A 72,089-nucleotide genomic window follows, 5' to 3' on the forward strand; every position below is an offset into this window, starting at 1 on the left:
AGATGTTATGAACGTCTGGCAGAGCAAAGCTGATGACTACTCGATAGTTCAGTGTGCCATGCTTTACGGCTTAGAACCGGGTCTTCAACGACGTTTTGAACGTCATGGAGCATATGAGATGTTCCAGGAGTTGAAGTTAATATTTCTAGCAAATGCCCAAATTGAGAGATATGAAGTCTCCAATAAGTTCTTCAGCTGCAAGATGGAAGAGAATAGTTCTGTCAGTGAGCATATACTCAAAATGTCTGGGTATAACAATCACTTGATTCAACTGGGAGTTAATCTTCCGGATGATAGCGTTATTGACAGAATTCTTCAATCACTGCCACCAAGCTACAAGAGCTTCGTGATGAACTATAATATGCAAGGGATGAGTAATTAAGACAATTCCCGAGCTCTTCGCAATGCTAAAGGCTGCGGAGGTAGAAATCAAAAAGGAGCATCAAGTGTTGATGGTCAATAAGACCACCAGTTTCAAGAAAAAGGGTAAAGGGAAGAAGAAAGGGAACTTCAAGAAGAACAGCAAACAAGTTGCTGCTCAGGAGAAGAAACCCAAGTCTGGACCTAAGCCTGAAACTGAGTGCTTCTACTGCAAGCAAACTGGTCACTGGAAGCGGAACTGCCCAAAGTATTTGGCGGATAAGAAGGATGGCAAGGTGAACAAAGGTATATGTGATATACATGTTATTGATGTGTACCTTACTAATGCTCGCAGTAGCACCTGGGTATTTGATACTGGTTCTGTTGCTAATATTTGCAACTCGAAACAGGGGCTACGGATTAAGCGAAGATTGGCTAAGGACGAGGTGACGATGCGCGTGGGAAATGGTTCCAAAGTCGATGTGATCGCGGTCGGCACGCTACCTCTACATCTACCTTCGGGATTAGTTTTAGACCTAAATAATTGTTATTTGGTGCCAGCGTTGAGCATGAACATTATATCTGGATCTTGTTTGATGCGAGACGGTTATTCATTTAAATTAGAGAATAATGGTTGTTCTATTTATATGACTAATATATTTTATGGTCATGCACCCTTGAAGAGTGGTCTATTTTTGTTGAATCTCGATAGTAGTGATACACATATTCATAATATTGAAACCAAAAGATGCAGAGTTGATAATGATAGTGCAACTTATTTGTGGCACTGCCGTTTAGGTCATATCGGTGTAAAGCGCATGAAGAAACTCCATACTGATGGACTTTTGGAACCACTTGATTATGAATCACTTGGTACTTGCGAACCGTGCCTCATGGGCAAGATGACTAAAACACCGTTCTCCGGAACTATGGAGAGAGCAACAGATTTGTTGGAAATCATACATACAGATGTATGTGGTCCGATGAATGTTGAGGCTCGTGGCGGATATCGTTATTTTCTCACCTTCACAGATGATTTAAGCTGATATGGGTATATCTACTTAATGAAACATAAGTCTGAAACATTTGAAAAGTTTAAAGAATTTCAGAGTGAAGTTGAAAATCATCGTAACAAGAAAATAAAGTTTCTACGATCAAATCGTGGAGGAGAATATTTGAGTTACGAGTTTGGTCTACATTTGAAACAATGCGGAATAGTTTCGCAACTCACGCCACCCGGAACACCACAGCGTAATGGTGTGTCCGAACGTCGTAATCGCACTTTACTAGATATGGTGCGATATATGATGTCTCTTACTGATTTACCGCTATCGTTTTGGGGTTATGCTTTAGAGACGGCTGCATTCACGTTAAATAGGGCACCATCAAAATCCGTTGAGACGACGCCTTATGAACTGTGGTTTGGCAAGAAACCAAAGTTGTCGTTTCTTAAAGTTTGGGGCTGCGATGCTTATGTGAAGAAACTTCAACCTGATAAGCTCGAACCCAAATCGGAGAAATGTGTCTTCATAGGATACCCAAAGGAGACTGTTGGGTATACCTTCTATCAAAGATCCGGAGGAAAAACTTTTGTTGCTAAATTCAGAAATTTTCTAGAGAAGGAGTTTCTCTCGAAAGAAGTGAGTGTGAGGAAAGTAGAACTTGATGAGGTAACTATACCTGCTCCCTTATTGGAAAGTAGTTCATCACAGAAACCTGTTTCTGAGACACCTACACCAATTAGTGAGGAAGTTAATGATGATGATCATGAAACTTCAGATCAAGTTATTACTGAACCTCGTAGATCAACCAGAGTAAGATCCGCACCAGAGTGGTACGGTAATCCTATTCTGGAAGTTATGTTACTAGACCATGACGAACCTACGAACTATGAAGAAGCGATGGTGAGCCCAGATTCCGCAAAATGGCTTGACGCCATGAAATTTGAGATGGGATCCATGTATGAGAACGAAGTATGGACTTTGGTTGACTTGCCCAATGATCGGCAAGCCATTGAGAATAAATGGATCTTCAAGAAGAAGACTGACGTTGATGGTAATGTTACTGTCTATAAAGCTCGACTTGTTGCGAAAGGTTTTCGACAAGTTCAAGGGATTGACTACGATGAGACCTTCTCACCCGTAGCGATGCTTAAGTCTGTCCGAATCATGTTAGCAATTGCCGCATTTTATGATTATGAAATTTGGCAAATGGATGTCAAAACTGCATTCCTGAATGGATTTTTGGAAGAAGAGTTGTATATGATGCAACCAGAAGGTTTTGTCGATCCAAAGGGAGCTAACAAAGTGTGCAAGCTCCAGCGATCCATTTATGGACTGGTGCAAGCCTCTCGGAGTTGGAATAAACGCTTTGATAGTGTGATCAAAGCATTTGGTTTTATACAGACTTTTGGAGAAGCCTGTATTTACAAGAAAGTGAGTGGGAGCTCTGTAGCATTTCTGATATTATATGTGGATGACATATTACTGATTGGAAATGATATAGAATTTCTGGATAGCATAAAGGGATACTTGAATAAGAGTTTTTCAATGAAAGACCTCGGTGAAGCTGCGTATATATTGGGCATCAAGATCTATTGAGATAGATCAAGACGCTTAATTGGACTTTCACAAAGCACATACCTTGACAAAGTTTTGAAGAAGTTCAAAATGGATCAAGCAAAGAAAGGATTCTTGCCTGTGTTGCAAGGTGTGAAGTTGAGTAAGACTCAATGCCCGACCAATGCAGAAGATAGAGAGAAGATGAAAGATGTCCCCTATGCTTCAGCCATAGGCTCTATCATGTATGCAATGTTGTGTACCAGACCTGATGTATGCCTTGCTATAAGTCTAGCAGGAAGGTACCAAAGTAATCCAGGAGTGGATCACTGGACAGCGGTCAAGAACATCCTGAAATACCTGAAAAGGACTAAGGATATGTTTCTCGTATATGGAGGTGACAAAGAGCTCATCGTAAATGGTTATGTTGATGCAAGCTTTGACACTGATCCGGACGATTCTAAATCGCAAACCGGATACGTATTTACATTGAACGGTGGAGCTGTCAGTTGGTGCAGTTCTAAACAAAGCGTCGTGGCGGGATCTACATGTGAAGCGGAGTACATAGCTGCTTCGGAAGCAGCAAATGAAGGAGTCTGGATGAAGAAGTTCATATCCTATCTAGGTGTCATACCTAGTGCATCGGGTCCTATGAAAATCTTTTGTGACAATACTGGTGCAATTGCCTTGGCAAAGGAATCCAGATTTCACAAGAGAACCAAGCACATCAAAAGACACTTCAATTCCATCCGGGATTTAGTCCAGGTGGGAGACATAGAAATTTGCAAGATACATACGGATCTGAATGTTGTAGACCCGTTGACTACTGTGTAATCTAGATTATTGACTCTAGTGCAAGTGGGAGACTGAAGGAAATATGCCCTAGAGGCAATAATAAAGTATTATTTATTTCCTTGTATCATGATAAATGTTTATTATTCATGCTAGAATTGTATTAACCGGAAACATAATACATGTGTGAATATATAGACAAACAAAGTGTCACTAGTATGCCTCTACTTGACTAGCTCATTAATCAAAGATGGTTATGTTTCCTAGCCATAGACATAAGTTGTCATTTGATTAACGAGATCACCTCATTAGGAGAATGACGTGATTGACTTGACCCATTCCGTTAGCTTAGCACTCGATCGTTTAGTATGTTGCTATTGCTTTCTTCATGACTTATACATGTTCCTATGACTATGAGATTATGCAACTCCCGTTTACCGGAGGAACACTTTGTGTGCTACCAAACGTCACAACGTAAATGGGTGATTATAAAGGTGCTCTACAGGTGTCTCCAAAGGTACTTGTTGGGTTGGCGTATTTCGAGATTAGGATTTGTCACTCCAATTGTCGGAGAGGTATCTCTGGGCCTACTCGGTAATGCACATCACTATAAGCCTTGCAAGCATTGTGACTAATGAGTTAGTTGCGGGATGATGTGTTACAGAACGAGTAAAGAGACTTGCCGGTAACGAGATTGAACTAGGTATCGAGATACCGACGATCAAATCTCGGGCAAGTAACATACCGGTGACAAAGGGAACAACGTATGTTGTTATGCGGTCTGACCGATAAAGATCTTCGTAGAATATGTGGGAGCCAATATGGGCATCCAGGTCCCGCTATTGGTTATTGACCGGAGACGTGTCTCGGTCATGTCTACATAGTTCTCGAACCCGTAGGGTCCGCATGCTTAACGTTACGATGACAGTTTTATTGAGTTTTGATGTACCGAAGGAGTTCGGAGTTCCGGATGAGATCGGGGATATGACGAGGAGTCTCAAAATGGTCGAGATGTAAAAATCGATATATTGGACGACTATATTCGGACTTCGGAAAGGTTCCGAGTGATTCGGGTATTTTTCGGAGTACCGGAGAGTTACGGGAAATCGTATTGGGCCTTAATGGGCCATACGGGAAAGGAGAGAAAGGCCTCAAAAGGTGGCCGCACCCCTCCCCATGGTCTGGTCCGAATTGGACTAGGGAAGGGGGCGCACCCTTCCTTCTTTCTCCTTCCCCCTTCCTTTCTCCTACTCCCACAAGGAAAGGAGGAGTCCTACTCCCGGTGGGAGTAGGACTCCCCCCTATGGCGCGCCTCTCCCCTTGGCCGGCTGCCTCCCCCTTGCTCCTTTATATACGGGGGCAGGGGGCACCCCAGAGACAACAATTGATCCTTGAGATCTCTTAGTCGTGTGCGGTGCCCCCCTCCACCATATTACACCTCGAGAATACCGTTGCGGAGCTTAGGCGAAGCCCTGCGTCGGTGGAACATCATCATCGTCACCACGCCGTCGTGCTGACGAAACTCTCCCTCAACACTCGGCTGGATCGGAGTTCGAGGGATGTCATCGAGCTGAACGTGTGTAGAACTCGGAGGTGCCGTACGTTCGGTACTTGATCGGTCGGATCGTGAAGACGTACGACTACATCAACCGCGTTGTGATAACGCTTCCGCTGTCGGTCTACGAGGGTACGTGGACAACACTCTCCCCTCTCGTTGCTATGCATCACCATGATCTTGCGTGTGCGTAGAATTTTTTTTAAAATTACTACGTTCCCCAACAGTAAATTACCCTTCTTCATTGGTCTTTCAAGATTACTTAAGAGGATTTTTCTAATAGATGCATCAACAATAAATTTTTGACCAAATCTGAAAATAGGTAAATTACTTACTAAACATACCTCTTCAAATATGTTCGGAGAGCATGATGGTGGTGTGACTTGAACAATATCTTGCTTCATCTTTGGGTGGCTCCCCAACGCCTCTTCATCATCTTTTTCTTGATTCCGTGCATCATTACCTTGAAGATCCTTATCAGTCAAACTTTGTTCGGCTACTTGGTCTTGTCCTTGAGGCTTGTTAATTTCTACGGCACAGAACTCATAGGGCAGGAAGTAGGTTCCATCAACTTCAGAAAAATCAAGCATGGTTGCTATGCTTGCCATGCCCCTTCTCAATAATGCTTGCCTCTTTGGATTTGATGGATTCGGAATATATACTACTTGATTCGGCTTTTTCAACCGAAGCACTTTCAAGTTCTGAATCATCCTTCTTTTCATTGATCCTACCAATTGGCAATGCTTCTTTTATCTGAGCCAATTCTTTTTCTATTTGTTTCTGGTGGCGAGCGACAAAATTGGCTTTAAGCTTGTTCTCAATTTCAGCCCACTCCGGATATGATTGCCCCCCAATGTTTTTAGATTCTTTCGGCAATGACACACGGGTGTTGCCGAAATTTTGCAATAGTGTTGGGGGTGTATAATATGATGTAGTACTAGGTGAAGGCATATGCATTGTTGTAAAACCATATTTTTGCTCGCCAATTTTATCAATTGGCAAACATTCATCTTCTTGCAAAACTCTAGCTTTTATTGCGGCATAATCAGGAAATAGCCCCTTTTCATGTTGTTCAAGGCAAAGAGCATTAATCCTCTTATTCTGGGCTAAACTCTTCAATGCAGCCACAACTACCTCATCTTCTACAATATTGGGCACAACCACTCCTGTAAAATTTACATTTATTCGGCTATGACCAGAAAGGTGTGAAGCCGAATTATGAACATCTACAGTTGTGTATGGTGTTGAAAAATTAGTAGCATGAGGTGTAGCATATGATGTTTGAGGGTAATTGGCCGAATAACTAGTAGTAGCATGGCCAATTCCCCTATCCACCGGCATGTTTGGATTAACATGTTGCAAGTTGTTTGCCGATGAATAAAAAGGTGAAACACTTTGTTGCATGCTATTGGAAGTTCCTACACGAGGTGTTTCAACTTGATTGACCAAATTCATCATGTTGTTTCTGGGGTTGCCGATGCATGAGAGTTGGAGTACATATGGTGCATGTTACTAGTATCATAAGAAGTTGAAGCATGTAAATTACTTTGAATCGGCCTTTGCACGTAATTAGATCCATTATTGAAAAAGTTAGGGTTGGCCGATAGAGTATACTCATTGAACGATCTAGTAACACCATATGAATTATTTGCATCTACAGTAGAGAATTGGGTATTCATATTACCTTTGTAGATTGCAAACCCTAGATGACGATCTCTTCGTAGCATGAACAGGCTGGAGACCGTTCAAAGCTTTTTCCCCAGCGGAGTCGCCAAAAAGTGTGTTCGCGCACGAACACGTCACCGTGTACCTCCAACGCCGAGGGTGATGCACCGCAGCTCACGTCGAAGGAGACCCATCCGGAAGCGCGGTACGCAAGCAATTCGGCGGGTGCTTTTGAGGACCCGAAACCCCACATGCCCGGGAGGGACCCCGTCATGGCGCGCGGCGGCTATGGGCTGCCCTAGGTCGACCTGATCTCCCCTAGGGCCTCGAGGTTCGCCGCCCTGCAACAACAAGAACGAACGAAGAACAAGGAAGAGGAAGAACAAGGGAGAGAGATAAAAGTAAAGATAAAAGGGGTAGATGATTTGTTCGATTGTGTGTTGTTCAATCGGCCGTCACCTCTCATCTATTTATGAGGCGGTTGGACTTCCCGTACAAGAAAAGGTCGAAAAATTCCGTCCAAAACATCAAAAACCCTAACCTAACTCGGACAGGAATCTTTGGTAATGTCCCGGACCAACTCGGTCTCACCGATTGGTTCGTTTCGGTCCCACCGAGTGAACGTTGCCAACTCTCTGTATCCTTCTGTAATTTCTTGGATCAACTCGGTCTCACCGATTGGTTTGCTTCGGTCCTACCGAGTGAACATTGCCAACTCTCTGGTAAATTTTCGGACCAACTCGGTCTCACCGATCAAATCAACTCGGTCGGTCCAAAATGACTCTGCAGCTTCTGTTTCTGACCTTGTTTTGCCTCCACAGGTTGCATACAAACTCGGATTAAGACGATTTTATATCAAAATCAATCGTTTCGACGAGATGCACAACTTTCATGTTGAAACAGTTTCCATCAGAGGCCATCTTGATTGAGTTTTATGCCTTTCTTTACTCTGGTGTGAACATGAGCATCTCTGAACTTGTCATAACTTTTGAGTCTGAGCTCTGTTTTAGACCATCTTCATATCCATCTTGATCTTATCGAAGAGAGACATTCCAAGGTGACTTCCAATCATAAGTTTGAATTGGTCTTGATATAACCTATGCTAATTTTATGACTGTGCCAATTTTGAGCGTCAACAGGCCCAAGATTTACCGAGGAACAAGCACAGTCTTGTTGAAGGAAGAATTATGAAGGATCCATGAAATGTCTACCGATCAAGTTATAGCTATTCCATAGGAGGATACGTAAAACCAGAGGGTTTTGGTGAAATGGTAGTTGTTTTTGTTTGGCTTGTAGAATTGATGAATTTATCCGAACCCAGTTTGTGGACAAGAGAAATCTGCAATGCCTGTGAGGATGCCCGAGTGTTAGGATGCGAGATTCACTAAACCTTATAAAGGGTAATGATTTGTGTGCGACATGGCTTGGCCACCATGACGACTTACTCTTATCATTCGCTCTTGTTATTTGGAATGGTAAATCTAAGTGACATACCCACAGTAAAGTGACGACGCCCATTGAAGCCTTGATTAAGCCTTAGAATGGTATGATGATAAACCCATGTACATGGTAGGTGTTGCCAATCGTAGGTTACACGGTGAGAATGAAGCCAAGACCCATTTCTTGCAGGGAACCAGTAATGGCAGACCTCCATGAGATTTTCCGATAGTTGTTTACCATTGGCGCTAGACCGGTCAGATGAGAAGATCCAGTCTCGGAAGAATTTCATTTTGATGCAAAGACCCAGGATATTGAAGGAAATGTTATGCCTCTAACAGGAGAGCATCAATGAAGGTGTTATTACAAGAAATTTGAGGAGAAATGTGTTGTCAACACTATAGAGGTGGTGCATGAGTTTATTTTAAGTGTGGTAGCACCCGAGACCTTCATAATGATCAATGGAATTGCAAGGAGACCCCAACCCTAACCTTTTCTTTCTAGCCGTTCCGAATCTCGAGGACGAGATTCATTTTAAGTGTGGTAGGTTCGTAACATCCCAAAATTCTATATCTTGGAATGTTATATTAAATAAATAAATAGGATTGTTTGTTTGATTGTTGTGTGATGGATTGTGTGAAATTATTTTATTTTCATGAGAATTAAAACCTTTTGAGTTCTTGTTTAAAACTTTTTCTAATCATGTTATAAAAGTTGGATAACATTTTGCCCAATAAATAAAACTATGGTTGGGGAAGTTTATTCAAGAAATCAAAGGGCTTTAATTTCTGTTTGACTCTTTTTGAAATATTGGAGACCACAATCACAATTTTGGAGTGAGAATAAGATGACTTTCTCAAATGTGGTGGATGAATATTTTCATATGGAGTTTGTTTGGATTTTGGAGTTCCAATTGAAATATGATATTATTTGGAGTTTTACAGCCGTTTAAAAATTTCCAAATTAATCAAATAAAATTTATGAGGGGAGATAACATGACTTCTCCAAAATTATATTTGGAAATGTTTATGGCTCAATTATTAATTTTCAATTGAGAATTTATAAAAGAGAACACTTTTGGGGATAATTATAATACACTTATTGAATAATAAGAGCAGGATAACTATTTAATTTTGGCTAAAACTTTTTTCAAAATATATGAATGTTATTTAGGTTCACTTGAACATTTATTAATAAAATTTTATTTGTTGTTTATACAAACGTTTTGCACACTTAAATTAAAAATAAATGTGAACATTTATTTTATTTGCTATTTTAAAACTTTTGCACAAAAAAATATTATTTTATAATTATGTCCTAAGCCTATTTGGACCATGCCCACTTCTATTTTTTTCTTTCTCTCTTTCCATTTTCCCCTTGGGCCTGGTTCCCCACTAAGGCCCATCTTATTTTTTCCTTAGCCCAAGTCGAGGAACCCCTTCTTCCTCCTCTATAGGTTTCAATCTGGAGCAGAACACAAACAGCCATGGCACCTGTACATCTTCCTCTCCCTTTAGCACTTGAAACGCTCGCTCTTTCCACTTCTTATCAACACGAAAGATCTTTTGTATTGCATGGATAACCCATTCAGAGGATTAAAATTCCACTTTGATATCTTAATTGTTCCGGAATCAATCCGTCATTAGAGGCCACAATGAGCTCGTTTGATCTCCCTGTACCGGCTCCCTCGGCCACTATAAATAGGACCCCTAGGTGCGCCTCGAAGCCCTCATCCCTCTCCCTGAAAACCCCTATCTATATCGCTCTATTCCGAGAGGAATTGCTCGCCGGTATTTACCCGTTTTCGCAACTCCGGCGGCTTCTCCACCGCGCCCAAGGACGAGGACGATCTCACCTCTGCATCTCTCAAGTTCGCCTCGGCCTCCTCTCCGTCGTTCGGCCATTCGTTGACGTCGGGGCCTTTTCTTCTCCAACTCCGACGAAACTCCGGCGAAACTCCGGTGAGCACTGTGTAAATCCCGTAATTTGTTTTTCAGAAAAATACTCAAACTTCAGAAATTCATATCTCCTAGACAGTAAGTCCGAATTCGACAAATTTTATATCCACGGATTTTTTGAAACACGAAGTTTATCATGAGACAAAAATATTCCACTTTTGGTAAATTCAATTTGACACAAATTTAAAATTTGTATTTGAGTATTTTTGCTATATCTATTAATTTGTAATTCTTTTGAAAATGTTTCCTTCTGCAAAATTGATCCTTCGGTCCATATCTTGCTGTTAGATTTTTTTCCTAATTGTTCATCTATGTCTAGCCACTGTTTCAACCTTAACACTTGATATAGTTTTTCTTTTATCGTAATTCAATTTCATCGTTAGTTTAATTTGATTCTTGATTCAGCTTTCTTGAGAAGATCATGAGGAACCTCTCTGGTCATATGCTATCATTATACAAATTTAGACTTCACGAGATGTTACATACATTTTGTAACATAAACCTTTATGCCACAAACTCCATCTACCATTTTCATTATAGACTTTGTCGTACAACCTTGCCTCACAACTCTTCAACCCGTGATCTTCACTTTGACCGAACCCTAGAACAAAACCTATATCATATTTTCATTCTTGATCTTATCTCAACCCGTAACCAAGTCCTAACAACTTATGTAGGAATGTTTTATTTTATTTTATTTTGTATTGTAATTTGAATATTTTATTTGGATCTTTATTTGGATGTTGTTGTGTGTTAAAGTATTTTCTTATATCGTTAGATATATCGTAATGAGAAGGAGAGACGGCTCAATAGAATATTTCATCTTCATCAACAGTACAAGGCAAGTTACATCTTGATCATGCCCTTTTATACCTATGTTTTATATATGCATTTAGTCCTTTGATGTAGGGTTTGCATGAATATGTTAGTTGGCTATATCATAAACCCAGTAGTGTAATGAGGTAGGTCTGAGCCTTTACTTCTTTGTCGCCAACATTGAAGGGATTTTGCTATGCAATTGTAGACGGGGATTGGTATGTGAGATCATGAAAGTTGTGAGTGATATAATAATTAAGGGTAACCTTAAGGTGGCAACATTAACACACATCTGGGTGGATTGGTAAGGGGCACCCTGGAGAAACCAGTGGACTTGCCCGGGCACCCTGGAGAAACCAGCGGACTTGCCCAGGGGATCCCGGAGTACCCGTGTGATCACCCTATGGACTGCCACCCAGGCTCAAAGGGATTCATCAATTTTTCATGACTAGAAGCTTACCTACACAGCCACAAGCTATTATGGGCTCTGGTTTAGTTGAGTATGTTGTGTGACCTCTTATAGTGGTAGACTAGTAGATGTAGTTATATATGTAGGTGTACCGGTCTACCCAGGGTTTAGAGGGAACACTTCAGAAAGACTATGTCTCGATCTTCCGGCTCTCAAACACCAGGCAGTGCGAGGACTATAAAGGAGTTGATCGAGTCTTGTGGGGAAAAGTGTGCAAAACTCTGCAGAGTGTAAAACTAATCGATTAGCCGTGTCCCCGGTTATGGACAATTTGAGCATCTGGAAAGTGGGAATTGAGCAATCTCATCACTCTTAATCAATTTAATGGGTTTTAATGAATTTGGGTATAGATTGAATGGAGCAACCATCTCAATCATATTATGATGAATTATGTAGTAACAATATGATATTCTTTTGATGATAGGGAAAAATCAACTTTATGCAAATTAAATTTAGAACCATCCACCAGCCATATTGCATGTATAAATAGGACATTTATTCACCTCTTGTGGTGTGACTTGCCAGTACATTTAACGTACTGGCCTACACGGCTGCAACATATTATGTTGTAGGTATTATCCGACGAGTAAGTGATACGATAGGGATACGGTCCGCACTCAACTTGCCGATGGAGTTGATGGGACTCCACACCCGTTTGCATGTTTCCGCTGAGATTCTTAAGGTATATATCAGTTTTTCGCTACTTATACATGTGATTGCACTTTGATATATACATTGATGTACTATGTGTGCTAGCCTAGCGAGGCCGCCCCTAGGGAGGTCTTGGTGTCGTCCGCCTCGCGAGGCTTGGCCCCTCGCGAGGGTCTTGAGTTTTTGTTGCTGAAGCTGGGCCATGTCGGGTCGTTGATCGAGCCACACCACGGGCTGCAGGCAGGAAAGTCTGGGTACCCCAGTTCTCAGGACGCCGACAGTAGCCCCCGAGCCCAAGGCGCGCTCAAACTTGGCTTCGAGGCGAAGCCGAGGTGCAAGTGCGGAGCGCCGCGGGCCCCAACCCCCTGTGGCCTCGGCTGACGCGTGGCGATTGATGGGACATGGGCTCCTCCGCTTCCCCATGCTGCCTCGGCAACCGCTCGACTTGACGAGACCCTGCTGCATGCAAAAGAAAACCATCATTACGTGCGATTGTGGAGGCCAGCGGTTGGCCTCCTTCTGTCTATAAATGAGGGGAGGGGCAGAGCCCCCTCGCTCATCTCTGTCTTCTCGCCGCCCGCTCCTTCTCCTTCCCCCTCGCCTCGCCGTCTTGTCGTAGCCCCATAGCGCCAACGAAGTGGTTCTCGGCCGCGGAGAAGGGGAAGGCTTGCCAGGAGGGCCCCGGCTCGCCACCGCCCAAGAGGGGGTGGGGCCGCCCCCGCAAGCACGCTGCTACCCCTGTTGTGGCTCCTCGGGGGCGCGGACGTACTCCTTCGGGGACCGGCATTGCTCTCGGCGGCAGCAGCGGTGTCTCCTCCCACGGCGGGGGCCGCTCGAGGTGGAGCAGCCCTTGCGCCGAGGGGAGGCGCGCCATGGTCGCCCGGCCTCCTCGGTCGCGCTTCCATTCGGCGGAGGTGCTCCCGGAGTTCGTCATGTGGTCGGAGAGACCGGGCGGCACCTGGCTCCAGCTCCCGCGCTCCTTTGCTAGCGAGCTGCCGGCCGCGGGTCTCGACGGCTTAGCCGACGGCTGCTGCAGCAAGGCCTCGTGGGCCGTGGTGGAGGTTTCGGCCACAGGCAACGCGGTCCTGGCCCGAGGCTGGCAAACGTTCGCCCACGCGCGCGGCCTGAGCAGGAGGTGCACCCTCCACTTCAAGTACGACGGTGTCGCGACCCTCTATGTGAGGGTATTTGGGGAAGACTGTCGCCGCGCAGGGTGCTGCCCCGAGGACAGCGGTGGCGACGACGAGCTCAGCCTTGATGACGGGCATGACGATGTTGAGGGCGAGCTTGCTCTTGGCGACGGCCGTGGCTCGTCCAGCGACAGCGGCTCCTCCTCCAGCAAGAGCACCAGCAGCGGTGGCTATGACCAGCCGGCACGTCACCGGGCTCGCTTCGAGGACGGCGGCGGGTCGTTCCGTCACCACGCTCCGGTGAAGCACGAAGAAGGCTCGGGCTGAATCCGGGAGGCCCTTGGAGCCAGGCCTCGTGCTGCTGCGGTCGCGTAGGCCGCTTTTGTTTAACCTTTCCTTTCTTCCTGTATTTGAAAAGTAGATGGCCCTGCTGGGGCGTGTAATGAACCATGGTACTTATGCCGTTATGCTATGCTTATTGTCCTTGCGTTATGCTATGATGTTCATGCTCCACGTAGATGTAGAGGAATAACTTAGCTTGATACGCTCGGGGTAGTTTCCCGTCTCGTGAGGACGCGCCTTTTGGCATCTGGCGAGGCCTCCTTGCTGCCAACTCGGAAACTACTGACCTTGGGAGGCGTCATAGAGCTGCAGAGTTTGTTAGGAAATCCGTTGGGTGCCTTGTTCCTCCTTGCACGATCCCTCATACATGGGCTAATCATGGCTTAGTGCATCACGTCGCGGTACCCGGGGGGCACGGACTTTAAGAGGGGTGCGCCAATCACGAGCTCATTCTAGGGCGCCTTGCGAAGATCAAGGGAGCCGAAGCTCTGGGGCGACAAGGCTTTGGCGAGGTGTGTCCGCGGTCTAGGCTAGCCCGGTGCAAACACACATGCCCAGCCCCCGCGCGAGGGAGAGCGTCGGGCAACTACCGTCCTCCCTGACGCAATACAAAAAAGCGAGCGAAGTAAAAGGGGAAAACTCAACCAAGCAATCGAGAAACGCCAAAACTCCAAATTTCATTAAAAAGTTGCAAACCAGCTACAGAAAGCAAATGAACAGTCGTGTCCGGCACCTAGTCTAGTCTTCTCACTAGCGCGGAGCTAAGTGCTGCCACTACGACGTGGGAGGGAGCCCCCGAGGCCGGAGGGCGGCACTCTGGAGACTTCAGGGCGTGTGCAGCCCCACTCATTATTATGTGAGAGTGTCACGAGCGGAGACCTTCACAGGCACTGGGCCTTGCTTCATGGGTAGAACTTCCGGAGGTGCTGGATGTTCCAGGCGCTCAGGATGGAGATCCCGTCCTGCGTCTCCAGGCGCGCGGCGCCAGGCCTGGAGACGCGGGCGCCCCTAAACGGGCCCTCCCACATGGGTGAAAGCTTATGCATCCCTTCCCTGGAGAGCACCCACCGTAGGACGAGATCACCCACCTCGAGCATCCTGGAGCGGATGCTGCGGCAGTGATACCGCCGCAGCGCTTGCTAGTACCTTGTCACTCAGAGTGAGGCTTGACGGCAGCATTCCTCCCCCAGCACGAGGTCCATCCCCCACGTGGCGTCCTGGCGTGCCTCGTCAAATGCCAATACCTCATGTGGGAGAACCGCTTCCGCTCCATAGACGAGGAAGAATGGAGTTTCACCGGTTGGCTTGGTCGCGGTGGTGCGGATGGACCACAGCACAGTCTGGAGCTCGTCCAGCCAACCCCTGCCGCAGGCTTCGAGCTTCTTCTTGAAAGTCCTCGCTTTAAGGCCCCTCAGGACCTCCGCGTTCACGCGCTCGGCCTGGTCATTGCTCCTAGGGTGTGCCATTGAGGCATAGCATATCTGCGTTCCAAGATTAGCACAATATGTTTGAAGAGATTGTTAGTGAACTGCGAGCCGTTGTCGGTGATGATGCGATTAGGGACTCCGAACCGGCTCACGAGGCCCTTGATGAACTTGACTGCTGAGCCAACAGGGATGGTGCAGACCGGCTCCACCTCCGCCCACTTGGTGAACTTGTCGATGGCGACGTAGAGGTAGCGGTAGCCCCCTGGCGCTCGAGGGAATGGACCCATAATGTCCAGCCCCCAGACCGCGAATGGCCACGAAAGCGGGATGGTCTGGAGGCCTTGAGCAGGCTGGTGGATTTGCTTGGCATGGAACTGGCAAGCCTCGCAGGGTCTCACCAGCTCGGTTGCATCGTTGAGTGCCGTGGGCCAGTAGAATCCGCTGTGGAATGCATTGCCCACCAAGGTGCGTGATGACGAGTGATGTCCGCAGTCCCCTCCATGTAAGTCGGCTAGCAGCTCACACCCCTGCTCCCTGGAGATGCATCGCAAGGAAACATAGTTCGATCGTTTTCGGTATAGCTCACCGTCCTGAATGGAATAGGTTGTGGCCTGCCGAGCCACGCGCTCCGCGTCTTCCTCCTTCTCTGGCAGGGCCCCTCGCAGCAGGTATGCCTTAAATTCTTCGGTCCAGCATTCCTCCTGAGGCTCGAGTGCGAGGAGTATAAGCGCTCCTGAGGTCGGGCCACAGGCGGGGGCTCCCGAGGTTGGTGGCGGGGGAAGCTCCTCCTAAGGCAATGCCAACCCCGCAGACGGAGGTGCTGCTGAAGGCTTGAAGAGCCGCTCCTCGAAGACGCCGGGCTCCTGGGGCAGGCGCCTGGACGCCCTCTTGGCGATGTCATCGGCTTCCTTGTTCGTGCCGCGAGGCACATGCTGTAACTCCAGGCCCAAGAATTGCTTCTCCATTTTGCGCACCTCCGCGAGGTATGCCTCCATATGCTCGCCCTTTGGCTCGTATACTTTGTCGGAGAAGTTGACAAGGAGCTGAGAGTCGCCCCTGATGGTGAGGCGCTTCACTCCCAAGGTTGCTGCAACCTTAAGACTGGCGATCAAAGCCTCGTACTCTGTGATGTTGTTGGAGACCTTCTCGCCCCGCTGGAAGCAGAGCTGCACGCTGTAGTAGAGCTTGTCCTGGGTGGGAGAGATGAGCATGGCTCCAGCCCCCGCACCCTGATGCGCGAAGGCGCCATCAAAGTGCATGATCCATCGTCGCGCTTCAGTCCGAGGTGAGAGGGACCGGCCTTCGCCTGGCTCGGGCCCCGGAACGTCCGTCCGGCAACACCCTTGACGACCCTGGTGGTGCTGAACTCCAGCTGGAATGCTTGCACTTCGATGTTCCACTCGGCGACCCTTCCCGCAGCATTGGGGCTCCGGAGCACCCTCTCCAACGGGTAAGCTGAGACGACCTTAATGGGGTGGCCTTGGAAGTAGTGACGCAGCTTGCGCGAGGCAACGAGAAGCGCCAGCAGGAGCTTCTGCGGCATGGGGTAGCCCCGCGCGTTGCAAAGTACCGCGCTGACGAAGTACACCGGGTGCTCGACCAGGGCGGGAGTGTTGGTGGAGTCTGAAGCCTCCTGAGACAGGGGCATCTCCTGGGGCTGGGAGACCTCAGGAGCCGGGCCGCCTATTTGGGCAACCATAGCCTCAGGAGCGCCCCTTAGTGGAACCTGGCCGTCCACTAGCGCTGTGCTACCTCATGAGCATGCGTTGGTTTTCCCTTGAAGAGGAAAGGGTGATGCAGCAAAGTAGTGTAAGTATTTCCCTCAGTTTTTGAGAACCAAGGTATCAATCCAGTAGGAGACAACGCACAAGTCACCTAGTACCTGCACAAGCAATCAAGAACCATGCAACCAACGCGATAAAAGGGTTGTCAATCCCTTCACGGCCACATGCAAAAGTGAGATCTAATAAAGATAGTAAAGTAAATATTTTTGATATTTTTGTTGTATAGATTGGAAAGTAAAGATTGCAAAATAGTAAACGAGATGCGATGTAAATAAAAGAGATGCAATATAATAAGAAAGAGACCCGGGGGCCATAGGTTTCACTAGTGGCTTCTCTCAAGATAGCATGTATTACGGTGGGTAAAAAAAATTACTGCCGAGCAATTGATAGAAGAGCGCATAATTATGAAGTTATCTAAGGCAATGATCATGAATATAGGCATCACGTCCGTGTCAAGTAGAGCGAAACGATTCTGCATCTACTACTATTACTCCACACATCGACCGCTATCCAGCATGCATCTAGAGTATTACGTTCATAAGAACAGAGTAACACATTAGGCAAGATGACATGATGTAGAGGGATAAACTCAAGCAATATGATATAAACCCCATCTCTTTATCCTCGATGGCAACAATATAATACGTGCCTTGATGCCCCTACTGTCACTGGGAAATGACACTGATGAGGACATGACTACCTTGGATACGACCAAAAATATTGCATACATGCATATTTGTCAGGTGATTTCTAGTGCAAACTATTCAATAATTTATTTATGTTATCCAGAACAAAAATACTTCACACACTTTTGTGTTTTGTCTAATTGCATGTGTATGCGACATTTGTACAATCCACATATGAAGATAAGGGAAAAGGAGAAGTTTAGGTTCTGTTCCAAAAGTCCTCTCGCGTCACTTTTGGGCCAAGAGAAGATAGAGTCCAAGTGTTTCACGTTCTGGATTCAGATTCAGACTGCACAGACATACCTGACTTAAAACGCCAACAACTTTTTCATACGGAGTCCAAATTGGGTGATTCTTTTTTTGTTGGAAAGTAGATTTCGTGCTCTTTCCAACCCAATCAGATTAACCTTCAAATTCATCTGGAACATTGAGATATGGACGAACAATCTGACGCTGCACAAGAATCCGAGTCGAACAAGAAGTCCAAAGGTGTTGCATCACCTCCACTTGGGCCCATGAGCCTTGTACGACCTAGGGTTAGTTTTCGGCTATCTTGGGACGTCCTTCCACCTCATTGGCCGCCACCCCTTGCTCCTATATAAGTAGATCCATCTAGTAGCTTTTTCCTTGGGATTTGTTTAGTTAAAAGTTAGCCATTGCAACTTCATGTACTTTGTTTGTGTCCACCAACCAGACCAAGACCGCTTCCGGATCCCCACCTTTATCAATACTTCATCCATATTTGCAATATTCAGATTGTTGTTATCATATTCTTGCTTGTTCTTCGATTGCATGCAGGAATAGACCTTCATGGTCAGGCTGATCATGCTTCCGGCATCGTCGGTAACCTCACGGAGATTGGTTTAGCGATTGCTAAGGCGCAACATCGTGCATGTTTGTAGTCGAATCGTCAAAGTCGTCTCCACAAATCGATAGTTATCATCTCATCGAAAGATCGGGACACCCTTTGCCTCTATCAGACACCACAAGATTGAACCCAAAGCTAAGCACTTCTCCCATTGCAAGAAAGATCAATCTAGTAGGCCAAACTAAACCGATAATTCGAAGAGACTTGCAAAGATATCAAATCATGCATATAAGAATTAAGAGAAAAAAATATTCATAGATAATCAAGTTCATAAATCCACAATTCATCGGATCTTGGCAAACACACCGCAAAAGAGTATTACATCGAACAGATCTCCAAGAACATCGAGGAGAACTTTGTATTGAGGATCAAAGAGAGAGAGAGAGAGAAGAAGCCATCTAGCTAATAACTATGGACCCGAAGGTCTGTGGTAAACTACTCCCGCTTCTTCGGAGAGGCTATGGTGTTGATGTAGAAGCCCTCCGTGATCGATTCCCCCTCCGGCAGATCGCCGGAAAAGGCCCCAAGATGGGATCTCACGGGTACAGAATGTTGCGGCGGTGGAAAGTGGTTTCGTGGCTCCCCTTGATGTTCTTAGGGTATAAGAGTATATATAGGAGAAAGAAGTACGTCGATGGAGCTACGAGGGGCCCACGAGGGTGGGGGCGCGCCTACCCCCTGGGCGCGCCCTCCTGCCTCGTGGCGTTCCAGACTTCAACTCCAAGTCTTCTGGTTTGCTTTTGGTCCAAGGAAGATCATCGCGAAGGTTTCATTCCATTTGGATTCCGTTTGATATTCCTTTTCTGCGAAACACTAAAATAGGCAAAAAAACAGAAACTGGCATTGGGCCTCCGGTTAATAGGTTAGTCCCAAAAATAATATAAAAGAGCATATTAAAGCCCATTAAACATCCAAAACAGATAATATAATAGCATGGAACAATCAAAAATTATAGATACGTTGGAGACGTATCAAGCATCCCCAAGCTTAATTCCTGCTCGTCCTTGAGTAGGTAAATGATAAAAACAGAATTTTTGATGTGGAATGCTACCTAACATATTTATCAATGTAATTTTCTTTATTGTGGCATGAATGTTCAGATCCGAAAGATTCAAGACAAAAGTTTCATATTGACATAAAAATAATAAACTTCAAGCATACTAACAAAGTAGTCGTGTCTTCTCAAAATAACATGGCCAAAGAAAGTTCATCCCTACAAAATCATATAATTTGGCTATGCTCCATCTTCGTCACACAAAATGCTCAAATCATGCACAAACCTGATGACAAGCCAAGCAATTGTTTCATACTTTAGTATTCTCAAACTTTTTCAACTTTCACGCAATACATGAGCGCGAGCCATGGACATAGCACTATAGGTGAAATAGAATGGTGGTTGTGGAGAAGAAAAAAAGGAGGAAGATGGTCTCACATCAACTAGGCATATCAATGGGCTATGGAGATGCCCATCAATAGATATCAATGTGAGTGAGTAGGGATTGCCATGCAACGGACGCACTAGAGCTATAAATACATGAAAGCTCAACAAAAGAAACTAAGTGGATGTGCATCCAACTTGCTTGCTCACGAAGACCTAGGGCATTTTGAGGAAGCCCATCGTTGGAATATACAAGCCAAGTTCTATAATGAAAATTTCCCACTAGTAAATGAAAGTGACAAAATAAGAGACTCTCTATCATGAAGATCATGGTGCTACTTTGAAGCACAAGTGTGAAAAAAGGATAGTAGCATTGTCCCTTCTCTCTTTTTCTCTCATTTTTTTGGTCCTTCTCTTTTTTTGGCCTTTCTCTCTTTTATTTATTTATTTATTTCCTCACATGGGACAATGCTCTAATAATGAAGATCATCACACTTCTATTTACTTACAACTCAAAAATTACAACTCGATACTAGAACAAAATATGACTCTATATGCGTGCCTCCGGCGGTGTACCGGGATGTGCAACGAATCAAGAGTGACATGTATGAAAAAATTAAGAATGTCAACTACATGATCATGCAAGGCAATATGACAATGATGGAGCGTGTCATAATAAACGGAACGGTGGAAAGTTGCATGGCAATATATCTCGGAATGGCTATGGAAATGCCATAATAGGTAGGTATGGTGGCTGTTTTGAGGAAGGTAAATGGTGGGTTTATGGTACCGGCGAAAGTTGCGCGGTACTAGAGGGCTAGCAATGGTGGAAGGGTGAGAGTGCGTATAATCCATGGACTCAACATTAGTCATAAAGAACTCACATACTTATTGCAAAAATGTACAAGTCATCAAAAACCAAGCACTACGTGCATGCTCCTAGGGGAATAGATTGGTAGAAAAAGACCATCGCTCGTCCCCGACCACCACTCATAAGGAAAACAATCAAAGAAACACCTCATGCTTCAAATTTGTTACAGAACGGTTACCATACATGCATGCTACGGGACATGCAAACCTCAACACAAGTATTTCTCAAATTCACAATTAATCTACTAGCATGACTCTAATATCACCATCCTCATGTCTCAAAACAATCATCAAGCATCAAACTTCTCATAGCATTCAACGCACTTTTTATGAAAGTTTTTATTATACCCATCTTGGATGCCCATCATATTAGGACTAATTTTATAGTGAAAGAAAATTACCATGCTGTTTTAAAATACTCTCAAAATAATATAAGTGAAGCATGATATATCAATAATTTCTATAAAATAAAACCACCACCGTGCTCTAAAAAGATATAAGTGAAGCACTAGAGCAAAATTATCTAGCTCAAAAGATATAAGTGAAGCACATAGAGTATTCTAATAAATTCCGATTCATGCGTGTCTCTCCAAAAGGTGTGTACAGAAAGGATGATTGTGGTAAACTAAAAAGCAAAGACTCCAATCATACAAGACGCTCCAAGCAAAACACATATCATGTGGTGAATAAAAATATAGCCCCAAGTAAAGTTACCGATAGACGAAGACGAAAGAGGGGATGCCTTCCAGGGCATCCCCAAGCTTAGGCTTTTGGTTGTCCTTGAATTTTACCTTGGGGTGCCTTGGGAATCCGCAAGCTTAGGCTCTTGCCACTCCTTATTTCAAAATCCATCAAATCTTTACCCAAAAACTTGAAAACTTCACAACACAAAACTCAATAGAAAATCTCATGAGCTCCGTTAGTATAAGAAAATAAACCACCACTTTAATGTACTGTCATGAAATCATTCTTTATTTATATTGGTGCTAAACCTACTGTATTCCAACTTCTCTATGGTTCATACCCCCCGATACTACTCATAGATTCATCAAAATAAGCAAACAACACACGAAAAACAGAATCTGTCAAAACAGAACAGTCTGTAGCAATTTGACTAAATCGAATACTTCTGGAACTCCAAAAATTCTTAGATAAATTGGTGGACGTGAGGAATTTGTCTACTAATCATGTTAAAAAATAATCAACCTAAAAGAACTCTCCAGTAAAACATGGCAGCTAATCTCATGAGCGCAAAAGTTTATGTTTTTTACAGCAAGATCGCAAAGACTTCACCCAAGTCTTCCCAAAGGTTCTACTTGGCACAAACACTAATTAAAACATAAAACCACATCTAAACATAGGCTATATGAATTATTTATTACTAAACAGGAACAAAAAGTAACTAACAAAAAATAAAATTGGGTTGCCTCCCAACAAGCGCTATCGTTTAACGCCCCTAGCTAGGCATTGATAATTTCGATGATGCTCACATGAAAGACAAGAATTGAAGCACAAAGAGAGCATCATAAGCATATGAAAAACACATCTAAGTCTAATATACTTCCTATGCATAGGCATCTTATAGGCAAATAAATTATCAAGACAAGCAAAAACTAGCATATGCAAGAAAGAAGTTAGAAACAATAACAATCTCAACATAACGAGAGGTAATTTAGTAACATGAAAATTTCTACAACCATATTTTCCTCTCTCATAATAATTACATGTGGAATCGTATTCAAATTCAACAATATAGCTATCACATAAAATTTTCTCTTCATGATCCACATGCATGCAAAGTTGATACTCTTCAGAAATAGTGGGATTATCATAAAATAAAGTCATGACCTCTCCGAACCCACTTTTGTCAAAAACTTTATAAGATTGAACATTATCCAAATATGTGGGATCTAAAGTTGACACTCTTCCAAACCCACTTTCAGTATTATTGCAAACATTATTATCAATCTCATATTCATCATGGGGCTTAAATGATTTTTCAAGATCGTAAGAAGAATCACCCCAATCATGATCATTGCAAGAAGTAGTGGACATAGCAAAACTAGCATCCCCAAGCTTAGGGTTTTGCATACTATTAGCACAATTGACATTAACAGAATTTAAAATAATATCATTGCAATCATGCTTTTCATTCAAGGAGCTATCGTGAATCACTTCATAAATTTCTTCTTTCAACACTTCATCACAATTTTCAGATTCATGAATTTCAAGCAAAACCTCATCAAGATAATCTAGTGCACTCAACTCACTAGCAATTGGTTCTTCATAATTGGATCTTTTAAAAAGATTAACAAGGGGATGAGGATCCATAACAATAGTTTTTTAGCAAGCGAAGATGCAAGCAAATAGCAGGCACATGGCAACACAAGCAAACATAAGATCGAATGGAAGAAGGGCGAAGAAAAGGGGCAAATCTTTGTGAAGTGGGGAAGAGGAAAACGAGAGGCGAATGGAAAATAATGTAATGTGAGGGAGAAGAGTTTATGATGGGTACTTAGTATGTCTTGACTTGGCATAGATCTCCCCGGCAACGGCGCCAGAAATCCTTCTTGCTACCTCTTGAGCGTGCGTTGGTTTTCCCTTGAAGAGGAAAGGGTGATGCAGCAAAGTATCGTAAGTATTTCCCTCAGTTTTTGAGAACCAAGGTATCAATCCAGGAGCAGACAACGCACAAGTCACCTAGTACCTGCACAAACAATCAAGAACCTTGCAACCAACGCGATAAAGGGGTTGTCAATCCCTTCACGACCACTCGCAAAAGTGAGATCTAATAAAGATAGTACAGTAAATATTTTTGGTATTTTTGTTGTATAGATTGGAAAGTAAAGATTGCAAAATAGTAAACGAGATGCGATGTAAATAAAAGAGATGCAATATAATAGGAAAGTGACCCGGGGGCCATAGGTTTCACTAGTGGCTTCGCTCAAGATAAAATGTATTACGGTGGGTGAACAAATTACTGTCGGGTAATTGATAGAAGAGCGCATAGTTATGAAGTTATCTAAGGCAATGATCATGAATATAGGCATCACGTCCGTGTCAAGTAGACCGAAACGATTCTGCATCTACTACTATTACTCCACACATCGACCGCTATCCAGCATGCATCTAGAGTATTACGTTCATAAGAACAGAGTAACGCATTAGGCAAGATGACATGATGTAGAGGGATAAACTCAAGCAATATGATATAAACCCCATTTTTTATCCTTGATGGCAACAATACAATACGTGCCTTGCTGCCCCTACTGTCACCAGGAAAGGACACCGCAAGATTGAACCCAAAGCTAAGCACTTCTCTCATTGCAAGAAAGATCAATCTAGTAGGCCAAACTAAACCGATAATTCGAAGAGACTTGCAAAGATATCAAATCATGCATATAAGAATTCAGAGGAGAACCAAATAATATTCATAGATAATCAAGTTCATAAATCCACAATTCATTGGATCTCAGCAAACACACCGCAAAAGAGTATTACATCAAATAGATCTCCAAGAATGTCGAGGAGAACTTTGTATTGAGGATCAAAGAAAAGAGAAGAAGCCATCTAGCTAATAACTATGGACCCGAAGGTCTGTGGTAAAATACTCAGGCTTCATCCGAGAGGCTATGGTGTTGATGTAGAAGCCCTCTGTGATCAATTCCCCCTCCGGCAGATCGCCAGAAAAGGCCCCAAGATGGGATCTCACGGGTACAGAAGGTTGCGGCGGTGGAAAAGTGGTTTCGTGGACCCCCTTGATGTTTTTAGGGTATAAGGGTATATATAGGCGAAAGAAGTACGTGCGTGGAGCTACGAGGGGCCCACGAGGGTGGGGGGCACGCCTACCCCCCCCCCCCCCCGAGCGCGCCCTCCTGCCTCGTGGCCGCCTCGTGGCGTTCCAGACTTCAACTCCAAGTCTTCTGGTTTGCTTTTGGTCCAAGGAAGATCATCGCGAAGGTTTCATTCCATTTGGATTCCGTTTGATATTCCTTTTCTGCGAAACACTAAAATAGGCAAAAAAACAGAAACTGGCATTGGGCCTCCGGTTAATAGGTTAGTCCCAAAAATAATATAAAAGAGCATATTAAAGCCCATTAAACATCCAAAACAGATAATATAATAGCATGGAATAATCAAAAATTATAGATACGTTGGAGACGTATCACGCTGCGGTGGCTTCAGGAGCGCCGTCTTGGTGCTGCGTCATCTCGATTGGCTGTGTGTCGCCGCACGGCAGGTCCTTGGCCTGGCGCTCCTCCCGGACGGCCACCAGCGCTGCGCTGGCTGAGTGAGGCATGGCGGCCAGGTAGAGCACCAGGGGCTCGAGAGGACGTGGCGCCACCATCACTTGCGGGCTGGTGAGGTATCTCTTGAGGTCTTGGAACGCCGCCTCGGCCTCCGGAGTCCACTCAAATCGGCCCTTCTTCATCATCTTGAAGAACGGGAGGGCGCGCTCCCCCAGTTGGAGATGAAGCGCCCCAGCGAGGTCACGCAGCCCGCCAGATTTTGCATTTCCTTGAGAGTCTGCGGCAGGCTCATCTCTTCTATCGCTTTGACCTTCTCTGGGTTCGCCTCGATTCCCCAGTGCGACACGAGGAAGCCCAACAACTTACCTGAGGGGACACCGAACACACATTTCTCCGGATTGAGCCGCAGGTCCACCTTACGTAGGCTGGCGAAGGTCTCCTCCAGATCCTGGATGAGGGTCCTTGCCTACCGAGATTTTACTACAATGTCGTCGACATAGGCCTCTGCGTTCCTCCCGAGCTGCCGGCCTAGAGCGATGTGCATCAGCCGCTGGAAGTTCGCCCTCGCGTTACGCAGGCCGAACGGCATGCAGGTGTAGCAGTACACCCTACACGGGGTTAAGAAGGCCGTCTTCTCTACGTCCTGCACCGCCATCTTGATCTGGTGGTACCCTGAGAAAGCATCTAGGAAACATAGCAAGTCGCACTCGACGGTGGAGTCAACGATATGATCAACGCGCGGAAGTGGGAATGGGTCTTGAGGGCAGGCCTTGTTGAGGTTGGTGAAGTTGACGCACATGCGTTCCTTCCCTCCTTTCTTGGGCACGACGACCTGGTTCGCCAGCCACTCCGGGTACCGAACCTCGCGGATGACATCTGCTTCTTGCAGCTTGCGGGTCTCCTGGAAAATGAAGTACTGCTTCTCTATGGACTATCGTCACGCCTTCTGCTTCATCGGGCGCACATTTGGGCACACCCTTAGGTGATGCTCGATTACCCCCCTCGGGCCCCCAACCAGCTGCTGGGGCTCCCTGGCGAATACCTCCTTATTCGTGCGCAGGAAATTCACCAATGCCGCTTCTTGGTCCGGGGCAAGGTCGGCACCTATGGTGAAGGTGGCTCCTGAGGCCCCGTCCTCGTCGACCGGCACCTGCTTCGTCTTGGCCCGATCTTGAGAGAACAATCGCTTCTTCTTCGCCGGCGCAGCCCCCTGGGCCCCAGGTGCTGCTTCGCCTGCGGGGTGCGATGCCGCCGCGGCCCTGAAGGCGAGCTTGAGGGCCGTCAGGGCCTCCTTGGTCTCCAGCCACAGTGAGGACGTCGCTGCTCCCTGGCATCTTCATGAGGTTGTAGGCGGGATGAGTTGCCGCCATAAATTTAACCAGGGCTGGGTACCCGAGGATGGCGTTGTACGGAAGGCCGATGCGAGTGATGTCGAAATCGATAAGCTCGGTGCGGTAGTTGTCGCGGGTGCCGAAGGTGACAGGGAGGCGGATCTGTCCTAGGGGGCTGGTGGAACCATTGCCTACCCAGGAGAAGGGCTTGGTGGGACGGAGCCGGCCGTGCGGTACGTGGAGCAAGCCGAAAGCTTCCACAGAGAGCACGTTGAGGTCAGCTCCGCCATCGATGAGGGTCTTGGTAACCACTACGTTGCAGATGGTGGGTGTGCAGAGCATTGGGAGCGTGCCCGAGCCTGCGGTGGTCGCCGGATGGTCCTCCGAGTCGAAGGTGAGGTCGACCTTGGGTGCCGCCCATCCCGGAGGAGCCCCCTACTGCACACGGGCAGCACCCATTTGGCGGAGGAACTGCTTGACGTGGCGATCCGTGGGCGGCGCCTGCGAACCACCAAGGAGGGCTGCAACGGCGAGGGGCGCCGGTCCTGCGAAGCGCGCGACGAAGAGATCGCGCAGCTTCTCCCAGGAGGCCACAGAGGATCCCGACAAGTTGAGCAGCCAGACGTGCGGCACGCCGGCGAGGGCCATGGGGAGCCAGTTGGCCATGAAACATGGCTACTACCTTAAGCGGAGACCCTATGTGTGATCAGGTGCTTGGAGGAAAGCCATGGAACAGCTACACCCAACGGACAAGACGGCGAGGACACCAAGTACAAGGACCAAGAGAAGAAGCCGCCTGAAGCTGACAGCCACCGGACGACCGGTACTCGTCGGACGTCCGACGCCTGTGAGCTCTAGCCAGCCAGCCGAGTCCTAGCCTGCGCACGCTCCAGTGGCTGGACAACCGACACCGATCGGACGTCCGACATGCTCCATCCCCCGGACGGCCGAGCCCTCTAGACGACCGACACCACCATCACAGAACCAAAACGCCAGAAGTATGGAGACCACCAGACGACCGACGCCCCAGACGTTCGACGCCGGCCGAAAATCCGACGCCAACCATCCCGAGCCAAACCGTCGGAATTCCGACAAGTACTGGACGTTTGGACCCTCGCGAGCCACCGGACGACCAGTAGCCGTCGGACATCCGACGCCTGTGTGTTGACAGCATGTTGGGCCGAGGCCCATGTACCCCTTCGTCCACTTAGGATGCGTTTGTTTAAAGGGACGTGCTAGGGTGGCTATGGCATCCATATCCAGCAGGATAAGGATAGCCATAATTTCAGTTTGGTTGATGGATGAGGTTAGCCTATGTTTTGTTTGGTTTGAAGGTTGAATCTTGGTTGAGGATAGCCTCTTTTTTGGGGTCAGAAGATGTAGTAGTCCCTGACTTCCCTGTCGCCTTTGACCCGAGGTGCTGCAGCACAAAAAATCAACAAAAAATGATCAGCAGGTTGGATAGAAAATCAATGGAGAAAGCACACATCAGTACATATGGCCGCCACAGTACACGCAGCAAGTTTGGCCGCACAGCTAGCAAGGCCGGCGTAGCACGCACAGCAAGCAGCGCCAAGCAGCTAGCACGGCTGGTGTAGCGCGCGCAGCACCTGCTCACAGGGCACACAACATGCGCACCTGCCGGACAGATGCAGGGCCGGTGCAGCACGCGCAGTACCCGCGCATGGGGAGCACAGCCGGCGCACCGGACGGAGAGAAGCAGGGCCAGCGCCCCCATCCGTAGGGCTCCGGCGGCCGCGCGCGACACTGACCTGTGTTGGCCGCCGCCGCCATGGCCTCTGCTGACAAAGGAGGAGAGAAAGCAAAGGAAGGAGAGAGTCATGCCGCTCCGCACTCACCGTCGTCCCCGGGCTTCAATCTGCCGGTGCCGCTGCGTGCTCACCGTCATCGTCGAGCTTCGATCTGCCGCCGCCGTTGCAACGGAGAGAAGAGAGATCCGAGATGCAAAGGGCCAAAGGGGAAAAGAGATAGACAGTGCGGCGAAAAATGTTTCGCGGGCTGCCTTCGCGCCCCCTGAGCGCGGCGGGATGCCCACATTCGCGAGATTCTCGCGGACACGCGTAGCCGTGTTTTGGGCGAATATTCGAAGCATCTGGCCAACGCTATCCCAACTCGCCCGTGATCCTAACGACTGTCATCCAGGTAAAAAATGGCTATCCCTGTCCCACGGAGGGATAGTCCAGCATCCAAACGCATCCTTATACTATATATACTCCTCCTCCTCTAGGATTAGCATAGTGATAGCTTATTTAAGAGATAGAGCTTTGCTCATCCATCCGGATCTACTTCATCGAGAAAGACCGCGGCCTCTACGGAGAAGATCCATCTTGGAATCAAGACCCCTAACGGGAAGACCCTCAAGACCTCCTCACGGAGAAGAACTTGCTACTTATATCATCCTTTGTTGATCGTGCATCGTGTATCTCTTTGTGTTTCGAGGATCTAGCACATGTGTAATCGAATCTTGTGTAGTTTGAGTTATACCTCTCATTTTCCCCTTGTGTTTCCCCTCATGTTCTTCATAGGATCTGCTCCAATCGTGAAAGATCGGCCCTAGGGTTTCCACCCTACATCACCTTGCCTTTTCGATCATCGTGGTTGTTTGTGCTAGCCTTCTTTAGGCAACCTTGTTTAACTTATGTCTGTACTCAGATATTGTTGCTTTCGTTGACTCTTTTGTATTCGAGCTGATGTATTCGAGCCCGCTGGCTTGTAATATAAAGCTTGTATTATTTTTGTGTCTAGAGTTGTGTTGTAATATCTTCCCGCGAGTCTCTGATCTTGATCATACACATTTGCGTGTATGATTGAATCGGGGGCGTCACACCTTCTCCCCCTCCGGTGACCATTTAAAAAACTGGGAGTTGCTGCGACCGATGTGACCATTGCCAGATAACTCACTACTGATTGCCACGAGTAAAGTGTGGATATTAAACGCATTGGCCGGGATGCAGGGAGCAGGTTAGAGATATGATCATATGCTCATTTGCCGCATATGGTCACTTCACTCGGACATTGTACATGGCAAGGACATTCCTCTTCCTGAAACTACAGTGGAGTATCTTTAGAGCTATATTAATTCATTGGCTCACGCGAGGTTGTATACAAATGAAGATATTATTAAAGGAAAGTTGCCTCTGTTGAACATTGGTCCTGTGATAGGTGTCAAGAGGACCGAACCTAATTCTTCATGGCCGCCACCGCTGGCAGACCGTGTAGCCTTCTCAGTGGACGGTTCTTTCTCGGCTGACGACGGTATGGTGGGGCCCGACATGATTCTTCGAAGGCCAGATGAAAGTGTGATATTTGCAGCTTATTGATTTTTGTTCAACTGCAACATTGCCTTGGAAGCAGAAATTCATGCACTGATGCAAGGAATGCCTTTGGCGTTGTAGCACACTGATGACCCAGTTATTGTCCAGTCAGATTCTTCGGAGGCTTTCATGACACTTGTCGGGGAGAGCTTGTGAAGCTTAGCTTACAGTCACCTGGTTGCTGAAATGAAGTTCTTGATGGTATCAAGAGAGTTTATTCTTATGAAGCTTAAGCGTGTTTAAAATAGGGTAGCAGTTCGATTGGCGTACAGTCTCATAAAATATGATACTGATTTATGGTTACATAGAGGACCACAGGGTATCGAGGAGTTTATGTCTCTCGATTGTAACCCTAATATCTTCGAGTAAATTTTTTTCGACCTGCAGACAAAATATAAGATAATAAAATAAAACTCTTTTTTGAAATAAAATAATAAAATAAAGCTCATTTTTGAAATAAAATAATAAAATAAAGCTCCGAGTCAGAAGAAAATGTGTGTGTGGGTAGCAGCGCTTCAACCGCATGGCTGCACGGGTGGATGTATTTGCCGGTTTAAGAGTTCCGCATCCAGCTCCCTTCCCTCGCTCCTCCGTCTCTGCCGCTGCCGTATAAATAGGCAGGGGGCGTTTTCTTAAAAAAGCGCCCGAAACGCCGCTACCTTGTACTATTTCTTAGATCTCCGTTCCATCCCACACACGCCCGCCCACGACACAAGAGAGTGGTGGTGAGGAGAGAGGAGGAGGAGGACGGGAGCAATCATAGCTAGCGCCACCCCGCTTCCTTCCTTTATTTAGCCAGCCTCGCCTCCGCATTTCCCTGCCACCTCCAACCATCCCCCCATCTAGCCATCCCTCGCTCCCGCCGTCCAACCGGGATCGTTCCAAGGTATGCATCTCTCGTCGATTCTCGGGCTGCCAAGGTTTAGTTTCCTTGTGATTTGATCCCACTAGAGTGTGTGGCTCCGGCCGGCGTGTCATATTTCGGGTGGGATTAAAGGTCCCCACTACGTTTCGGGGTTGGGATTTTGGTTTGTTTCATCCACCGATCGTCAGGAATGTGGGTTAAATGTGAGCGGTCGGCCAACGTCTGATATAGGTCAGTTGTCGTCGATGATCTGGTTGGCCGAGCCCATCGGACATTGATCACTGCGTCTCCGATCGCCTACATATTTCAATGCGATTCCCACACATGGTCGTTGGTTCTGCGCATGCATGCCTAGGCTCAGGTCTTCTCATCAGACTTGCAGTTTTTGGTCCGAGCAAGAAATCCTACAGTCCCTGCCTCGTGATTTGTCATGGCTGCTCTTCTCTTATTTACTACACTATTGATTCCTTTCTCCCAGCTGCTAATATCGTTCGAATCTTATTAATTTCATTCAAATCCATGTTTATCTAGGATATAGAGTAACTATAGTTCTCCTTTTTCTATATGCGCTAACTATAGTGTTTCTCTGGTTCCTTTTTCAGTATACAAGTTCCAGGTGTTGTGCAGTGGAGTCCCCTTTAAGGTTGCTTCTAAATGTCAAGTACAAAACAGATACTTGATCCTGCATTTCAAGGAGCTGGCCAGAAACCGTATCCTTTTGATTTCTTCAAATAGGCCCTGTTGCTTTGCTTTCGCCCAATACTTCCCTTGTCTCTTTATGTTGCATGCCCCTTAACAACACTACAGTGGGACAGAAATATGGCGGATTGAAGATTTTAAGCCAGTTCCTTTGCCAAAGTCAGATTATGGTAAATTCTACTGTGGAGATTCATATATTGTTCTGCAGGTGATTGTTTCTTCTTTCAGAGGAATCTTTCTGAATTCCTATTTCTTCTCACCAAGAATACCCTTTTTAATACTACTGGTTTTCATCTTTCTGCTAGACGACTTGTAACAGGGGCGGTGCTTACCTCTCTGACATTCACTTCTGGATTGGGAAAGATTCTAGTCAAGTACATCTTCTATAATACCACAACCTTTTCTGTACCGAGCACAATGGCATTTCCCTCTAGCTCAGTCCTCATCCTCACTTGATATCTTGTTATACAGGATGAAGCTGGCACTTCAGCAATCAAGACAGTTGAACTTGATTCCATGCTTGGGGGTCGTGCAGTCCAGCACAGGGAACCCCAAGGCTATGAATCTGATAAGTTCCTATCATACTTCAAGCCATGCATTATACCCATGGAGGGAGGTTTTGCTTCTGGGTTTAGAAAGCCAGAGGAGGACAAATTTGAAACACGGCTGTATATTTGCAAAGGAAAGAGAGCTATCAGAGTTAAAGAGGTGTAATACATTTCCTTTCTTCCGGTGCTTTCAGAAATACATATCAAGAACTAATCCTCCAGTGTCTTGTTTATTCAGGTTCCATTTGCTCGTTCCTCACTAAACCACGACGATGTCTTTATCTTGGATACTGAAAAGAAAATATATCAATTCAATGGTGCTAACTCCAATATTCAAGAAAGAGCCAAAGCACTGGAAGTGATCCAACATTTAAAGGACAAGTACCATGAAGGAGTTTGTGATGTTGCAATTGTTGGTGAGATGGCCAACATTTTAACTAAATACTTGTGACATAGTGAAGCAAGTAAACACATTTACTTAAGTTGCTTTTTATAATAGATGATGGAAAATTGCAAGCAGAATCAGATTCCGGTGAATTCTGGGTCGTTTTTGGTGGTTTTGCACCAATAGGGAAGAAAGCTCTAAGTGATGATGATGTTATTCTTGAAACTACACCAACAAAGCTTTACAGGTAGCTCTACAAGGATTTTTTTTTGAAATAATTGTAAAAGGATTGCAACATCAAACTAACCAACAATTAGGTACTCATCAATTTTGAACTTATGCAATGTTATAGTGAATTACATATTTGTACCTACAAAAGGCAGTTACACCTATTGGAGAGTCAGAAGTGGGGGCTGTGAGATGTGACTCAGTAGGTTGAGAAGATGGAGACTTCGTACCTCTCTTCGTAAAATAGAAACTTCACATATAGAAGTTTATGGTTAAAGAGTGTAGACATTGAAATAGCTCGACGCTATGCTGAAACTAAAATCCTTTGGACGGTGTTTGGATATCTCTCATTACCATTTCTTAGATTAGCCTGCTCTTTCTATAGGTTTCTGCAATTTCCTGTTAGTCAAGTAATATCTACTGAATGGGCAGCAGACTTCTAGTTGACCCGTAAAGTTTATTACTCCTTCTGTCCCATAATATAAGATGTTATTACAACCAATATGCGAGGGAGTACTATATATGGAGTATATCGGTTGTAATAACATCTTATATTATGGGATGGAGGGAGTACTATATATGTAGGTCTGCGTGCCCCATTGTACGCTAGATTTATTTTACAAGTTTTCAGTCTCAACTTTGTATTCATTCCTTGAACTGTCTTCAGTCTTTACACATGTCAACTGTTATGTTTGCAGTGTCAATAATGGTAAACTGACGTTAGAAGATACCGTTTTGACAAAATCAATTCTTGAGAACACTAAATGCTTTTTACTTGACTGCGGGTCCGAGTTATATGTATGGGTTGGTCGAGTAACACAAGTGGATGATAGAAAAGCTGCAAGTGTGGCGGTTGAGGTAAACGCACAAGACATCCTTTTGAGCTTCTTATCTTGTTCAAATAAGTCATCCTATCTATATCTTTGATTTGCAGGAATTCATTGTTAAGCAAAATAGGCCAAAGACAACAAGAGTAACTCAAGTAATTCAAGGTTATGAGGACCATACGTTCAAGTCCAAATTTGATTCGTGGCCTGTAACTAACGCGGCAGGAGCCAGCGGGGAGGATGGCCGAGGAAAAGTTGCAGGTAATTTATTTTTTATTGTACATTGGGATATTAAAAAGTTCCTCTTTTGATTGGTGTTGAGAATACTTTGTTCTCCTCTAGCGCTGTTGAAGAAAAAAGGTGATGTTAAGGGAGCCTCAAAAAACAGCCCTGCAGTAAATGAGGAAATTCCTCCTTTGCTAGAAGGCGGTGGAAAGCTTGAGGTTTTGCTTATCATGCATCATAATTTACGTGTTATTTTAATAACCACAACTGGAAACAGGAAAGTGCCATAAAAACATTATGCACATATTTCAGGTATGGTGTGTTGATGGCAGTGCTAAGACTGCTCTTCCGAAGGAAGATCTTGGAAAATTTCATAGCGGGGATTGTTATATTGTTCTCTACACATATCATTCGGGTGACAAAAGAGAAGAATTCTATCTAACTTACTGGATTGGGAAGAATAGTATACTGGTAACTGGGTTTTCACCTTTCTCAAATGTTTTATATACAGCACCTTACTATTGTTATATTTGCTTTCTCGTCTTTTTTTTTTTGAAATTGCACCATATTTTTGTGACTTTTCTTACTTTGCGTGTGATCACCACATCATTGTGATGATAAATTTGATTTTATGTATTGCACGTTTTCTTCTTGACCTTTCTGTTATTTTTAATGAATTCTTATTCTTCTCAGCACAGTTAGTTATTTCTTTGTCATGTTTGTTATTAATCCCCACCCCACCACAAAACTGTGAACTTACTCTGTGATTTATTTCTGACAGGAAGATCAGCATACGGCTCTTCAAATAACTAATACAATTTGGAATTCAATGAAAGGAAGACCTATTCTGGTACTGTATTTATGTCGTGACAATTTGCACAATATATCCAGAAAGGAGTTTGACATGTCTTGTATTTGGTATTGCAGGGTCGTATTTATGAAGGGAAGGAGCCTCCACAGTTTATTGCTCTTTTCCAGCCCATGGTTATCCTTAAGGTATGGTCTCTGCTTCCTACCTTACTCAAGTAATGTATACTGATTGGGTTCATAATAACTTAATAAGTGCTATCCTGTGAGGAGCAAACTATGGACTGGTAGTTCTAAAAAAACTATGGATTGATCTGTATAGCTGAAGATATTTACATTGTCAAGTACTCCCTCTGTAAACTTTTATAAGGCTTTTTAGATCACTAAAGTATGATCTAAAAAATCCTATAAAAGTTTACAGAGGAAGTATAAACTAAGGTTATTACTAAAATCATGCAGGGTGGAATCAGCTGCGGGTACAAGAATTCTGTACAAGAGAAGGGCTTGCCAGATGAAACATATCCTGGCACTGGTGTCGCTCTTGTTAGAATTAATGGAACGTCAATTCATAACAATAAAACACTTCAAGTCGATGCGGTATGGTCTACCTCTACCTGTGCTTATTTGATTCCAAATGATAATATTTCTTGGAAGTATGAAACTGTATTTAATGCTTATTTTTATGTTGTTAAGATGACATATCATAATAATGACTAAGAATTTAGTTAGCTTCTGAGATTCTTTTTACTCAAATGTAGTTTCATGACTTGGCATAAATGATTCATAATAGAGTATCTTAATGGTAAACAGTGAAAAATTCATAGAATGGTGGTATACCCGTGCTGTTACGAAGCAATGCTGTGAAGTAAATATAGTAGGTTAACCTGTGATTGCGCATCCATCATTTGTGCATCTGTGCGTTAAAATTTTGGCGAGTTTTTGTACACAATCATCGTGACTTACGTGCCATTTTATAGTTAATGTGATTGCTTATGAAAAAATGGATTTTACTTCATAATCATTTGAAATGGATATTAGGGAAAACCAGTGGAAAAAACCAGAGATGGGAGTGGGAAAAAAATCAAAATTGGGAGGAGGGAGGGCTGACCATACGTGGGGGTTTGGACGAAGGAAAGAAGAGCGAAACGTCAACCTTATGTTCTTTCTAAATAGTGGAGACAGAGATTGGACTGATTTTCTGATAATAAAACTCTGTCGCCCACATTCTTGTTCTTCAGAATGACCTTTTAGCTTACTTTGCTCATTAAAAACTTACAAACATCCAGCGTCATTCTCGTTTACATATTGACCACTAACCTTAGGTAGTACGAATCAAACATTTGCTACCTTTAATTAACTCGTCAGTAACAATTTTATAGGTGTCAACATCCTTGAGTTCCACGAATTGTTTTGTCCTGCAATCTGGAAATTCAATGTTTATATGGATTGGCAACACAAGTTCTTATGAACAACAACAGTGGGCTGCAAAAATTGCTGAGTTCTTGAAGGTATGAAAAAAGATACCACCTTGTTATTTCCCTTCTGTCTTTTGTAGTTAGTGCAATTTCATGTATACAAAAAAAAAAGATAAACTGTGCTCCTATTGATAACTTGTGAATCTGTGAAAGTGAAGCTGATGTTACATTTTCTCATTCTCATTGTTCGTTCTCATGAAATATCTTTCTAGGCCTTAGATCAAATGAGATGACATCTGTTGAGTTGTATATAGTTGTGTTTGTGTGTGGCCATGAGTCCCATATACCCTTGTAAGGTCGGTATGTATGTGACTTGTACTATGATCCTTATGATATAAATGAGACATGTATTACAATGCAAAAAAAGCAAGGGTGAGGACTAGACACCCCCCCCCCCCCCCCCCCCCCCCCATGTGCTGTTGGAAACTTCTGCGGAACTTACGGTGAACTGGAGAGGAAAAAATCATCCTGAATTTTGATTTGGACTAATCTACTACTACCTCCGTTCACTTTTATAAGGCCTTGAAGGCATTTCAGACAGTGTGCAAAGCAATCTATTTTTCACTTGTCTGAAACGACTTACAAAAGTGAACGGAGGGAGTAGAAGAATGATAATCTCAAGATAAAATTTAACAATGTATCAATACCAGTCTTATTTTCACCAACTTTATCTAAGGGTAGTTCATGTTTAACAACTTTACCATATTCGAGCTGTAAGCGGCCAAATATGAGCAAATTTGTATGGAAATAGCAAAGTGCTCTTAGCTACATTTTTCTTCATTTTATTTTAAGTGCCTTTTCATGAAATTTTCTGATATTAAAACCAAACCACTATGCATAACAGATGCACCAGTTGCACATGTGACACTGAAGTTACAAACAACTGGAAAGGCTACACAAAATCTGTCTGATTGGAGGGAACTTGTTTCTACCTAATAAATTGCATGAATGCAATGCAATATTTGAATTAAGATGGTTGTTTACAGTTCCTGTTGTAAATTTTGTACTCCCTCCGATCCATATTACTTGTCGTTCAAACGGATGTATCTAGACGTATTTCAGTGCTAGATACATCCATTTGAGCGACAAGTAATATGGATCGGAGTGAGTAGTACTTTACAAAACACTGACCTCCATGAGTAAAACATTAGAGAATATGAAATAATATTAACAGGATTGCTGTCACAGATAAGGCCCCGTTTGGAACGCAGGATTTTTGTAGGAAACAGTTGCATCCTACAGAAGGAAACAGGGCAAATCCCTGCTTCCAAACGCGACTGACTTGGTTGTCAAGCCCCTCGAATATCCTGTTCTTACTACAGAACGTTTGATATTTCCATCAATTTCCAGCTACTTATTGCTAACTATAATTATGTGATGTGATGTGTTCCAAACCACAGCCTGGCGTTGCTGTCAAACATTGCAAGGAGGGAACCGAGAGCTCTTCTTTCTGGTCTGCTCTAGGTGGAAAACAGGATTACTCAAATAAAAATGCCACACAAGATGTTGTTAGAGAACCCCATCTCTACACATTCTCATTTAGGAATGGTCAGTTCTATTCTGAACTTAAATCCATATTTTTTTGTCTTATTGCTACTACTTTGGGAGTTTATATTCTTTAAGTACCCTAATCATCTTCTGTTGTGTTGTTTTCATTGTTCATGTCGCGCCACGTACCAGGCAAGCTGGAGGTTTGTCATCTTATTCTTTGAAGCCTAAATTTTGTATGCTCCAGCACTTCAGGATTGCAAATTTTGAAGAAGCTTCTTTATCTGTAGGTAACTGAAGTTTACAATTTTTCACAAGATGATCTGTTGACCGAAGATGTGATGGTACTTGACACACACGCCGAAGTCTTTGTCTGGATGGGTCAGTGTGTGGACACAAAAGAGAAACAAATGGCATTTGAAATTGGCGAGGTATAATATGAAGTATTATCTTTGTTGTTTTCATCTGTATTAGTACCATTCAACGTAGATAAATAACCACTTTTCCGCAGAAATACATAGAACATGCGGTGACCTTCGAAGGTCTTGCTTCTGACGTGCCTCTCTATAAAGTCAGTGAAGGAAATGAACCTTGCTTCTTTAGGACATACTTCTCCTGGGATAGCACAAGATCTCTGGTATGCCATTCTTATTTACCAATTGCATCTTACTTTTCTTTTCTCTCACTTCTAACTCTCTTCTATTTATCACCATTTATATGGGGTAGCAGATATTTTGAACGGTTTACTTCAGAGGCATTGCTACTCTCCTCTCAAAAACCTGCCTCCTTAGCACACTACTTGTGCTCATCTACCGCTAAGTCTACAACTCTCTGCACCAGCGACGCCTTGCCGTCAAATACTCTGGTGTTCTTTTACCCAAAAAGGCTTTCATCCCGCTTTATATATAAAGCAACGATCAACAACAACCCGGTACAACGCATGCCACCACAACACACGCACGCACCCAAGGCTGGATACATAGGTGCTGATCACAGCAACACCACCCCTAGCACTACAAGAGCAACCGGGGGCTCAATCGGGAACACGCCACCGCAAAGACGAACCATGGGCTTCAAGGCGGCGCCTTCAGGAAGGATACGACACTGGAGCGCCGCCACCGCCCGATTCGAGGATCAGAGTTTCCCCTGGAGCAGCACGACGGGCAGTGAGAGCCACGACGACGCCTTCAAGAAGGGAACGAGCTTCGCCGCCGTAGGTCTGTTCGAAGATAGAACAGGTTTTCACCCCGGCCAACACTCACCGCCACCGAACGCTACACCCCGCCTACCACGCCGCCCACACGGCCATGGCCACCGGGCAGCACCAAGCCACGGGCTCTGCCCAAAAGCACAACACTACCACCACCAGGGCCGCCGCCCTGGCATCCAAGACCTTGACACCACCTCACCCGAGATCCGCCACTACCCTAGCCAAAGAGACGAGCGGAAAGGACCCGCCTTTCACACCCCTGGGCAGCTCCCAGCGCCGAGACCCAATAGGCTGGCCAAAGCTATCCTCCATCGACTCATCCTGCAGCACCGGGCACGAGACGAGCTCGGTCCTACGGCACCGTGTGCGAAACGAGGTCGGTCTTGCTGCACCGTGCGCGAGACGAGCTCGGTCCTGCTACACCGTGCGCGGGACGAGGTCGGTAATGCCGCACCGGGCGCGAGACAAGCGATGGACAGCAGCTGGGAGAAGGACAACCCTTCGACGAAAGTAGTGTCCGGACGACGAGGAGAGGGGTCGAAGGCCGACACAGGGCGCCTACAAGCGAGCCGACGCTAGAACAAGCCAACCGCCGCCGCAACCAACCTGCCACCTCGCGAGCCGCTCGCCGACAGGCCGACGCCGGAGAAGACCGGCCGCCGCCGTGGAACGGCCCGGACCATCGCCATGAGCCACCACCACTCCGTGGCAGACCACATCCACACCGGGACCCCGAGGGCCAGCCCCGAGCCACCCGCCGGCGGCCATGGGCCAGATCCGAGCTGATCTGGCCGACCACCACCGCCACCAGCAGCAGCAGTAGGCGTGCCGCCTTGGTCCACGGCCATCACCACGACCCCACCAGGCCGCAGCCTACCCCCGCGCCGCCCGACGCCCACACGCACGCCAGACCAGATCGGATCTGGACGGGGCCGCCGCCACCAAGTGCGCACCACCGCCGCCATACGCACACCGCCCCCGCCAGGTGCGTGCCGGCCCGCCCCCGCCCGATCTGGCCTGAGCGCCCGATCCGAATCCGCCGCAGCCGCTGCACCACAAATGTCCGGCCAGCTGCCGCTGCGACGCCACTAGGCGCCCTCGCTGTCGATCCGGATCAACGCCGCCGCGCCGCTGGCCCCCGCCGTAGGCCAGCGCCCCCGGACGAGCGGCCGACCCGCGCCAGCCATGATTCTCGCGCGGAGGGGAGACGAAGGCCCCGCTGCCGCCCTTGCCAGCCGGGCTTTGCCAGTTGGGCGGCGGCAGGGGAGGAGGACAGAGGGAGGAGGTGAGGAGCGGCGGCGATTAGGGTTCCCCCAGGCGCTCGCCTGGGGAGCGCCGTGGGAGGGAGAGGGGAGAGAGTCCTGGCGTTCCTTTCTAACCAAAGATTGTGGAATCCCACTATTATGATAGAAGTCAATTCTCTCACCTTAGTCCGAATCTGTTGCTTATCGAGCACCACCGTTCTCTCGCTGATGTTCATTTTTGGAGTTAAGCTTTGAAGTCTGAAGCTACGGAGGAAAAAAGCCCAGAAATGTCTGGCAAACAGCACTGCACCATGAGATGGTCGATGAACTCCGCAGCCTGATTGCAAAGCAGGCAGTAGGGTGGGTGTTGCATTCCCCGTCAGGCGAGCCGATCAGCTGTCTAACGTGGATCTCTAATCACAAGGCATGTGAAGAACTGTTCCTTGGGAGGGGCAGCATTCTTCAATAGGGCACTAGCACAGTCCGCTTCCTCTGTACCGAAGAAAAAAGCTTTGGTAGGCCGAGCTGGTTGTGTATTTCACGGATGCCGTCAGTCTCCAAGTGAAACTGTCCTCCACATCTCTCAGCGGCGGTGTCATCTGCATAAGCCGCCATAGCTCCATGAATTCAACGATCGCATCTAAGGTGAGGGTCCCTTTGATATCGTTAATCAACTTGCCCTCTGCTAGAGCATCCGCCACTGATCTTCGTTCACCACCTTAGCCTTCACCAATGGATATAAATTTGGTGCGATGTCGTGAGCAGTGCGTCCCTCAATCCACCTATCATGCCAAAAGCTCACCGTATCATCTCTGCTAATCGTGCACTTGGTCGCTGCAAGAAAGAGTCGTATGGTCTCCTCGGAGATAGAGGGTGATAGCCTGGACCAAGCCCTGATTGGCCTAGTTTTCTGAAGCCAGAGCCAGCGAATCTGCAAAGCCTTATTGAGATAATTAAGTCGATGAATGCCAATGGTTTGCAAATCTGCTCCCAAGCAACCAGGCAATGACCTCCCTTTGCCTCCTTGGTGCCCCTCCAGAAAAAATTATGGCAGAGCTCGGTGATGGTCTTGAAAATCCATGGAGCGAGCTCAAGGGAAAGCATATCGTAAATCGTGATCGCAGTGAGCACAAATTTGGTCCACAGGAGGTGCAGTACCTTATTCAATGTGAGCGATGTGAAGAATCTAGGAAATTAATCTACAGGAACTTATGAATCTTGGGAAGTAACTGCAGTTGGTGTACACACTTTGTTTTCACTAATTTGGCCCAATATTGCTTAATACAAGCCACTAAGGGACTTGGGAGGTTAGACATAATTCTGCTCAGACATCAAAATCAAGAATAATTGGACGAACTGTAAACATGGATATCTTTGTCCATATAAAGAAATTGTGCACAGTGGCGACAATATGATAGCTGGTGGAAGAAAACAGAAACGTTTGGGAATACAAATTTGAATTTGATGTAAAATAAGATGATTTTTTTCCGTGGTTGATGAGCTGATCCCACAGCCTAATCTCAAGAAAAAAAGTGCCATGAGCATTACATGTACGTAACATGTTTTTTTCCTTGAAAGTTATCGGTGCTTGTATTCTTTAATTCAAAACCTAAATATTTATTTTAGAGCAAAGGCTGTTATGGCTGAGCTTTGTATTGAAAACCTTAAAGTCATAAGTTTTTGCTGGGGCTGTGAGCTTGCAGGTAAAGTATATTACTCCGCTATTTCACTACAACTATCCCTAGCCCACCACATACACATCAAAGAAATAATTTAATATAAGAAAAAGTTTGTAAAAAATAACTATGAATGGCATACGTAAATTGCGGAAGCTTACTACATCCTTGGTTATCTCAATGGACATTTATTTGAAAATGGAGAAGCCCAAGGTTGTGGACAATCTAGTGAAATGGAGGAAATATGAAAAACATTGCCTACTAGCTATACCAGACCACCTACTTTAGCAGTTACTACATGAGCTTAAAAGAATCAAGCAAAACCACCACCATTACCAAAGATTGCTTGGGAGAATAGTTAACAAGGTTGAGAACCAATTGATAAGTTCCTAAAGAAGTCAAATATGTGTTTTTAACCGACACTACTTGAGATCATCCTACAGCCGGTGTCGTATTTGTTCGGAGCGGCCAAATAGACTCTCTATCTCGAGAAGTCGCTTTGGAGGTACAAGAATTATCCAGACTTTATCATGGTTCCATGCAATATTTTCTTCTCTTATCAAGTCCGCTGGCATTCCTGTTCTGGTGCTGTCCAAAATATATATCTCTGGGAGCTGGATGATTTAGATTTTAGGGGTTTACATTCACAACTTTCTAAACTAACCCAATCAATTCTATACCTGTAAGTTTAAGTTAACCCTGAAAATCAAGTAGGAGGATTGTTGAAGTGATTCTATATCTGTAAGTTAAGTTAACCCTGAAAACTCAGTAGGAGGATTGTTGAAGTGATAGAACAACCCTATACCCTTTTCACTGTTCTTTTTTCTTTCTTCTATCTCGCCTCCATAATTATATCGCTGTGGTAAATGCCAGCATTGCTATTTCTCCTTGATTTCTTACACTGGCCTATGCTATCACATTTGGTCGTACCACTTTTGTTTCTCACACTTGTTTTAGGATGTTTTATAATAAACTTCGCCCTTGAAACAGATTCACGGGAATTCATTTCAGAAGAAACTTTCACTTATGTTTGGAATGCGTTCAGAGGTAAGTTACATTTTTTTTTCTCTTGAAGTATTTGCTCTATTGTTTATGGAAAAGATACTTGGAAATGTAAAGCCAATTTCAGTTTGGTAAAGTAGTTAATAATTGCTTGCAGAGCGGGCCTAAGGGCTCAGGTGATGGTGGACCAACTCAAAGGGCATCAGCACTGGCCGCACTTTCATCCGCTTTTAATCCATCTTCCCAGGATAAACAGGTAATTTAAGCATTTCTTAGCCAACTATTATTAACTAATTAATAAAATTCACATCTGACAAGTCAACTAATGTTGTGATCTTCTTTAGTCTACTGATAGGCCTCAAAGCTCTGGTGATGGTGGACCTACTCAGCGTGCTTCGGCATTGGCTGCATTATCATCTGCACTCAATACGTCAGGGAAACCCAAAAGCCCACAATCACAATCTCGTGCAGGTCAAGGGTCTCAGAGAGCAGCTGCTGTTTCAGCACTGTCTAATGTTTTAGCTGCCGAAAGTCCCCGCATTGGTAGGCAGAGATTTGTGTTTAGGTTATTGTTTCTTCTTCATCTTGATTGATACCAAATACTGTATGTATTAACAACTTGAGCTGATTAACAGATGCAGAGGGTGAAGCAGCGGGGTCCTCAGAATTTGAGATGGTGGATGAGGGGGAGCGAACTGAGCCTGACGTATCACGGGAAGAGACTGCCAACGAAAATGGTGGTGAAACAGTCTTCAGCTATGACCGTCTGATATCAAAGTCTACTGACCCTGTCCGCGGAATAGATTACAAGCGCAGAGAGGTTTGTCATTTCCATTGCCTTTTTTCTAATGATAATAAAGTCAGCCATAGAAATCTATAATCTGCCGGATTTCAAATGCTTATTCCACTATATATGCTTTTGCAGACATATTTATCGGACAGTGAATTCCAGACTGTGTTTGGTATGAGCAAGGAGGAGTTCTACAAGCAGCCAAGGTGGAAGCAAGAACAGCAGAAAAGAAAAGCGGATCTTTTCTGAAGCATAGCCTTCTCCGTCCGGCTGCATCCTAGTTTTCTCTTCCATGAACAAGCCCATGCATGCCCAGCAGTCTTTTCATGTTCCAGACGCGAGACTACCTGCTCCTGGTTTATGTGCTGATTTGATTTCCCCAAGTTTTATAGGCTACAGTATTATTTATATTATTTCTACATGATCTGCGTTACGCAACTCTAAGGGTCGTCCTTACATCAATTACTCTGAGCTTCTTCTCGTGGTTATTCTTCGTCGATGCACATTGTGTACGCTGTTTCCATGCTCAAATTTGTAACAAGGGCCGCTCTTGGCGTAGTTTCGTTTCTGATGGTCACGCTATGTTGGCACTGAGATGTATGACACAAATTCATATCCAGATTTCTGCTTTACTTTTGTTTTCTTTTGACAAAATATACTTCTGCCTTTTAGACTTTTATTTTTTGTGTGTCACTACTTGGAAATTGGTCGTTGTCGAGTGTTGTTATCTTTGCCGAGAGTCAAACCGCGGGGGCTCGAAAAAAAAACAATGTAGGCCGAGTATGGTTCTTGGTAATGACTCGGCATCGGCTTATACTAACCATGATGAGTTTCTTGCTGGCCGAACTTGGCAAAGTTTGTGCCATGTGGCAACAACAGCGGTTGTTGTGTACTTCATGGTGGGCCGAGTTTGCCGAGCTCCCGCATTACTGCCAAATTTTTCGAGCTCCCGCGTTACCATACTTGGCATAGTTTTCGTAAGACGTTCTTTTCTTTCCACCACGTGGACTGTTTTGCCAAGTTGCCGACCGTAGGCACTCGTCAGCTGATCTGGCCTAAATTATTTCTTATACATACTGATCCGCCGCCGCCTCCTCCTCACTGTCATTGTGCCACCCACACCCCGACAACTTCTCCTCCGGCCGTCTCCCCAGACCGCTCCTCTCCTCCTGGCGGCGCACTCCAGCCGAATCCCGTGCGCAACCCAGACAACCTCCTCCATACCGACTTTCACCCACCAACGGCTGACAACAAACCGAGGTGATGAGCTCGATCTCTTGAGCCACATATACACTTCACCATTTTTTTATTTAGATAAAAAAATGAAATGTTTAGTGGTTAATTTGTTTATAGTTAGTAATTGTTATAACATTATTAGTTGCTAGCTATTTAGGTTAATATGGATTGGATGATATGAATGTTGTAGTGCATGTGGATTGCCAGTCATTTTCATTAGTTCGGGCTTTTGGTTGTGTTGGCTTAACATGGTCGGTGCCTAAGGCCTTGAGTTATTGGCTATTGCAATTTATCAAAAAAACTCTTGTTCCCCCTTTGTGTCCATGTATAGGTCGGGGTGTCGAAGTGTATATGTGGATTGACTAGCTTTTTCATCACTTCGGACTTTTGGTTGTGCTAACTAGTGCATGAAGCTTAACATGGTATCAGATCTTAAGGTTTTAAGTCCAAGTCCCGAATTTCGTATTTTATACAAAAATTGTTGTTGTCCCCCTTTGTGTCCACCTATAGGCCCCTTGAGCTATACCTCTGCACTACTAGGAAATACCTTATAGGTAGCAGCTTAACAGTAGCGGGGGGTAATAGCCCCACGCTACAGGTACGTCTTAGTAGTAGCGCGGGCCAACGGCCCAAGCACTACTGCTAAGTGAGCCACAAGGCCACCCCGGGTCTAGCGTTAGTAGCAGCGCGTGTCGCGAACCCGCGCTACAACTAACATGTTAGCTGTAGCGCTCATTAGTGGAAAAAGTGCTAGCCACAACTTTTGTTAGTGGCGCCACGATTCCCAACAACGCCAGCACTTTTTGTTTCAAATAGTGGTGGCGTCGGACAAATTGGTACGACATTGATATGAGTATACCGCTGGCATAGAATGTTTCTAGGACGCCATAGCTATTTTATGAGTTTTTTTTCCCATGTGCCATCGTTTTCTATGGCGTGGCCCATTAGGCCTACGATAGCACTGTCCATTAGGCCCACGCCAGTAAAAAAAAATTCCTTGTCCAGTAAAAATCAGCAAGTCCGATTCATCACTACGAGCTCATTGTTTTCACCCTTCTTTGTCTCCCCCTTTCTCGAACAGTGCCGCCGCCGCCCGACCACGCCGCTCTTCACCGCTGGAACTGGCGGCCGCCGCCAACTCCGACAAGGAGGTGAGATCTCCCCTCTTCCCCTCACGAATCTTCTTCCCCTCCCCAAGCGTCTCCCTCTGGCCGGTGGCAAATCTGATAGCCAGAAAATTTTGATATTAGCTAGTACTGTGAAATTGATTTGTTAGGTAGATGATATTTGCATGGCATTGGCATTGATTTATTAGGTAGACGATATTTACTAGAAATTAATTTATTACTAATGTGATTTATTAGTACAAATTGATATATTAGGTCCTTTGCTGGATTTATAGTGAGATACCATTTTGAATTTGGAGCATAGGAGAATGAGTGTGAGTAAATTGAATTGGTTGGGCGGGGAAACTAAAATCAAGACCATGATTTTGAATTGGAGTGGCATACTTGCATTTACAATTCAACTTAGTGTTCAATATGTGTTTTGTGTAAAATGGAGCAAGAACCACCATCTCTATTGTGCAAGTCAAGGTGCCGGACCAGCCTTTGTAATGCCACGCTGTTCGGCATCTACTTCCAGCCTAGTTTTATTACTTCAGCGGTAACAAATTATATGAACCTTCTAACAGTTTTTTTGTTGCTATTTCCACTAATGCATTGTGTGTTTTTGTTTTTTTTTTGTTTTTTGTTACACAGGTCATCCCATGCAATGTGAGATTGGCATTCAATGAGCTCACCGGAGACACCGTGACCTTCGAAGCTCGTGTGGGGCCCTACACTATGCAGGTCTTCAAGGGGATAAAGACCCAGGCTGGAGGAGATGAATGTGATCGTTTCATCGCCCGCATGGGTCTTCATGGGGGTGAATTTATCAGCTTCTCCTTCAGAGAAGAAAGTCCTAGGCTTATTGTTGTCTATTTGATTTTGATTCCCGATACTGATGATGAGGATTTAGATCATGAGAATTTTGATGATGAGGATTCAGATCATGAGGTTTCAAATAATGATGAGGGCCCACTTAATGAAGCACTATATGCCCAAAGACTGAGGCTGAGCGATGAGGAATCGGGCAACCTCTGGGACATACTTCCGCTTAGTGAGGACTACATCGGGATGCCATTCGTGAGCCGGCTCACAAGGACGAATATTAAACAACATCTCATGGTATGTTACTTAGTGTAGTAATTAGTTAGATGATATATATTCATGCTTAATTAGTGTAGTAGTTGGATGATATGCTTGTTGTAGTAATGTGATGATATATATGCTTAGTGTAGAAATTCAAATGTGCATGCTGTGTAGAAATATGATGATATGCTTAGTGTACGTAGCTAGTAATCAGATGATATGCATGTTGGAGTAATGTGATATGCTAATATACTGTAGTATAATGTGATGATATATGCTTACTGTAGTAATGTGATATGCTTAATTAGTGTCTAGTATAATGTGATGATATATGCTTAGTGTACGTATTAATTTGATGATACATATGCTTAATTAGTGTAGAAAATTGATGATATATGCCTAGTGTAGTGATGTGATGATATGCTTAGTGATGAATCTGATGATACATGTGGATTGAAGTTACCTAAGAAGCTATCTGTGATGACATGCTCATTTATCATATCTAATGATTTTCAGAAATTACCTAAGAAGCTATCTGTGAGTTCTGTCATCGAGACGGATGAAGAAGGCATAGCTGGACTATGCCTTAGTAGAAGGGGCTCCGTCACAAGCTGTGCCTACGCAATGGACGCAGACGGTCACACTGTCTTCAACCGGGTGGGGTGGAAGAAGTTCCTTCATGGCAAGAATCTTCAGGTTGGACAGGCCATCCTACTCATTGTTACGAACACGATCATCATCAACCTCATTTAGAAGTGGCCGGGCCATTGATGTGAAATGACCCGCACTGCTGCTAGGCTTTTCCCTAGTAATGCTAAGTCTATCCACGTGTTGAGTTCAAGTCCTGACTTTCGCAGTTTATCCAAAAATTGTTTTTGCCCCCCTTTGTGTCCACCTATAGGCCTCTTGAGCTACACCTCTAAGTCTATCCACATGTTGATTTCCTGCGTCACATGTGAGAGGAGGTGTTGAAGTGTATATGTGGATTGTCTAGCCCTTTCCACCAATTCAGACTTTTGGTTCCATTGGCTAGTACATGAAGCTTAACATGGTATCAGGGGCTAAGATATTGAGTTCAAGTTCTGAATTTTGCAATTTGTCAAAAATTTCTTGTCGCCCCCCTCTGTGTCCATGTATAGGCCTATGGATTCATACCTATGAGTCTATTCACATGTTGCCTTCCCACGTAACACATGAGAGGGGGTGTTGAAGTGTATGGATTGCCTAATCCGTTCCATTAGTTCAGACTTTTATTGCGTTGATGGCATGAAACTTAACAATGAATAGTTGTAATTAGTACATGCTTTTGACATATCTATCCTATTCTTATTTGGGTACCATATGCACCTCTACACATATGAATAATGAAATTAATTTATATATGCATGCATGTATATATGGAAATGGATATGGAAATTTCATATGAATATTGTTATGGATAAGTTTTGTGTGTGTGAGAGGAGGGGAGGAGAATAGGATGAGGTTGGGAGAATAGGGTGGGTCAATTGTACTAACACCTCTTAAGACTTATTCTACTAACACATCGTCAAATGACCACGTTTTGAATCGAACCGCCACAAACAAAAAAAAACCCACCCACCCCCAAACCCAGACCTTATATGTCCCCCACCATCCTGACCCACCACCCCACCTTCTTCCCCGCATCGACTCCTCCCACCTTCCTCTACTGCTGGAAAAGCGGGTCTGCCGGCTACTGGATCCCCACCCCGCTCCACCTCCCTCCCAGCCTTGGCAAACTCCACCACCACCCCTACTGCCCCCACCTCCCTCCTAGCCCTAGCCAACTCCTCCTCTCGCCGCCCCACCTCCCTCCAACCCCGGCCACCCCATGGTGCTACTATCTATAGATTTATTGGGCTTCCCCGAAGAGGAAGGGTGAAGTAGTATAGTAGCAGATATTATTTCCCTTAGTTAAGAACCAAGGTTTATCTAACCAGAAGGATAGGGCACACAACCAACGTGAACAATAACGAGACACACACAAAAGAAAATGCTTGCACCCAACGAAGGCAAGGGGGTTGTCAATCCCCTTGTTCTCGCCAATTGCAAGGATTAAATCTGAGAGTGATAGGTAATCAAACAAAATATAAAGTAAAGAGGAACAACGAGCAATTTTAGGATTTTTAGTATAATGGAAAATGGGCCTAGAGGCGTCTCTCTCATAAGCATAACATCGGTGGGTAAACAAATTACTGTTGGGCAATTGACAGAATTACGCATAGTTATGATTGTGATTCTTCATGCACTGGTGCAGAGACCTGGATGCTATACAAACGGTTTTTAACCCCTTTCCGTGACGGCGCTTGGAACCGTCGCCAAGTGAGTGTGGGCGATAGGGGGTCCTTCCCACACGACCCAGAAACCGTCGGGGATAGGCCCTCCCGGCACACAAAATGAGCTCGTGTGCGATCTGGCGAGGCATCGAAACCGAATCGTTTCCATTCGTATGTACATCCCACACAACGAATCCCAGGAAAATATTTCCGTTCGTATGTATATCACGTACAGTTTTTGGTGTGGAAACATTTGTGCAAGGTGGCCTAACGCAAACAGTTCTCTGCCGGAAGCCATGTGTGATTGTTAATTGATCGAACACGCCTAGTTTCTAGGAACCATGTGGGTTGTTTGAGTTCATCGCCCACGGTGCTGTCTGAGTAACCGTCTGCAATAGAAAACCCCAATAAGCAGGGTTACTAGCCTATTATTGATAATCCATGTACTAATCAATTTCTTATAAAACACACCAGATATTTCATATGACAACCAGGATTTCATAATCGAATTGCATCAGATAGCTTCGGCACTCAGTTACGCCATTACACAACAGCATCAAGTTTCACATGCAACATCGAAAACCTTTGGAAAGTAGCATCATACACGGTAAATAGACATATGAATCTCATCTGGGAAACTGTAGAAGCGGAAGGCAAATATTGACCCTTCAGTGATGTTGAATGTCCTTGCGACTTTAGGCCAGTGGCTATGGATAATTGCCCGCCCAACCTTCGTCCTCTTCAGGAAGACTTCAATATTGTACCATGGGTGTTGAATGAATACCTTCCTCGCCTCTTGACCATGTAGGTGGTTTGAGAGGTAACCATCGGGGGTGAACTGCTTTGAAAAGTGCTGAAAACAAAGATATGCATAAATCGCTGTTATAAATTTTGAATTGGTGCAAGGGGTAAAAACAAGGTAAAAGAGTTAGTATCATCCTATAGTTGACTGATGTCTTCTTCACTGTGCAACAAAGATCTTGCTGTTATTTGTCGCGAGTTTCTTCATCCTAACAATCTTTCTGAGTTTCTTGACTTGACTGATATTCATGGACATCTCATTTCCCCATATGCAAAATGGGTCGAACAGTGGGTCCAAGCCTCTGACAGCAGGACCTACATGTGCAAGACCAAATTGTAAGAAATCCAAATATTAGAATGATTCCTGCAACTGCACAATAATGTGCTATTAGCGAAAGGACCATGCATGAGCACACCTCGATGGTAAAACGCATTGTCTCCCATTGTTTCCCTACAACACACATAAGGAAGATCTTGATCTGGTTAACTGAGAGTTGCCATACTATCAGTAGAATATGTATTGAGTACAGCCAAATTCGATTTATTTCACATGCATAACAATACAAAATTTTACCCGCAGCAAATGAAAATCAAATTGCAGAATTGAACCAAACAGTTAAATGGACAACAGACCAAATGAACCAAAACAGTTAACTGAGCACGACATTGCAGAATAGAAACATGTACTAGAAGATAAGACAATTAACAAAACAAAGAATGCTTGAGAACAGTACTACGAAATGTAGCAATTGTTGGACCAAACTGTTAACTGAACATTACATTTTAGAGGACCAAACTGTTAACTAAACATTACATTTCAGAGGACCAAACTGTTAACTGAACATCAGATTACATATTAACATTACAAAGGACAAATCACTAGAAGGCACTGGCGGTGGCCTCGAGAAAACAACACAAACTCTGTTTTAAATTAGACAACCACGTGGCGGTGTCGACGGTGGCCTCGAAGATGAGGTGCTCCTCCAAGATCTGGCGGTCGGCACGCATGGCAGCCATAGTGACCTCGTGCGCGCGTGCGGCCGTGATTTGCTTCTCCGCTGCCAGATGCTACTAAGCTCCACGTTATACTGCGTGCAAAATGGATGTGGGCGGCGCTTAATTGGAGGGGGACAGTGATTTCGGCGGAAGGTGTCGCGCCGTCGGTCGGGGCATGTGGGACGGGGAAGGAGGAGGATGGTGTGGGTGGGGTGTGGATTACCTGACCATATCGACGAGGCCGCGCAAACAAGAAGAAGGGTCGGCGGCGAGGAGGCCGCGCAGCAAGAAGAAGGGTCGCCGGCGAGGAGGCGGCGCTACAAGAAGAAGGGTCACCGGCGAGGAGGCGGCGCTGCAAGAAGAAGGGTAGCCGGCGAGGAAGCGGCGCTGCAAGAAGAAGGGTCGCCGGCGTGGAGGCTGAGCTGCCAGTAAGCAACAGTGAAGGTTTGAACTTGGAAAGCAAGGAGGAATAGTGGAAATGTGGCTTTTGGTGGGAGGGAGGGGGCGAGGAGATAGATATTTCTGCGGTGGCAGAAAAATTTCGCTCGGTGCCGCGAGAAACTGGCGCGCAAGTGTGGTTCAAGCGGGGGTGGTGGACTGTAGACGACGAAGCTTCCTACGTAAGCCAGACAAGACGGTGCACCAAGATATTTTATATCGCATCCCACACGATTCTTTCCAGTAAACTGTTTGTGGTATACCTGATTTTTTTCATTATGTTTTGAAAGACAAAATGGTGTTATAGAGGCAAAGTATGGTGAAGTGTATGTAGAACATTTATGTACAGTGAACATGCAACTACATGAGTGTTGTGTTTAAATTTGGAATTGTTGCGGGTTCTTTTGGCATTTTTATGCATTAATTGAGTTTCTAGGCATTTAATGTGCATAATTCAAATTTGAACTACAAGCACATGCTCCAGTGCACCAAAGTTTGTTAAAAAATCACATGTGTATCTTTGGGTGAATTTATAGGTCCTATGCAAGAAATGGGAATGAAATTCAAACATCTGGGCGTCGTGGCTTGGCCGGGAACATTGAGAAACTTGGTTTTTAAATTCCTGGAAATTCAAAACTAGCCTGAAAATTATGAAACTTGGCATGGTGTCATTTTATGGCACCAACATGCTGTGGTAAAAAAATTGGCCACATTTGCACAAGTTTTTGGGTATAAGCTTCTTGCAAACCGGCGCTTTCTCTCGAGAAGACTCATGGTTCCCGAGAAGGGACGTGTCACCTTTGTGTGCGAAACGATATACGCTGCCTCCCCCCTTGATTTTTTTACAGAGGCAACATAGAAATATATGAGTATCGTGCTAAAATTTGGAATTATTTCGGGTTCGTTTTGAATTTCTTACACATTAATTGAATTTCTGGTCATTTAATGTGCATAATTCAAATTTGAACTACAAGCACATGCTCCAGTGCACCAAAGTTGGTTGAAAAATCACATGTGTGTCCTTGGGTGAATTTCTAGGTCCCATGCAAGAAATGGGAATGAAATTCAAACATCTGGGCGTCGTGGCTCGGCCAGAAAGATTGGGAAACTTGGTTTTTAATTCATGTAAATCCTAAACATGACTGAAAATCATGAAACTTGGCATGGTGTCATGATATGGCACCAACATGCTGTGGTAAATGTTTTGGCCGAATTGGGACAAGCTTTGGTACAAGCTTCTTGCCAACCAGAGCTTCTCTCAAGAAGGCTCGTGGTTCCGAGAGGGAACATGTCATCTTCGTGTGCGAAACGACATACGTACACTGCCTTCTCCCGCCTTAATTGTTTTACACAGGCAGATTAGACCAAATAGAAGTACCATGCTAAATTTTGGAATTATTCAGGGTTCGTTTGGCCTTTTTATACATTAATTGAATTTCTGGGAATTTAATATGCATAATTCAAATTTGAACTACAAGCACATGCTCTAGTGCACCAAAGTTGATTGAAAAATCACATGTTTGTCCTTGGGTGAATTTCTAGGTCCCATGCAAGAAATGGGAATGAAATTCAAACATCTGGGCATCGTTGCTCGGCCGGAAAGATTGAGAAACTTGGTTTTTTAATTTCTATAAATCCAAAACACGCCTAAAAATCATGAAACTTGGCATTGTGTCATGACATGGCACCAACATGATGTGGTAATTTTTTTGGCCGAATTGAGACAAGCTTTGGTACAAGCTTCTTGCAAACCGGAGCTTCTCTCAAGAAGGCTCGTGGTTCCGAGAGGGAACGTGTCACCTCCGTGTGCGAAACGACATACACTGCCTTCTCCCGCCTTAATTTTTTTACACAGGTAGATTAGACCAAATAGAAGTATCGTGCCAAATTTTGGAATTATTCCGGGTTCGTTTGGCCTTTTTATACATTAATTGAATTTCTGGGCATTTAATGTGCATAATTCAAATTTGAACTACAAGCACATGCTCCAGTGCACCGAAGTTGGTTGAAAAATCACATCTGTGTCCTTGGGTGAATTTCTAGGTCCCATGCAAGAAATGAGAATGAAATTCAAACATCTGGGCGTCGTGGCTCGATCGGAAAGATTGAGAAACTTGGTTTTTAATTCCTGTAAATCCAAAACACGCCTGAAAATCATGAAACTTGGCATGGTGTCATGACATGGCACCAACATGCTGTGGTAATTTTTCTGTCTGATTTGCGAAGGCGCACACATTAACAATCAACAAAGTCATTTTGGAACAAGTGTTGTCACGTTACAAATCGGAAACACAAGTATTATTGAAACCGTGGGCGTTCTACTTACCAATTACGTGCCACCACGCATCCCCTTTTTTATTGGCTAGGAGGTGCCATGCGGGGTAGCTATTTGAGTACGGGAGGCGTGCGATCAGACCCTCGCGCGTGCTCATCGGGAGAAGAGACATCTGACCTCTATCTGCCACGCACCTCCCTCCCAACGTCTCCATTAATGGTGCCCGGGCCCCTGTTTCACGGCTTGGCTATGTCTCACTGGACTGAGATTTAAGAGAAAAAAAGAAGATCTGAAAAGAAAGTTTTGCACGGATCTCTATGTAAGATCCGACGAACCTATATAGCATCGAATGCGACTTATAGCAAGACTGACGAATATAAGGACGATGATAATGCATAATAATTGTCTTACATATGTAGGAACATAATTAAAAAAGCCACATGCGGCAATGCCCGAAATACACAAGGGCAAAAGAAGAAGGAAGACAACGATCTAGCTCGCTGAGATCTACTTTCTTGATGCATTGCTGTAGGCCGCGTGAACTAGTCTCCGCGGCGAGCAGCGATGAGCTCTTTCTTGTCCTCAAGATGCTGCTTGAGAGCATCCACGGATTCCTCCACCAGCCTTCTGCGCTCGATGCGCAGCATGGCATTCTCGTCCATAAGTTTCTCGACGATGGCGCCGGTCCTCTTCAACAAGGCAGTGGTCTCCTCCTGCTGCTCCGCACTTTCGACGATCTTCGCCCTCAGCAGGTCATGCTCGGCCCGGAGCTTCGCATTGCTCTCATTTAGTTGCCGGATGACGCCGGTACCCTGGTCAAATGAGGCTTTCATGTCGTCCTGCACCCTCGCCCAGCCGGAGATCTGATCCATCTGGCTATGGACGATCGCATGCATGTTCCTGTAAGAGTCCTCGCCTGCCCGCGAGACATTTTCCCAGGCCACGACAGCGCGGGAGTACATATCTGCTGCATTGACGACGTGGTGGGACATCTCTTCTACTTCTGCGGCGCGGCCGGACCAGTCTGCTGCATCGAAGGCGCTGCGGGACCTCCGTGCTGCTTCGGCGGTGCGGCGGGACCTCTGTGCTGCTACGGCCGCGCGACGGGACATGTCGGCTGCTTTCACGGCGAGGCGGGACATCTCTCGTGCTTCCGCTTCCATGCTCGCATGTCCCTGGTGGCAATCTCTCGACCCAGAACTCACGCTGACCATGGCAGACGCAAGGGAACGATGATGAATGACTTGTTTGTTTTTGTGGATGAGGAGTTGAGGAGGATTGTGCAGTCATCTTGGAGTAGTAGTATTTATAACCGAGTACTAATATACTCCTAAGTGGGAAACCGTTTAGGTTTTGATCGGTGTGAACAGGTTTGCAATTAAATATAGTGGGGTAGTAATTTGGAATGTGACTAGACGCAGGCTCAAAATTTATTGACGGTTCTAACTGCGGCACTATTCCCGGAACGCATAACGTGGGCATGCTTTCTCGGCCGCGCACGTGGCGTTTGCACCATAGGGTGCACCACAATAGGCAATGTCAGCACACGCCTTGTTCCAACAACCGTGCGCGCTCATTATTACCATCGCACACGCTTCTTTTAATTAGAATGTGTGCCCGTCTAGCACACACACGTTGATCTCTCTAACTGTTTCTGTTTGTTGTGGCTAATCGCAAACAGTTCATCCGTGTGAAGTGTATGCCATCAATCACAGACACTTTGATCTGGCTGACCGTTTCTATTCTGTTGCCTAATCGCAAATAGTTAATCCTTCTAAAGAGTATGCCCTCAATCGCACACACCTTTATCTTGTTGCCCATTTCTGTTGTTCCTCCTCATCACAAACAGTTCATCCGAGTGAACCGTATGCTGTATATCGCACAAACCTTCATCTGGATGCCCGTTTCTTTTGTTCTCCTCATCGCAAATAGTCAATTGAACTGAACTATATGCCCTGCATTGCACACGCAACTAAAATCTGAACCGTGTTTGATGCATCCGTCATCGCAAACGTTTTGCACCTTTTTTGACGGTTTTTTACACCACAGTTTGCGATTATTGTATCGCACACAGTTTCGTCGAAGGGTCTCTAATCGTAGTGTCGCATTAGTAGCATCCTGCAGTAGTGATGGTATGATTCATATATAGGCATTACGTCCGTGACAAGTAGACCATTAATCCAACTATATCTATTACTGTTACTCCACCCCAAGACCACTATCTAGCATGCATATCAAAGTAATGCATTAAGCAAGATGACATAATGTAGACAAAGTAAGACCAAGCAATATGTCCAAACCCATCGTTTTATCCTTAGTAGCAACAATAGAATACGTGCCCTGGCTCCTCTTGTCACAGAGTAAGGCTAACCGCAAGATTGAACCCACTACTATGCACCACTCCCTCTGAAAAGACTCAACGATTTTCAATGAATAATCTGATCATATATAGGTTTGTCAATCCCCTTGAACTCATCATTTGCAAGGATTAATTCTGATAGTGAAAGATAGATTAAAAGAAAATTAAAATAAAAAAGTGAAATTGCAGCAAGGTATTTTGGTTTTTTATAATATGATAAAAGTAGACCCAGGGGCCATAGTTTTGACTGGAGGCTTCTCTCTCGAACACATAGCATATGGTGGGTGAACAAATTACTATTAGGTAATTGGCAGAAAAGTGCATAGTTATGACGTATTCATGGCAATGATCATGTATATAGGCATCACATCCGTGACAAGTAAGTCGAGTCCTGCCTACATCTACTACTATTACTTCACCAATCGACCGCTATTCAACATGCATCTATGATATTAAGTTCATTACAAATAGAGTCAGGGGCGGACCCAGGAAAATAATTAAGAGGGGGCAAAAATATATGGCCATATTCATAAACCAACAAGCCAAAAACATCCATGTAAACTAAAATGCAGAGATAATCTCTTTATCATCCACATGGTAACCAAGTTCATTGAAAAGTTAAGGGAAAACTAACCATTTCAGATAAATTAGATATATGTCAATATAACAATATCTTGTTATGAAGTTACAAAAGAGCACATTGACACATTGCTCTAACACTCTAATCTACAACCTGCAACAACAACGAAAAACATGATCAAAATCGAGAAGTAGTGCAAATGTTGAAGAAGGCTGGTATTAAGAAAGGCAAGAGCTTTAGGAAGCGCGTTACCTTTCGTTTCCCTTCAATTTTAGGAAAATATAATCATCATCATGTGGAGATAGAACACATAATCAAACGATTGAAAATATTTTAGAATCCCACTGCCTTGACGGTTCTTAATAGGATCAGTACCATCTTCCTCAACATATTCTCCACTTTTCCTTCGTATCTCCTCATGCTGATTGGCATTGTAATATATAATCCTATTCCTTTTAGATGGATCCCTAGGAAGCTTCTTCAAATCACTAGTTCAGGCATCATGGAAGTTTTTGATTTCTTGAAAAACCTCTCCATTAGCTGTCCTGTAATATTAAGTGCCAAAAATTCAAACATCAATACAAAAAAATTGAACTGATCTAATCACACAAATTGATAAACTATACACATGAGTTAACAAGATTAAGATGGGTTTTAACATGGAGGGAAACAAACAAGAAGTTTGAAGAAAAAATTTCTAGGATTTATCTTAATGTCAACTTAAGTCAGGGAACTGCAGGACAGGAGAGGTGAGATCACCGTCGCCGTCCCCGTGCCGCAGTGCTGGTGTGCCCCTGCAACATCGCCCGCCAGGAACACGAGCAGCAAGGGATGGACTATGGGGAGTCGACGATTCACGATTGCGGATTGCCGGCGGCGCCGCAGCGAGCCGGTGACTGCGTGGCGGTTTGAGATTGAGGCGGCATGCGAGGGATTTCCTTCCAGTCCCGTGCGGGGCTGTTGTCTCCGTGTTTTTTCTTAGGTTGTGTATTCGTGTGTAGGCAGGGTACAGAGTTACGTTATGGGCTGTTGCCTTTTACTGGGCTGTTTTTGTTATGATTGGGCTTCTAAAAATATCCAACTAATTAGGCTTAGTGGGGGCAGGTCATTAGGCTTAGTGGGGGCACTAATGAATCACATGGTAGCACTATCATTCGATGCAAAAAATCAAGTGGGGGCAGCTGCCCCCACGACTCCTGACGTAGGTCCGCCCCTGAATAGAGTAACGCCTTAAGCAAGATGACATGATGTAGACAAAGTAAACCCAATCAACAAGAGATTCCAGCATTATGTGTGCCCTTTCATCATGCCATATCTCCATGCATATAGCTCCGAATTGCGCATATGATATATTGAAATGTTCGCCTCATCATGCCCTTCATATTAGTGTCATTTGCATGCATGCTACTATACATATTGATGCCCTAATCCTCATTGCAAAAGTGCTATATGATGTTGTCTGTTGGAATTCATCATAACTTGCTGATTTGTCATTTTCATTGCATTTCATGTGTGCATCCTATGAGCATCATGTCTACATGTTTTAGGAGCATATTCATGCCATTTTACAGTGGCGCAGACCTTGTATTTTTATGATCTTTGTGGTGACTAGCACAAGCATGCAAAGTAGTTCACCTGATGTTGCTGATTTCAGACACTTTCTGCCAAGTATTTTCCTGTTACATTGTGGTGCTATGTTGTCTTGTTGCCACAAGTAGATCAATGCATATTTTGAGGTAGTTCAGTAAGAGTGTTTCTAAGATATGGTTGTGATCTATCCGTTAATGTCTCTGGTTGTAATTATGGAGTAGTGTAGCTTGTCATTACCATGCTCTACTTTTGCTAACTATCGTTGCTGGTAGATTGTTAACATGAAGTTCATTTTTGCCATGTGTTTTGCTAGTGATCCATGGATCCTATGATCTTTCTTTTGCCGTGTTTAGCTTGATAAATGTGAATTCTTACTGTTGGTTACCTTGTGATGCCATGAAATTCTTTGTGGTGAGTGGCATGATCTTGCAAAGTGGCTATCATGAATCTGTTTCTGCCATGTCATGTTTTTCTACTGTCTGTAACTATTCATATCACTTGCCATGTTTGCATTGATGCTACCATCAATTACATGCATAATATGGAGATTCCTACTTTAGAGGTTTAGATTTCCATGTCATGCTCTATCATGCCATGGCTTTTGATGCCTCATATATGTCCTGTGGCATATGTTTTCATTGCCATGAACATGCCTAAATGATGTTCCAGTTTTCTGTTAACTTCATGATGCCATGTTGTGAGCTTGTTATTGATTGATCTATGCATCTTTTGAAATTGCTCCTTTTACATGATTTGAAGTATACTACGAGTAATTTGTCCACATGCTTAGTTTGGTAATTGTGGGCTTCATATGATCTCTGTTCCATGCTTGCAAATATGCTATGTTGATGTTATGTTTTGCATTCCAGATTTCCTCTTAAGTCTGAGAATCAGCTTATATCTTGTTGCATCTAGTCTTGTTGTTTGCCATTGATCAATGGGTCATATGGAGATGCTTAGTAATTATGTTTTGCCATGATTAACCAGTACTTTAATGACATGCTTTTGTTTGCTATGATCTTGCTCTGTAGCATGTTTGTTTAATGCCTTCAACATATCAATATGCTATTTCTGCTCACATGTATGCTCTGTTTTTCACTGTCATAATCTGTGTTATTAAGTTGTCTTTTGTATTGATCATCTTGGATTAATCTTGATTCCTATGAACATGAACCTTAAATGTTATTTGAAGCATGTAATCTTTACTTTGAGTGCATACAAGTTTGTGCTCTTATGATTCCTGTAGCATGTTGTTTCCTTGATTGCAAAATGCTTAGTTGTTGTTTTGGGCAGATTGTGTTTGAATCTTGTTTTGAGTGTGTGTGTTGAACCATTGCTCCGTTTTGAGTATGTTCTATATGAAACTTGCTTAGTTTTGCATGTAGTTTCATGTTAACTTGTTGCATCCTTGTTTTGTAGTGTTTGTGATGTTGTTTTGCTTGCATTTGTATCAATGTCATGTGTAGCTTGTTTTGCTCATATCTTCTAGGCCGTAGCTCCGAATTAATTGAACTTTATATGTAACTTGACTAGAAAACCGTGTAGATCATCTTGGTGCAATTTAACTTGATGTTTAACAACTTCAACATTGTGTTCTAATCAGATCTGGACTAATTTCGAAATTTGCATATGAGGTCTCACCGGAATTGTTATATGTTGTTTCTGGCCTCATTTAAACTTGCTTTGATGTGTTGTTCTTGTATGCATCATCTCTGGCCATGAGTAGCTTCATGTAGTCTTGTCATGCATCATACTTGGTTGAGCATCATGCCATGTTATGTGTTGTGTGTTTACCGTGTTGTTTGTTTCTTTCCGGTTGTGCTCCTTCTCGATAGTTCCTGTTTTGTTGCGATTGTCAGGATTCGTTCGACTACGTGGCTTCATCTTCTTCATGGACTCGTTCTTCGTCCTAGCGGGATCTGAGGCAAGATGACCGTCACCTTGGATCTCACTACTATCTTTGCTATGCTAGTTGTCTCGATGCTATCGCTATGTCGCGGTACCTACCACTTGTTATCAAGCCTTCCAAATTGCCATGAAAACCTCTAACCTTTTCCCCCGTCCTAGCAAACCATTGTTTGGCTATGTTACCGCTTTGCTCAGCCCCTCTTATAGCATTGCTAGTTGCAGGTGCAGTTGCAGGTTGTTCCATGTTGGGACATGGATTTCATGGATATTGTTGGGATATCACAATATCTCTTATTTACTTAATGCACATATATACTTGGTAAAGGGTGGAAGGCTCGGCCTTATGCCTGGTGTTTTGTTCCACTCTTGCCGCCCTAGTTTCCGTCATACCGGTGTTATGTTCCTTGATTTTGCGTCCCTAACATGTTGAGGGGTATGGGACCCTCTCGACGTTTCGCTTTCAATAAAACTCTTCCAGCAAGGCCCAACATTGGTTTTAACATTTGCCATAATAATACTTGAACCTAATAATTAATTGGTATAGGGCGTCGCGAACCTGAGGATTTTCTACATACAGGGCGGGGCGAGCGCTGATGGTGTTGGTCCCAAACAGAGCCACTTTCGGTGCCACCCCTTCTTTCGGGGTTTTCGGTTGCTGTACATAGTGCTCATCCGGTCATGGCCTGAGACGAGATACGCGCGGCTACTATCAGGGTGTCGGCACACGGGGAGGTCTTGCTGGATAAGTTTTACCATTGTCGAAATGTCTTGTGCACCGGGATTTCGAGTCTGATCGGAGGGTCCCGCGATGGAGGATTGTCTCCGCGGATCGTGAGCTTGTCATGGGCTAAGTTGGGACACCCCTACAGGGTTTAAACTTTCGAAAGCCGTGCCCGCGGTTATGTGGCAGATGGGAATTTGTTAACATCCGGTTGTAGAAGACTCGAAGTAAACTCTATTAAAATACACCAATCGCGTGCGTAACCGTGATGGTCTCTTTTCGGGAAAGTTCGAGAGGAGAACACGGTTGGGTTATGTTTGAACGTAAGTAGTTCAGGATCACTTATTGATCATTACTAGTTTGCGACCGTTTGCATAGTTTCTCATCTTATTCTGGTATTCGTAAGTTAGCCACCATACATTGCTTAGCCACTGCTGCAACCTCACCACTTATCCTTCCTTACCCATAAGCTTTGCTAGTCTTGATACCCATGGCAATGGGATTGCTGAGTCCTGGTGGCTCACAGATTACTACACCAATAGTTGCAGGTACAGGTAATGCGATGATCATGACGCGAGTGCGATGTTTATTGTTGTGGAGTTCTTGTTCCGCTTCTTCTTCGTTCGAGGGATATGTTCCTAGTCGGCAGCCTGGGCTAGCAGGGTGGATGTCGTTTGAGTTTCTATTTGTGTTTTTCATCCGTAGCCGGATGTTGTCCTATGTATGATGTATTGATGTATTCTTGTGGAATTCTTATGCCTTGTATGTATTCCAACTATTATGTAATGGATCGATGTAATGATATCCACCTTGCAAAAGCGTGTCAATATGCGGTTCTATCCTTGGTGGGACCTTCGAGTCTCTTTAGGACAGTGTCGCATATTGGGCGTGACACTTGGCCACTTTCTGCCTCATCAACCTCTCGCTGTGCTACCAAGGCCGCACTGACCACTTGGTTGGTTGCCGCCAAGTAAAGCAATAACGGCTCTTGGGTTTGGGTGCAACCAAGGTAGGCACAGACGGTAGGTAAGCCTTCAATTCTTGCAGAGCTGCATCTGCTCCCGGGGTCCACTCCATAGGCCCTGCCTTCTTCAAAATTTTGAAGAACGGCAGGGCACGCTCGGCAGACTTGGAAATGAATCTGCTTAGCGCGGCAACGCATCCCGTCAAGCGCCTCACGTCCTTAACTGTCCTTGGATCTTGGATCTGCTCAATGGCCTTGATCTTGTCGAGGTTGGCTTCAATCCCCCGATGGGATACGAAGAATCCAAGTAGCTTGCCGGAGGGAACACCAAATACACACTTCACCGGGTTAAGCTTCAAGTTGATCTTGCACAAATTAGCAAATGTCTCCTCCAAATCCTGGATAAGGGTGGCCTTATCCTTGGCTTTGACCACAATGTCAACCATATAAGCTTCTTTGTTTCTGTGTAACTGTGGCTCAACACCAATCTAGATTGCTCTTGCAAAAGTGGACCCGACACTCTTTAATCCTAAAGGCATGCGGACAAAGCAGTACGTACCACATGGAGTGATGAATGATGTCCTTTCCTCATCCTCTTTGGACACAAAGATCTGGTGATACCCGGAGTATGCATCCAAAAAGGAGAGCAGATCACATCCTGAAGTGGAATCCACGATCTGGTCAATGCGCGGCAAGGGAAATGGGTCCTTCGGGCAAGCCTTGTTGAGATCTGTGAAATCAATGCAAAGCCTCCATTTCCCATTCGCCTTCCGGACTACCACTGGGTTTGCCAACCACGTAGGGTGTAACACTCCTCTGACTAGACCAGCTGCCTCCAGCTTCTTGATTTCCTCGGCAATGAACTGTTGCCGCTCCAAGGTTTGCTTCCGAACTTTCTGCTTGACGGGTCGGGCATGTGGGCAGACAGCAAGGTGGTGCTCGATTACCTCCCTGGGAACACCGGGAATATCAGATGGTTGCCAGGCAAACACATCGATATTCGCCCGCAGGAAGGCAACGAGCACGCTTTCCTATTTATCATCGAGGGTGGCGCTGATAGTGAAAGTACCATCAATACCAGCCAGCCCTGCCGGGACCTTCTTCACTTGGGGTGCAGCAACCTTGGATATCTTGCTGTTGGAACACTCCGGCACATCGTCAACGGGTGTCGTGCACTCGGAGGGGGCACGCTTCCCGGAATCCTTGCCGGACGTCCTACAATCCCTCTTCTTTCCTTTGCTTTTCTTGGCGGGAGCTGCTGCTGCCACCACCTCTGCCGCGACAGCATCCCGGTACATCTTGTCCACGCAGATAATTGCATCCTTCTCATCCAATGGGATAGTGATGACTCCCAGTGGTCCAGGCATCTTCAAAGTGTTATAAGCATAGTGGGATGCTGCCATAAACTTAGCCAGGGCCGGGCGTCCCAGAATCCCATTATACGGCAGGGGGAGATCAACTACATCAAACACAATCTTTCCCTTGGGTCTCCTCCTGCCGGGATTGACTTTGAAATGTGTCGGTAACCTCTAGCTCTTCTTCTCCTATCTGAAGCTTGTTGATGACTGCTGGGGAAATCAGATTCAACCCGACCCCGCCATCCAATAACATCTTTGTGACCTTGAGGTTGCGAATTGTTGGGGAGACCAACAATGGCAAACACCCTACCGCCATGGTGTGGCCAGGGTGATCCTCCTCATCAAAGATGATGGGCGTGTGGGACCATTTGAGCGGCTTCCGGGCCTCTGGCGCTGGTTCCATAGCATTGACCTCCCGTGCCCATCGCTTGAGTTGGCGATGAGAGGTGTGCAAAGATGCACCTCCATCAATGCACAGGGCGTTAGTGGCCTTCTGAAATTCCTGCTCACTGGTTTCCTCTTCATTCCGTTCATCACTCACATCATCACAGACTTCCTTCTCTTGGCCCCTGGCGGGTTTTCCTTGGTTTCGAAAAGGCTTGCCGGGGCGGTTTACTTCACCACCTCAGCCCTTACCGCCAGTAGCGTTCTGACTTTTCTCCTTATCACGCTTATCATACTCTGCTCTCTCTTTCTTGACGAGTTGCTCAACCTGGTAACACTCTTGAAGGTCGTGGCCTTTGGTCCGGTGGATCTTGTAGTACGGCCCATCACCTTTCCCAACTTTTTCCACGGTAGCGGCTTCCCGGCAGGCAGTGCACGTGGTAGCCTCCTTGCCGGGGGCCTCAGCCTTGGCTTTCTTGCCGGTACTAGGTGAGCCCGAACCTTCTACAGTGATTACGGCTTTATCCCTTGGCTTCTTGTTGCGCTTCTTGCCCTTTCTCTGACTGGTTGATTCATCCTCATCTTCTGAATCAACATTGATGCAATCCTCCTCTCCGGGCAACTTCCTTCCTTCCTCCATCCGAGCACACTTATCCACCAGTGTGTATAACTCCTTCACAGTCTTGGGCAACCGTACATTAATCTTAGAACGAATGCGACGGTTGCGCACACAGGACTGGAAGGCTATTATAACAGCTGCCGGATGGATATTTGGAATATTTCTATGAACTTTACTGAATCTTTGTAAATACTTACGGACGGTTTCTTCTTCCTTCTACTGGAGAAGCTGCAGGTCGCTGGGCCTGCCAGGCTCTTGGTGGCAACCGGTGAAAGCACCGATGATCTCGTGGCACAGATCTACCCATGACGAAATGGAGTTCTCCGGCAGGTGCATCAGCCAAGACCTCACGTTGTACTTGAGGGCCAAAGGGAAGTAGTTGGCGAACACCTTCTCATCTCTTCCCCCGGTAGCCTGAACAGCGATGGTGTAGATGCTCAGAAACTCTGCCGAGTTTAGCCTCCCGTCGTATTTCTCAGGTATCTCTGGCTTGAACATGCGAACGGACGGCCAACGAACTTGCCGCACCTCTCGCGTAAAGGCAGGGCAGCCGACCTCGAAAGGTAGGCACCCGCCAACACCGTGCGCAGGCTCGCCGATGTTGAGGCCACCGCACCCATCGGTTTGGCGGAGGTATTCGTGGCGCCGATCCATGACGACGCAGGCATCTCCCCGCCGCCTATCCTCCGGGGTTCGATGTTGGCCTGGACGTGCTCGAGGGTCAGAAGAGGCCATCGAGACGTTGTCGGGGTCTTGACTCTGCCGCGCCTGTGCCGACTGCCGTTGTGGGGGCTGCACCATGTGAACAGCCCCCTCCATTCAGCCAGGAGTACGGGCGGTTGCTGTCGCTTGAGGAGGTCGTGGCGGGCCAGCTCAGCGCGAGCCCCCAGCTTCGGTGAAACCGAGCATGCTCTGGATGGTGGCACGCCACTCGTCCATCTGCTCGGCGGCCAGCGGAAACCTCAGTAGCAGCTGAGCTCGCGCCATAGCCTTCGTGGCTGTGCTTGGCATAGCAGTTGATGACGTTGACCGCACCGTCGCCTGGCTCTTGATGATGTCTGTGGCGGCAACAGCGGCGGTGGCGCGCCCGCGCTGCTGCGGGATGACCACCTGGGCAGCGGGGTCGCGCGACAATGGTGCTCGAGGGCTTGCGGCTCCGTCGGGCATAGTGGTCGGGTTAGGCTCATCCAGGAAGAGGCACATGCACCATGACTGCTCCCATAGCAGGGTGGCCAGAGGGCGATGGCTCACCCCGGACCGAGCATTGTTTTTGTGGCTGCGCCTGCCGGCGGGAGGAGGGGGTGCAAGCGGAGTGACCCTCTCGTCCGTGCCTTGCAGAGCGTGGCCGTCAAGACACTGCTGACGCTGTTCTCCTCTGTCGTCTCCAGCCCCCGGGTCGACCGCCGGGGGAGTGGTGATGGCGCCACCTGCTCCAACCACACCCCCGGCAGCACTCACATCCTCGCTTGTCTTCGCATCCCCCACAGCGTTAGAGGTTGCGAGCGGCGGAGCCTTCGAGGTGGATGGCTGGTCTGAGGGGCCTGACTTCTTCTTCTTGGGCGCCATGGTCGATGGCGTCGTCGAAGATGAAGATGGCGATGAAGATGACGCGCTGCGGACGCTTTCAGGTTCGCGCAAGCGTTCCCCCTACCTGGCGCGCCAAAGATGTCGTGGGATATCCGCAGCCACCTATGGGACCGGGTGGCCCCTTACTGGTTCGGCAGGGGGACGTCGCATTGCACAAAGAGCAGATCAGCGCACGGCAGCACGACAGAAAGCACACGAGCAATTTACCCAGGTTCGGGCCGCGCGCGAGGCGTAAGACCCTACTCCTGCTTTGGTGGATTGATGATGGAATGGATGTGGTGGTGCGTAGTACACTTGCCTGGCAAGGGCTGCCTCGGGGCTGCGGCAACTACGCGCGTGTAGTGGCTTGGGCTTGTCAACTGTCTAACCCTCTAACCCTTCTACGAGTGATGGGCCTCCTTTTATAGATTAAGGGGTCACCACAGTGGCAAAGTGGTCATTATCCACTGATATGATAGCAAACAATGCTATCATACCTAACTCTGCGGGCTGAAAGGGTGCATTAAATGCACCGCTTAGCGTCACATCACTGGTTGCCCGGCAAGGCCTGCCGGGCTCTCTTGCCAGCTCCGCGCTTGTTCCCTTGACACGTCGCAGGACGGGTGTCATCTATGGGTTTCTTCTGTAGGAAATGGCTGCCATGTGGCGAATGGCTGCCACTTAATCATCTTGCGGCTTGACACCGCATTGATTGGCCACGTGGGTTGCACTTGAGTGGTTGGCGGGGTGTTTTAGCCCCTGCGAGCCCCGGCAGGCTCTGCCGGGTAGTCTTGGTTCCTCGCTTCGGGTGGTGGCCTCGCCCCTTGCCGGGCTCGCCTGCCCAGCAAGGGAGGCCCTTCTCTTGCCAATATCCTGTTTCTTTGGCTTCGATCTCGATCTCTTTGAGCTGCATGTTGGTTCTTCAAGTCTCTTGGCTCTTCGACCTCTGACTTAAGCTGGTGCTCCAATCTTGATCTTGTGCCCGTGCACAGTTGGGCAACAGACCCAAGGTTTGTTGCACCGACACACGTTCTAGTGAATTATAGTAATTCCAGCACTGGGCGCAAAAGTTTTTGTTTTTTCACATAATCAAGTCAACTATCAACCAAATCATCCCAAAGGCTTTACTGGCACAAACACTAATTGAAACATAAAAACACTATCATAATAGTATAAATAAATGTGTCAACACACCAAATAGTAAGTAAAAGAATTTTTTTAAGATAACTATTGGGTTGCCATCCAACAAGCGCTATTGCTTTACACCCTTAGCTAGGAGTAAGGCATTGTTTCAAGTATAGTCATCCTTAGTTTCCAAATCCTCAATTACACATAAACTCTTCCTAGGAGACTTATCATGCAAGTTTTCAATAATCACACTCCTAGGGACAAAGTTGAGGAATTTGTTCTCATTAATAGGTTCCTTTATCAAATCAATGAAGTTGGGATGCACACTATTCATTTTTAGATCTTCGGTCCCTTTACTAGATGTGGCGTCCTTATTCTTAGGAACATACATAAATTTAGGATTCTTATTAGGAGGAGTCCTCTCGATAGTTTTGACAGAAGAAAAAGTGGAACCCAAATTATTAATAATTTCTTCCAACTTATCAATTCTGGAAGGACTTTGTTCTATTCCCTCAGTAATTATTGGTTCCTTCTTCCTTTAACATCTTTAATGCAGTTCCTACCTTCGAGCCAAATTGAGTTACTTGATTATCGACCTTTTTGTCTAGATTTTCAATATGCTCAATGGTAGGCATTTTATTTTCAATAGCTTCGAACTTCTGCATAACATGTTCCAAAGTCATTGTCGTTTTATTATTAGTAATAGGTGGTGATCCTACTAAATTTCCCATGGCATTGAAAGCATCCATAGGGTGATTACTCACAAAATTCCCTCCAGTGATAGTGTCAAGCACGAATCTATACCAACTGGTAACACCCACATAAAAATTGTGAAGAAGAATGGTAGTGGACTGCTTAAGAGTTGATCTATTTTGAACATCACAAATCCTACACCAAGCATCTTTTAAACTAGTCATAAAATTGCAGTAAGGCATTTTTGGTTTTTGTAATTCTGATAGTGAAAGATAAATAAAACATAAAAATAAAATACAAAAATAAATTAGTCGTAAGAATGGTAGTGGATTGCTTACGATTAATTCTGATAGTGAAAGATAGATAAAAAATAAAAATAAAATACAAAAGTAAAATTGCAGTAAGGTATTTTTGGTTTTTGTAATATGATAAAAGTATACCCAGGGCCACACTTTTCACTAGAGGCTTCACTCTCAAACACATAGCATACGGTGGGTGAACAAATTACTGTTGGGCAATTGATAGAAACACACATAGTGATGACGTATTCATGGCAATGATCATGTATGTAGGCATCACTCCACTAATCGGCCGCTATCCAGCATGCATCTATGGTATTAAGTTCATGACAAACAGAGTAACGCCTTAAGAATCATGACATGATGTAGACAAAGCAAACCCAATCAATATGAATAAACCCTGTCGTTTTACCTTTAATAGCAATAATACAATACGTGCCTCGCTACCCTTTCTGTCACTAGGTGAGGACACTGCAAGATTGAACCCATTACAAAGCACCTTTCCCACTGAAGATAAATCAATCTAGTTGGCCACTAAACAGATAGATCGGAGAGAAATACAAAGCTATAATAACCATGCACATAAAGTTCACGAAAGACTCAATTACTTTTAATGAATAATCTAATCATAAATCCACAATTCATCGGATCCCAACATAGACACCACAAAAGAAGATTACATCAGATAGAACTCTAGGAAGATCGAGGATAACATGGTATTGAAGATCAAAGAGATAGAAGAAGCCATCAAGCCACTAGCTATGGACCTGTAGGTCTATGGTAAACTACTCACACATCATCGGAAGGTAGCAAGCATGATGTAGAAGCCCTCTGTTATTGATTTCCCTTCCAGCGAAGTACCGGAAAAGGCCTCCATATGGGATTACAGTAGAACAGAACCTTGCGGCGGCAGAAAAAGTGTTTTGGCTGGCACTCATTGGTTTGGGATTATATGTGAATTTATAGAGGTGGTATTAGGTCAAATAGAGTTGCCTGGGGCCCACGAGCTCAGGGGCACGCCCGGTGAGCTCATGGTTCTCTTCTCACTCTTCTGGCCTTCTCCTGAACCTTCTAGGGTCCCTTGTGGTCCAAAAAAATCACTATAAAGTTCCATCATGTCTGGACTTCATTTGGTATTGATTTTCTGAAAAGCCAAAAACAAGAAAAAGAAAAGGAACTGGCACTGGGCACTGGGTTAATAGGTTAGTCCCAAAAAATTATATGAAATAGCATGAAAATGCTTATAAAAGCATCCAAGATTGATAATATAATAGCATGAAACAATAAAAAATTATAGATACGTTGGAGACGTATCAACCTCTCGCAAGCATCTGCGACTACAAAAAGAGAATTAAGATGAGTCTAACCATATCATGAAACATATGAATCCAAATCAGCCCCTTATGGAATAGCGCACAAATTAGGGTTTAAGCTTCTATCACTCTCGCAACGCATCATCTACTTACTAACCGCACTATGCCTTCCCCTAGGCCCAAGTATGTTAATGTGTTGTGTAGTCGATGTTCACATGACACCACTAGAGGAAGAACAACATAACACATCATCAAAATATTGAAACCAACCACACATGATTGCTTATAACAAGACTTCTCCCATGTCATCAAGAACAAAGGGAACTACTCACAAATCATATTCATGTTCATAATCAGAGGAGAATAATTTATGATTAAGAATCTGAACATATAATCTTCTACCAAGTAAAACCAACTAGCATAAACTACAAGATGTAATCAACACTACTAGTGACGCACAGGTACCAATCTAAGGTTTGGGACAAAGATTGGATACAAGAGATGAACTAGGGTCTGGACACGAGATGGTGCTGGTGAAGATGTTCATGGAGATGAGTCCTCCCATAGTGAGAGGGGCATTGATGATGTCGGTGGCTTCGATTTCTATTACATGTCATATGTGTTGGGATTTCCCCGAAGTGGAAGGGTGATGTAGTATAGTAGCAGATGGTATTTTCCATAGTAAAGAACCAAGGTTTATCGAAGACTCACGCAAAAAATGTCAACATTACCTACACACACAAAACAAATACTCGCACCCAACACAGGCAAGAGGGTTGTTAATCCCCTTGTACTTGTTAATTGCAAGGATAAATTCCGATAGTGATAGATTGATAAATTGCAAAAGAAAATAAATTGCAGCAACGAATTTAGGGTTTTAGTAAATATGAAGTGGATGGACCCGGGGCCATAGCTTCACTAGAGGAATCTCTCTCATGAGCATATTAACGGTGGGTGAACAAATTACTGTTGGGCAATTGATAGAAAAGCGCATAGTTATGACGATATTCATGGCATAATCAATATATAGGCATTACGTCTGAGACAAGTAGACTGTTAATCTTACTAAATCTACTACTATTACTCCACCCTCATCCGCTATCCAGCATGCATCTTGAGGTGTTAAGTTCATAACAAACCAAGTAATTCTTGGTGTATGATGACATGATGTAGACGAAGTAGAACCAATCAATATGATCAAACCCCATCATACCCTTAGTAGGAAAAATACAAATACGTGACTTGCAACTCCTCCTGTCATGAACTAAGGACACCGCAAGATTGAACCCGTTACAAAGCATGTCTCCCATTGCAAGAAAAATCAATCTAATTGGCCAAAGAAGACAAGTACATCAGGGAGAAATACAAGGCTATAAAATCAGCCATAATAAATCTTAGAAAAGACTCAGTTACTTTCAATGAATAATTTGATCATAAACCACAATTTATCGGATCCCAACAAACAAACCGCAAAGATTACATGAAATGGATCTTCGAAGAGATCACTGTATTGAAGATCATAGAGAGAGAGCCATCTAGCTACTACTATGGACTCGTAGGTCCTATGGGAACTACTCACACATCATCATGGAGGTAGCGAGGTTGAAGAAGATAGCCTCCGTGATCGATTCCCCCTCTGGCAGAGTACCAGTGGAGGCCTCCAGATGGGATTGTCGAAGAACAAAGGCTTGCGGCATCAATAAAATGGTTTCGGGTCTTGCTCTAGGGGTTTCTCAGTTTTAGGGAATTTATAGCATTGGGATTATTTCAGGGTGACTTCCGAAGGGCCCATAAGCTCAGGTGGTGCGCCCCCCTCCCCGGGGCACGTCGTGTAAGCTTGTGGCTTTCTCGTAGATCTTCTGGTCTCCCCCGATGCTTCCAAGGTCTCTCCCGGTCCAAAAAAAATCACCATAAATTTTCATCCTGTTTGGACTTTGTTTGGTATGGTTTTTCTGCGAAACAAGAAAATAGGCAAAACAGGAACTGCACTAGGCATTGAGTTAATATGTTAGCTCCCAGAGATGATATAAAATTGCATATAAATCATACAATATTGATAATATAATAGCATGATAAAAAAATATAGATAAGTTGGAGACGTATCAGCATCCCCGACCTTAATTCCTGCTCGTCCTCGAGTAGGGGAATGATAAAAGCAAATTTTTTGATGCTGAATGCTACCTAACATGTCTTAGTCATGTAATATTTTATGTATGAATGTTGAGAAACGATGACTTAATAGATATCGAAACAATAATATAAAAGAATGCGAGAAAATAATCATTACTCTTCAAAGTATCTATGTCAATGAATGTTATTCCTACTCATTTAGTCGTCTAAGCATGGCATAACTCGGTCTTTCTAGCACAAAATATAAATCATGAACACCCCAGTGCCAAACCAAGAAATTGTATCATACTTTTTTCGCTTCAACATTCGCAACTCCGCTCAATATTTGAGTGTGAGCCATGGACTTGGCAGTTTGGAAGATAAAAATTGAGAAAGTCTTGCATCAACTCGGCGGATCGTCAGGCAATGGAGAGATCTTTCAATCGATATCGATGTGAGGATTAGGGATTGCCATGCAATAGATGCACTAGATCTATAAGTGTATGAAATATCACTACTAAAACTAAGTGGGTGTGCATGCAACTGACTTGCTCATGAAGACCTCAGACATTTGAAGAAGCCTGTCATCGGAATATGCAAGTCAAGTTCTCATAATGTAGAAATTCCCACTAGTATATGAAAGTGACAAATCATGGAGACTCCCTATATGAAGAACATGGTGCTACTTTGAAGCACAAGTGTGGTAAAGAATAGTAGCATTTCCCCTTCTCCTTTTTCTTCTCTCAATATTTTTAGAACAATATCATGGACCTCATCCCCACTTTTTGAGGACTCATTGGTCCCCATCATTCTTTTACTCATTGGGACAATGCTCTAATAATGATAATCATCACACTTTTATTTACTTACAACTTGATAAAATGAATGATATGACTACATATAAAACAATGATGAATGTGGCTTTGCCACAAATATCATGTCAACTCTATATGATCATGTAAAGCAAAATGACAATGAATTCTCAAGTCATGTGAATCCGAGAGAGGCAATTCCCATGTAAATGCGGAGTGCGCCAAGGGGACCCACTGTCCCCTTTGAAATTTGTGCTTGCTGCAGAATTGCTCCAAGCGGCCATAAACGATGCCAAGCCCAAGCAATTACCGAGACACCCGTT

General features: G+C 45.0%; 2 protein-coding genes across 2 annotated transcripts; one reads left to right on the forward strand and one right to left on the reverse strand.

Annotated features, from left to right (window-relative positions):
- Window positions 1–14,887: 14,887 nt before the first annotated feature.
- Window positions 14,888–15,199, reverse strand: LOC141021804 (uncharacterized). Its single transcript, XM_073497653.1, has one exon. It carries the CDS (start codon window positions 15,197–15,199, stop codon window positions 14,888–14,890), a length of 312 nt encoding a protein of 103 aa, XP_073353754.1.
- Window positions 15,200–30,287: 15,088 nt separating this feature from the next.
- On the forward strand, window positions 30,288–43,763 carry LOC109760548 (villin-2). Its single transcript, XM_020319358.4, has 24 exons — window positions 30,288–30,548; window positions 31,130–31,237; window positions 31,335–31,434; window positions 31,532–31,600; window positions 31,698–31,934; window positions 32,013–32,190; window positions 32,274–32,406; window positions 33,086–33,245; window positions 33,322–33,475; window positions 33,557–33,657; window positions 33,752–33,910; window positions 34,221–34,289; window positions 34,367–34,435; window positions 34,706–34,843; window positions 35,626–35,754; window positions 37,122–37,269; window positions 37,402–37,412; window positions 37,500–37,640; window positions 37,721–37,846; window positions 42,330–42,386; window positions 42,499–42,597; window positions 42,686–42,884; window positions 42,977–43,161; window positions 43,267–43,763. Exons 2-24 carry the CDS (start codon window positions 31,182–31,184, stop codon window positions 43,378–43,380), a joined length of 2,832 nt encoding a protein of 943 aa, XP_020174947.1. The 5' UTR covers window positions 30,288–30,548; window positions 31,130–31,181; the 3' UTR covers window positions 43,381–43,763.
- Window positions 43,764–72,089: the final 28,326 nt, after the last annotated feature.

The sequence above is a fragment of the Aegilops tauschii genome, chromosome 4 (assembly GCF_002575655.3).
Source record: "Aegilops tauschii subsp. strangulata cultivar AL8/78 chromosome 4, Aet v6.0, whole genome shotgun sequence".
Lineage (NCBI taxonomy): Eukaryota > Viridiplantae > Streptophyta > Magnoliopsida > Poales > Poaceae > Aegilops > Aegilops tauschii.

Bases quoted from the DNA above. Each gene is read 5' to 3' on its own strand.
- LOC109760548 (XM_020319358.4), top strand. From the start codon at position 31,182: ATGTCAAGTACAAAACAGATACTTGATCCTGCATTTCAAGGAGCTGGC. The intron at 32,191-32,273 runs GTGAGATGGCCA...TTTTTATAATAG, and splicing joins TTGTGATGTTGCAATTGTTG to ATGATGGAAAATTGCAAGCA. The intron at 37,847-42,329 runs GTATGCCATTCT...CCCTTGAAACAG, and splicing joins GGGATAGCACAAGATCTCTG to ATTCACGGGAATTCATTTCA.
- LOC141021804 (XM_073497653.1), bottom strand. From the start codon at position 15,199: ATGGCACACCCTAGGAGCAATGACCAGGCCGAGCGCGTGAACGCGGAG.